Here is a 72,089-nt window from a genome sequence, read left to right as displayed (position 1 = left end):
AAATAACTTGCTCTGAAATGGTCTTTGAAAAGTATTTCTTGGTGTTGAGGTATCCAAAGAGCTGTAAAGTATAGTTGTGGGTGAAAAAGATAAGTACTTCAAGTTGGAAAATGGGTTTAGGTGGGACATTAAGAAAGTAACTTGCTCTGAAATGGTCTTTGAAAAGTATTTCTTGGTGTTGAGGTATCCAAAAAGCTGTAAAGAATAGTTGTGGGTGAAAAATATAAGTACTTCAAGTTGTTAAATGTGCTTGGGAGGGACATTATAACAGGAACGTGCTCTGAATTGGTTTTTGAAAAGTATTTCTTAATGTTGAAGTAACCAAAAAGCTATAAAGTATAGTTGTGGGTGAAAAAGATAAGTACTTTGAGTTGGAAAATGAGTTTAGGAGAGACATTAAGAAAGTAACTTGCTCTGAAATGGTCTTTGAAAAGTATTTCTTGGTGTTGAGGTGTCCAAAAAGCTGTAAGGTAGTGCTTTGGTTAAAAAGATCAGTACTTCAAGTTAGAAATATTGCTTAGGATTGTAAGTAATAATTCAGAGTGTCATGAATGTGTACATGTTAATGTCATAGGGGTTCAGATTCATCCAAAAAGAGTAACAGAATTGAGTTGTGTATCAATGAACATTAAGTAAAGCGGGAACATGAGCGGAGATAGAGCCAAAAAAAAGTGCAGTTATTGTAAAAGGACTTTGTAAATAATTTCTGGGTGTTTAGTCATCCAAATAGCTGTAAAGTATAGTTGTGGGTGAAAAAGATAAGTACTTCAAGTTGGAAAATGGGTTTAGGAGGGACATTAAGAAAGAAACTTGCTCTGAAATGGACTTTGAAAAGTATTTCTTGGTGTTGAGGTATCCAAAAAGCTGTAAAGTATAGTTGTGGGTGAAAAAGATAAGTACTTCAAGTTGGAACATTGGTTTAGGAGTGACATTAAGAAAGTAACTTGCTCTGAAATGGTCTTTGAAAAGTATTTCTTAGTGTTGAGGTATCCAAAAAGAAGTAAAGTATAGTTGTGGGTGAAAAAGATAAGTACTTCAAGTTGGAAAATGGGTTTAGGAGGGACATTAAGAAAGTAATTTGCTCTGAAATGGTCTTTGAAAAGTATTGCTTGGTGTTGAAGTATCCAAAAAGCTGTAAAGTATAGTTGTGGGTGAAAAAGATAAGTACTTCAAGTTGGAAAATGGGTTTAGGAGGGACATTAAGAAAGTAACTTGCTCTGAAATGGTCTTTGAAAAGTATTTCTTGGTGTTGAGGTATCCAAAAAGATGTAAAGTATAGTTGTGGGTGAAAAAGATAAGTACTTCAAGTTGGAAAATGGGTTTAGGAGGGACATTAAGACAGTAACTTGCTCTGAAATGGTCTTTGAAAAGTATTTCTTGGTGTTGAGGTATCCAAAAAGCTGTAAAGTATAGTTGAGGGTGAAAAAGATAATTACTTCAATTTGGAAAATTGGTTTAGGATGAATATTAAGAAATCAACTTGCTCTGAAATGGTATTTGAAATGGATTTCTTTGTGTTAAGTTATCCAAAAGCTGTAAAGTACAGTTTTGGGTGAAAGAAATAAGTACTTCAAGTTTTAAAATGGGCTTAGGAGGGACATTAAGACTGTAACTTGCTCTGAAATGGTCTTTGAAAAGTATTTCTTGGTGTTGAGGTATCCAAAAAGCTGTAAAGTATAGTTGTGGGTGAAAAAGATAAGTACTTCAAGTTTGAAAATGGGTTTAGGTGGGACATTAAGAAAGTAACGTGCTCTGAAATGGTCTTTGAAAAGTATTTCTAGGTGTTGAGGCATCCAAAAAGCTGTAAAGTATAGTTAAGGGTGAAAAATTTAAGTACTTCAAGTTGGAAAATTGGTTTAGGAGGGACATTAAGAAAGTAACTTGATCTGAAATGGTCTTTGAAAAGTATTTCTTGGTGTTGAGGTATCCAAAAAGCTGTAAAGTATAGTTTTGGGTGAAAAAGATAAGTACTTCAAGTTGGAAACTGGGTTTAGGAGGTACATTAAGAAAGTAACTTGCTCTGTAATGGTCTTTGAAAAATATTTTTTGGTGTTGAGGTATCCAAAAAGCTGTAAAGTATAGTTGTGGGTGAAAAAGATAAGTACTTCCAGTTGAAAAATGGGTTTAGCAGGGACATTAAGAAAAGAACTTGCTTTGAAATGGTCTTTGAAAAGTATTTCTTGGTGTTGAGGTATCCAAAAATCTGTAAAGTATAGTTGTGGGTGAAAAAGATAAGTACTTCAAGTTGGAAAATGGGTTTAGGAGGAACATTAAGAAAGTAACTTGCTCTGAAATGGTCTTTGAAAAGTATTTCTTGGTGTTGAGGTATCCAAAAAGCTGTAAAGAATAGTTGTGGGTGAAAAAGATATGTACTTCAAGTTCGAAAATGGGTTTAGGAGGGACATTAAGAAAGTAACTTGCTCTGAAATGGTCTTTGAAAAGTATTTCTTGGTGTTGAGGTATCCAAAAAGCTGTAAAGTATAGTTGTGGGTGAAAAAGATAAGTACTTCAAGTTAGAAAATGGGTTTAGGAGGGACATTAAAAAAGTAACTTGCTCTGAAATGGTCTTTGAAAAGTATGTCTTGGTGTTGAGGTATCCAAAAAGCTGTAAAGTATAGTTGTGGTTGAAAAATATAAGTACTTCAAGTTCGAAAATGGGATTAGGAGGGAACATTAAGAAAGTAACCTGCTCTGAAATGGTCTTTGAAAAGTATTTCTTGGTGTTGAGGTATCCAAAAAGCTGTAAAGTATAGCTGTGGGTGAACAAGATAAGTACTTCAAGTTGGAAAATGGGTTTGGGGGGGACATTAAGAAAATAACTTGCTCTGAAATGGTCTTTGAAAAGTATTTCTTGGTGTTGAGGTATCCAAATATCGGTAAAGGATTGTTGTGGGTGAAAAAGACAAGTACTTCACGGTGGAAAATTGGTTTCGGAGGGACATTAAGAAAGTAACTTGCTCTGAAATGGTCTTTGAAAAGTATTTCTTGGTGTTGAGGTATCCAAAAAGATGTAAAGTATAGTTGTGGGTGAAAAAGATAAGTACTTCAAGTTGGAAAATGGGTTTAGGAGGGACATTAAGAAAGTAACTTGCTCTGAAATGGTCTTTGAAAAGTATTTCTTGGTGTTGAGGTTTCCAAGAAGCTGTAAAGTATAGTTGTGGGTGAAAAAGTTAAGTACTTCAAGTTGGAAAATGGGTTTAGGAGGGACATTGAGAAAGTAACTTGCTCTGAAATGGTCTTTGAAAATTATTTCTTGCTGTTGAAGCATCCAAAAAGCTGTAAAGTATAGCTGTGGGTGAAAAAGATAAGTACTTCAAGTTTGAAAATGGGTTTAGGTGGGACATTAAGAAAGTAACTTGCTCTGAAATGGTCTTTGAAAAGTATTTCTTAGTGTTGAGGTATCCAAAAAGCTGTAAAGTATAGTTGTGGGTGAAAAAGATAAGTACTTCAAGTCGGAAAAGGGGGTTAGGAGGGACATTAAGAAAGTAACTTGCTCTGAAATGGTCTTTGAAAAGTATTTCTTGGTGTTGAGGCATCCAAAAAGCTGTAAAGTATAGTTGTGGGTGAAAAAGATAAGTACCTCAAGTTGGGAAATGGGTTTAGGAGGGACATTAAGAAAGTAGCTTGCTCTGAAATGGTCTTTGAAAAGTATTTCTTGGTGTTGAGGTATCCAAAAAGCTGTAAAGTATAGTTGTGGGTGAAAAAGATAAGTACTTTAAGTTGGAAAATGGGTTTAGGAGGGACATTAAGAAAGTAACTTGCTCTGAAATGGTCTTTGAAAAGTATTTCTTGGTGTTGAGGTATCCAAAAAGCTGTAAAGTATAGTTGTGGGTGAAAAAGATAAGTACTCCAAGTTGGAAAATGGGTTTAGGAGGGACATTAAGAAAGTAACTTGCTCTGAAATGGTCTTTGAAAAGTATTTCTTGGTGTTGAGGTATCCAAAAAGCTGTAAAGTATAGTTGTGGGAGAAAAAGATAAGTACTTCAAGTTGGAACATGGGTGTAGGAGGGACATTAAGAAAGTAACTTGCTCTGAAATGGTCTTCGAAAAGTATTTCTTGGTGTTGAGGTATCCAAAAAGCTGTAAAGTATAGTTGTGGGTGAAAAAGATAAGTACTTCAAGTTTGAAAATGGGTTTAGGAGGGATATTAAGAAAGTAACTTGCTCTGAAATGGTCTTTGAAAAGTATTTCTTGGTGTTGAGGTATCCAAAAAGCTGTAAAGTATTGTTGTGAGTGAAAAAGAAAAGTACTTCAAGTTGGAAAATGGGTGTAGGATGGACATTAAGAAAGTAACGTGCTCTGAAATGGTCTTTGAAAAGTATTTATTGGTGTTGAGGTAATCAAGAAGCTGTACAGTATAGTTGTGGGTGAAAAAGATAAGTACTTCAAGTTGGAAAATGGGATTAGGATGGATATTAAGAAAGTAACTTGCTCTGAAATGGTCTTTGAAAAGTATTTCTTGGTGTTGAGTTATCCAAAAGCTGTAAAGTACAGTTGTGGGTGAAAAAGATAAGTAGACCAAGTTGGAGAATGGGTTTAGGAGGGACATTAAGAATGTAACTTGCTCTGAAATGGTCTTTGAAAAGTATTTCTTGGTGTTGTGGTATCCAAAAAGCTGTAAAGTATAGTTGTGGGTGAAAAAGACAAGTACTTCAAGTTGGAAAATGGGTTTAGGAGGGACAGTAAGAAAGTAACTTGCTCTGACATGGTCTTTGAAAAGTAGTTCTTGGTGTTGAGGTATCCAAAAATCTGTAAAGTATAGTTGTGGGTGAAAAAGATAAGTACTTCAAGTTGGAAAATGGGTTTAGGAGGGACATTAAGAAAGTAACTTGCTCTGAAATGGTCTTTGAAAAGTATTTCTTGGTGTTGAGGTATCCAAAAAGCTGTGAAGTATAGTTGTGGGTGACAAAGATAAGTACTTCAAGTTGGAAAATGGGTTTAGGAGGGACATTAAGAAAGTAAATTGCTCTGAAATGGGCTTTGAAAAGTATTTCTTGGTGTTGAGGCATCCAAAAAGCTGTCAAGTATAGTTGTGGGTGAAAAAGATAAGTACTACAAGTTGGAAATGGGTTTAGGAGGGACATTAAGAAAGTAACTTGCTCTGAAATGGTCTTTGAAAAGTATTTCTTGGTGTTGAGGTATCCAAAAAGCTGTAAAGTATAGTTGTGGGTGAAAAATATAAGTACTTCAAGTTGGAAAATGGGTTTAGGAGGGACATTAAGAAAGTAACTTGCTCTGAAATGGTCTTTGAAAAGTATTTCTTGGTGTTGAGGTATCCAAAAAGCTGTAAAGTATAGTTGTGGGTGAAAAAGATAAGTACTTCAAGTTGGAAAATGTGTTTAGGAGGGACATTAAGACAGTAACTTGCTCTGAAATGGTCTTTGAAAAGTATTTCTTGGTGTTGAGGTATCCAAAAAGCTGTAAAGTATAGTTGTGGGTGAAAAAGATAAGTACTTCAAGTTGGGAAATGGGTTTAGGAGGGACATTAAGAAAGTAACTTGCTCTGAAATGGTCTTTGAAAAGTATTTCTTGGTGTTGAGGTATCCAAAAAACTGTAAAGTATAGTTGTGGGTGAAAAAGATAAGTACTTCAAGTTGGAAAATGGGTTTAGGAGGGACACTGAGAAAGTAACTTGCTCTGATATGGTCTTTGAAAAGTGTTCAATTATGTGTAGGTAACCAAATATAAGGATGGAATAGTTGTGGATGACAATGACCAATACATCGTGAGGGAAAATGGGCTTTGGAGGTATGTAACGTCATTAACATGATCTGAACTGGTCTTTGAAAAGATATACTTTTTGTTTATTTAACAAAAAAGCTGTAAAGTATAGATGTGGGTGAAAAAGATAAGTACTTCAAGTTGAAAAATGGGTTTAGGAGGGACATTAAGAAAGTAACTTGCTCTGTAAAGGTCTTTGAAAAGTATTTCTTGGTGTTGAGGTATCCAAAAATCTGTAAAGTATTGTTGTGGGAGAAAAAGATAAGTACTTCAACTTGGAAACTGGGTTTAGGATGGACATTAAGAAAGTAACTTGCTCTGAAAAGGTCTTTGAAAAGTATTTCTTGGTGTTGAGGTATCCAAAAAGCTGTAAAGTATAGTTGTGGGTGAAAAAGATAAGTACTTCAAGTTGGAAAATGGGTTTAGGAGGGACATTAAGAAAGTAACTTGCTCTGAAATGGTCTTTGAAAAGTATTTCTTGGTGTTGAGGTATCCAAAAAGCTGTAAAGTATAGTTGTGGGTGAAAAAGATAAGTACTTCAAGTTGGAAAATGGGCTTAGGATGGAAATAAAGAAAGTAACTTGCTCTTAAATAGTATTTGAAAAGTATGTTTTGGTGTTTAGTTATCCAAAAGCGGTAAAGTATAGTTAAGGGTGAAAAAGATAAGTAATTCAAGTTGGAAAATTGGTTTAGGAGGGACACTAAGGATATAACTTGCTCTGAAATGGTCTTTGTATAGTATTTCTTGGTGATGAGGTATCCAAAAAGCTGTAAAGTATAGTTGTGGGTGAAAAAGATAAGTACTTCAAGTTGGAAAATGGGTTTATGAGGGACATTAAGAAAGTAACTTGCTCTGAAATGGTCTTTGAAAAGTATTTCTTGGTGTTGAGGCATCCAAAAAGCTGTAAAGTATAGTTGTGGGTGAAAAAGATAAGTACTTCAAGTTGGAAAATGGGGTTAGGAGGGACAGTAAGAAAGTAACTTGCTCTGAAATGGTCTTTGAAAAGTATTTCTTGGTGTTGAGGTATCCAAAAAGCTGTAGAGTATAGTTGTGGGTGAAAAAGATAAGTACTTCAAGTTGGAAAATGGGTTTAGGAGGGACATTAAGAAAGTAATTTGCTCTGAAATGGTCTTTGAAAAGTATTTCTTGGTGTTGAGGTATCCAAAAAGCTGTAAAGTATAGTTGTGGGTGAAAAAGATAAGTACTTCAAGTTGGAAAATGGGTTTAGGATGGACGTTAAGAAAGTAACTTGCTCTGAAATGGTCTTTGAAAAGTATTTCTTGGTGTTGAGGTATCCAAAAAGCTGTAAAGTATAGTTGTGGGTGAAAAAGATATGTACTTCAAGTTAGAACATGGGCTTAGGAGGGACAGTAAGAAAGTAACTTGCTCTGAAATGGTCTTTGAAAAGTATTTCTTGGTGATGAGGTATCCAAAAAGCTGTAAAGTATAGTTGTGGGTGCAAAAGATAAGTACTTCAAGTTGGAAAATGGGTTTAGGAGGGACGTTAAGAAAGTAACTTGCTCTGAAATGGTCTTTGAAAAGTATTTCTTGGTGTTGAGGTATCCAAAAAGCTGTAAAGTATAGTTGTGGGTGAAAAAGATAAGTACTTCAAGTTGGAAAATGGGTTTAGGTGGGACATTAAGAAAGTAACTTGCTCTGAAATGGTCTTTGAAAAGTATTTCTTGGTGTTGAGGTATCCAAAAAGCTGTAAAGTATAGTTGTGGGTGAAAAAGATAAGTACTTCAAGTTGGAAAATGGGTCTAGGAGGGACATTAAGAAAGTAACTTGCTCTGAAATGGTCTTTGAAAAGTATATCTTGGTGTTGAGGTATCAAAAAAGCTGTAAAGTATAGTTGTGGGTGAAAAAGATAAGTACTTCAAGTTGGAAAATTGGTTTAGGAGGGGCATTAATAAAGTAACCTTCTCTGAAATGGTCTTTGAAAAGTATTTCTTGGTGTTGAGGTATCCAAAAAGCTGTAAAGTATAGTTGAGGATTAAAAAGAAAAGTACTTCAAGTTGGACAATGGGTTTATGAGGGACATTAAGACAGTAACTTGCTCTGAAATGGTCTTTGAAAAGTATTTCTTGGTGTTGAGGTATCCAAAAAGCTGTAAAGTATAGTTTTGGGTGAAAGAGATAAGAACTTCAAGTTGGAAAATGGGTTTAGGAGGGACATTAAGAAAGTAACTTGCTCTGAAACGGTCTTTGAAAAGTATTTCTTGGTGTTGCGGTATCCAAAAAGCTGTAAAGTATAGTTGTGGGTGAAAAAGAGAAGTACTTCAAGTTGGAAAATGGGTTTAGGAGGAACATTAAGAAAGTAACTTGCTCTGAAATGGTCTTTGAAAAGTATTTCTTGGTGTTGAGGTATCCAAAAAGCTGTAAAGTATAGTTGTGGGTGAAAAAGATAAGTACTCCAAGTTTGAAAATGGGTTTAGGAGGGACATTAAGAAAGTAACTTGCTCTGAAATGGTCTTTGATAAGTATTTCTTGGTGATGAGGTATCCAAAAAGCTGTAAAGTATAGTTGTGGGTGAAAAAGATAAGTACTTCAAGTTGGAAAATGGGTTTAGGAGGGACATTAAGAAAGTAACTTGCTCTGAAATGGTCTTTGAAAAGTATTTATTGGTGTTGAGGTATCCAAAAAGCTGTAAAGTATAGTTGTGGGTGAAAAAGATAAGTACTTCAAGTTGGAAAATGGGTTTAGGAGGGACATTAGGAAAGTAACTTGCTCAGAAATGGTCTTTGAAAAGTATTTCTTGGTGTTGAGGTATCCAAAAAGGTGTAAAGTATAGTTGTGGGTGAAAAAGATAAGTACTTCAAGTTAGAAAATGGGTTTAGGATGGACATTATGAAAGTAACTGGCTCTGAAATGGTCTTTGAAAACTATTTCTTGGTGATGAGATATCCAAAAAGCTGTAAAGTATAGTTTTGGGTGAAAAAGTTAAGTACTTCAAGTTGGAAAATGGGTTTAGGTGGGACATTAAGAAAGTAACTTGCTCCGAAATGGACTATGAAAAGTATTTCTTGGTGTTGAGGTATCCAAAAAGCTGTAATGTATAGTTTTGGTTGAAAAAGATAACTACTTCAAGTTTGAAAATGGGTTTAGGATAGACATTAAGAAAGTAACTTTCTCTTAAATGGTCTTTGAAAAGTATTTCTTGGTGTTGAGGTACCCAAAAAGCTGTAAAGTATAGTTGTGGGTGAAAAAGATAAGTACTTTAAGTCGGAATATTTAATTCGATTAGACAGTACGTCTATAACTTTATCTGAAGTGGCCATTAAATAGGATGTACTGGTGTTGATTCAACCAAAAAGCATTCATGTGGAGTTGAGGGTTATATAGATATGACATAAAAAATGAAAAATTGGTTGATATCTGTCATTAAGAATGTAACGTGATCTGTAATGTTCTTTGAAAAGTATTTCTTGGTTTTGAGGTAACCAGAAAGCTGTAAAGTATAGTTTTGGGTGAAAAAGAAAAGGACTTCAAGTTGTAAAATGGGTTTATGAGGGACTTTAACCCACTAACTAGCTCAAACAGGGAATATATCTTGTATGAAATGTTTTATGGGTTACCAAGAAGCAGTAAAGTAAAGTTGTGGGTGAAGAAGATCTGTGCATCAAGATGGATAAGGGGTGTAGAGTGGATATAGCGAATGTCAGTTGCTCTGAAATGGTCCTTGAAAAGTATTTCTTGGTGTTGAGGTATCCAAAAAGCTGTAAAGTATAGTTGTGGGTGAAAAAGATAAGTACTTCAAGTTGGAAAATGGGTTTAGGAGGGACATTAAGAAAGTAACTTGCTCTGAAATGGTCTTTGAAAAGTATTTCTTGGTGTTGAGGTATCCAAAAAGCTGTAAAGTATAGTTGTGGGTGAAAAAGATAAGTACTTCAAGTTGGAAAATGGGTTTAGGAGGGACATTAAGAAAGTAACTTGCTCTGAAATGGTCCTTGAAAAGTATTTCTTGGTGTTGAGGTATCCCAAAAGCTGTAAAGTATAGTTGTGGGTGAAAAAGATGAGTAGTTCAAGTTGAAAAATGGGTTTAGGAGGGCCATTAAGTAAGTAACTTGCTCTGAAATGGTCTTTGAAAAGTATTTCTGGGTGTTGAGGTATCCAAAAAGCTGTAAAGTATAGTTGTGTGTGAAAAAGATAAGTACTTCAAGTTGGAAAATGGGTTTAGGAGGGACATTAAGAAAGTAACTTGCTCTGAAATGGTCTTTGAAAAGTATTTATTGGTGTTGAGGTATCCTAAAAGCTGGAAACTATAGTTGTGGGTGAAAAAGATAAGTACTTCAAGTTGGAAAATTTGGCTAGGAGTGACATTAAGAAACTAACTTGCTCTGAAATGGTCTTTGAAAAGTATTTCTTGGTGATGAGGCATCCAAAAAGATGTAAAGTATAGCTGTCGGTGAAAAAGATAAGTACTTCAAGTTGGAAAATGGGTTTAGGATGGACATTAAGAAAGTAACTTGCTCTGAAATGGTCTTTGAAAAGTATTTCTTAGTGTTGAGGTATCCAAAAAGCTGTAAAGTATAGTTGTGGGTGAAAAAGATAAGTACTTCAAGTTGGAAAATGGGTTTAGGAGGGAACATTAAGAAAGTAACTTGCTCTGAAACGGTCTTTGAAAAGTATTTCTTGGTGTTGAGGTATCCAAAAAGCTGTAAAGTATAGTTGTGGGTGAAAAAGATAAGTACTTCAAGTTGGAAAATTGGTTTAGGAGGGACATTAAGAAAGTAACTTGCTCTTAAATGGTCTTTGAACAGTATTTCTCGGTGTTGAGGTATCCAAAAAGCTGTAAAGTATAGTTGTGGGTGAAAAAGATAAGTACGTCAAGTTGGAAAATGGGTTTAGGAGGGACATTAAGAAAGTAACTTGCTCTGAAATGGTCTTTGAAAAGTATTTCTTGGTGTTGAGGAATCCAAAAAGCTGTAAAGTAGAGTTGAGGGTAAAAAAGATAAGTACTTCAAGTTGGAAAATGGGTTTAGGAGGGACATTAAGAAAGAAACTTGCTCTGAAATGGTCTTTGAAAAGTATTTCTTGGTGTTGAGGTATCCAAAAAGCTGTAAAGTATAGTTGTGGGTGAAAAAGATAAGCACTTCAAGATGGAAAATGGGTTTATGACGGACATTAAGAAAGTAACTTGCGCTGACATGGTCTTTGAAAAGTATTTCTGGGTGTTGAGGGATCCAAAAAGCTGTAAAGTATAGTTGTGGGTGAAAAAGATAAGTACTTCAAGTTGGAAAATGGGTTTAGGAGGGGCATTAAGAAAGTAACTAGCTCTGAAATGGTCTCTGAAAAGTATTTCTTGGTGTTGAGGTATCCAAATAGCTGTAAAGTATAGTTCTGGGTGAAAAAGATAAGTACTTCATGATGTAAAATTATTTCATAATTGTCAATTGGAAAGGAATTTTCTAAGAATTTTTCCATGAAAAGTATGTCATTGTGTCGTTATATCAAACTATCTGCACTGTTGAGTGTAGGGTGAAAAACATATTTACTACATGTTTGAAAATGAGTTTAGTAGGGACATTGTGACTGTAATATCCTCTCCAATGGTCATTGAAAATAATTTCTTGGTGTTGAGGTATCCAAAAAGCTTTATAGTTGATTACGTCATTCTATGCCCATAAATGGATTCCCCTCATGACCTTCTGATAGGGTTCTACCGATTATGTAATCAATTTCTCAGAAATCCATTTGTCCTAGTTGATTACGTCATTCTATGCTCCATAAATGGATTCCCGTCATGACCTTCTGATAGGGTTCTACCGATTATGTAATCAATTTCTCAGAAATCCATTTGTCCTAGTTGATTACGTCATTCTATGCACATAAATGGATTCCCGTCACGAGCTCCTGATAGGGTTCTACCGATTATGTAATCAATTTCTCGGGAATTCTTTTGTCCTAGTTGATTACGTCATTCTATGCACATATATGGATTCCCGTCACGAGCTCCTGATAGGGTTCTACCGATAATGTAAACAATTTCCCGGGAATTCTCTTCCTTCGATTACACAGTTAATATATCTCTTCCCCACCTTCCCCATAGAAACAGCAAATTAATTCCCCTTTCTTGTATCAATAATTACCCTTAGAAATTACAAATTAATTACCCCTTTCGTGAATCAATAAACCTTGACATCACCTGTCACGTGTGATCTAACTGTTTCCTATTTCTGGACACATTGACATTTGCCTCTAGTATGCACTTGCCCAAAACAACAGCAACATCAAATAAATGGACCTTTGGAAATTTAGGTCATTGACCCCATTAACCACGTGTTCTCCCTAGGGACTCTTTGCCCATATATGGTGCCCCGTTCGGAGTCGAAAGGGCCTTTCTACTTACAGTGAATAGCCAAAGATTTTCTAAGACTGTTTCTCTGAATCATCGAGAAATTGTGAAGTTCTTTGACTAATACCTCAAACTCATTTCAGAAAATTCAGGTTGAATTTTCTATTCTTACATATTTTCATCTAAAAAGTAACAAATTTTACATTTCTTTTAGAAAAACCTCAACACTACGATTCTTTGATGTTCTGTATTTGCTGCTGTAACTTTTATCAAAACCTGTTACAGCCTTTGGAACATGTTTCCCCTTTTTCTAAAAATCAAATTTGCTTCAATAGAATACGAAATGTAGATTGCAGGAAAAATTGTTGAGGCTTTTTCACTGATATAGCCAATGAACAGCCAATGATTTTCTAAGATTGTTTCCCCTGTGTCTTCATAGTCAGTGATCCAAGGCTCGCTATCGTTCAAAATAAAGGAGGGGGTGGCTCACATCAGCCGCAGTTGGTTTGAGGGTGAATTCTGGGGTAATCAGGGGTGCTTACAATGAATATCGGGGTGCACAAGTTTGCACAAGTGTAGAACATGATCATTTTAGCCTATAAAGTCAAATTTGGCCTATGACGATGTCATACCGCTCTTGATTTCTTAAACGGTAATACATTTTCTTTTTTTTTGGTTTTTCTGAAATTTTTGCCTACATAAGCATATTTGTTATGCTGTATTTGAATTTTGATCGTTATTACAAGTCATACAATGTGCCTCTTCTCCAAAAAATCTTAATTCTTGAGCATCTATTTATCTAAATTCTTAATTCTTGAGCATCTTTTTTTTCTAAATAACGTCATAGCAGTAGAGTAAGGGGTTATACTTCTAATACTTTATGTTCATTCCTGTGTTATTTGCGGCCCTTACGTTCCCTGGCACCTTTCCAGAGCATGTACTTATGGATTTGGGTGGATTATGTTCCCTCACATGCTATTCTAGGAGATTATGTTCCTTCCTATGCTATTTCAAGGCTTATGTCCCTTACCATGCTTTTTTCAGGGTTTATGTTCCCTCCGATGCTATTCTATGAGCTTATGTTCCTTCCTGTGCTATTACAAGGCTATTTTTCCCTCCCCTGATATTCTAAGGGCTTATGTTCTCCCCCATAATATTCTAGGACCGTATGTTCCTTCCTATGCTATTATAAGGCTTATGTTCCCTCCCATGCTATTTTAAGGGCTTATGTTCCCTCCCATGCTATTCTAGGAGCTTATGTTCCTTCCTATGCTATTACAAGGCTTATGTTCCCTCCCATGCTATTTTAAGGGCTTATGTTCCCTCCCATGCGATTTTAAGGGCTTATATTCCCTCCCATGCTATTCTAGGAGCTTGTGCAGTCAGAATTTGTAAATGTACCTAATTTTTTTTCTTTCTGTATTTTCAAAAATAAGGTAAATTTTATCAAGCGCGTAACTTTTGATGAGTAAAACTTAAATTTGTTTCTAAACTATTCTATAATAATCCTATTTCATTTTCTTTCATTACCATTAACCAAATTAACAGTATATGAAAGAGTAGTTATAGCACAGAAGTAGCAAATAGCTTATCATACTTTTCTATAGATTTATAAAACCTTACCTGTAATTTCTCTTTTAATCAAGATGTTTTCTAATGCAAAAATCCATTATTTCTTTAAACAAACTCTATATAAACAAATCACTATTCACAGTTGATGGTTGAACAAACGTTCTTAAACTGGGATGTGTTTTGCACTTAGCTTTGTGCGTATTTAATCCTTTATCAAAATAAGCCATCGGGAAGGTTGAATATTAATCTGACAGGTATAATTTGAATGTTAATCACACGTTACAATGTTGAATGTTTCAAATAACCGGATGTTTTTATCTTAGATGAAGAGAGATATTAACACAGGAAAAAGGATTCTTAATAATTTAATATGTGACAACATAGTGTTATCAAAAACATTATTTGGACGAAACCGTTTTGGATATTTCGGCGAAACAGTTAGAGACATTTTAAAAGATGATTTTAGAATGTGTTTTTTTCGAAGTTCATTTTGAATTTCTGTCGTGAAATGCAAGAGTTGGAATATTTCAGTAGTGTTTTATTGTGCTTTACCTTGTCACAATTACATTCTGTTGATTTTCATAGTTCATTTTGAATTTCTTTCATTGAAATGCAAGAGTTGGAATATTTCAGTAGTGTTTTGTTGTGCTTTACCTTGTCACAGTTACATTCTTTTAATTTTTCAAAGTTCATTTTTGAATTTCTTTCGTGAAATGCGAGAATTGGAATATTTCAGTAGTGTCTTGTCGTGGTTTACCTTGTCAAAGCTACATTCTCATGATTTTTCCAAGTTCATTTTGAATTTCTGTCGTGAAAAGCAAGAGTTGGAATATTTCAGTAGTCACTTGTTGTGCTTTACCTTGTCACAGTTACATTCTCTTGATTTTTCGAAGTTCATATTGAATTTCTGTCGTGAAATGCAAGAGTTGGAAAATTGGGGTCTTAGTCCACCAGCCTGAATGGTGGAAATCCACTAGCTCAGTATTGGGGTCTTAGTCCACCAGCCTGAATGGTGGAAATCCACTAGCTCAGTATTGGAGTCTTAGTCCACCAGCCTGAATGATGGAAATCCACTAGCTCAGTATTGGGTTCTTAGTCAAACAGCCTGAATGGTGGAAATCCCCTAGATCAGTATTTGGGTCTTAGTCCACCAGCCTGAATGGTGGAAATCCAAAGCTTTACCTTGTCACAGTTACATTCTCCTGATTTTTCGAAGTTCATTTTGAATTTCTGTCGTGAAATGCAAGAGTTGGAATATTTCAGTTGTGTTTTGTTGTACTTTACCTTGTCACAGTTACATTCTCTTAATTTTTCAAAGTTCATTTTGAATTTCTTTTGTGAAATGCAAGAATTGGAATATTTCAGTAGTGTCTTGCCGTGGTTTACCTTGTCACAGCTACATTCTCATAATTTTTTAAAGTTCATTTTGAATTTCTTTCGTTGAAACGCAAGAGTTGGAATATTTCAGTAGTGACTAGTTGTGCTTTACCTTGTCACAGTTACATTCTCTTGATTTTTCGAAGCTCATTTTGAATTTCTGTCGTGAAATGCAAGAGTTGGAATATTTCAGTAGTGTTTTGTTGTGCTTTACCTTGTCACAGTTACATTCTGTTGATTTTCATTGTTCATTTTGAATTTCTTTCATTGAAATGCAAGAGTTGGAATATTTCAGTAGTGTTTTGTTGTGCTTTACCTTGTCACAGTTGCATTCTCTTAATTTTTCAAAGTTCATTTTGAATTTCTTTCGTGAAATGCAAGAATTGGAATATTTCAGTAGTGTCTTGTCGTGGTTTACCTTGTCACAGCTACAATTTCAGGATTTTTCAAAGTTCATTTTGAATTTCTGTCGTGAAATGCAAGAGTTGGAATATTTCAGTAGTGACTTGTTGTGCTTTACCTTGTCAGAGCTACATTCTCATGATTTTTCAAAGTTCATTTTGAATTTCTGTCGTGAAATGCAAGAGTTGGAGTATTTCAGTAGTGACTTGCTGTGCTTTACCTTGTCACAGTTACATTCTCTTGATTTTTCAAAGTTCATTTTGAATTTCTATCGTGAAATGCAAGAGTTGGAATATTTCAGTAGTGTTTTGTTGTGCTTTACCTTGTCACAGTTACATTCTGTTGATTTTCATAGTTCATTTTGAATTTCTTTCATTGAAATGCAAGAGTTGGAATATTTCAGTAGTGTTTTGTTGTGCTTTACCTTGTCACAGTTACATTCTCTTAATTTTTCAAAGTTCATTTTGAATTTCTTTCGTGAAATGCCAGAATTGGAATATTTCAGTATGGTCTTGTTGTGGTTTACCTTGTCACAGCTACATTCTCATGATTTTTCAAAGTTCATCTTGAATTTCTGTCGTGAAATACAAGAGTTGGAATATTTCAGTAGTGACTTGTTGTGCTTTACTTTGTCACAGTTAAATTCTCTTGATTTTTTGAATTTCATTTTGAATTTCTGTCGTGAAATGCAAGAGTTGGAATATTTCAGTAATGTTTTGTTGTGCTTTACCTTGTCACAGTTACATTCTCTTGATTTTCATAGTTCATATTGAATTTCTTTCATTGAAATAGAAGAGTTGGAATATTTCAGTAGTGTTTTGTTGTGCTACCTTGTCACAGTTACATTCTCTTGATTTTTCTAAGTTCATTTTGAATTTCTGTCGTGAAATGCAAGAGTTGGAATATTTCAGTAGTGTTTTGTTGTGCTTTACGTTGTCACAGTTACATTCTGTGGATTTTCATAGTTCATTCTGAATTTCTTTCATTGAAATGCAAGAGTTGGAATATTTCATTAGTGTTTTGTTGTGCTTTAACTTGTCACAGTTACATTCTCTTAATGTTTCAAAGTTCATTTTGAATTTCTTTCGTGAAATGCAAGAATTTGAATATTTCAGTAGTGTCTTGACGTGGTTTATCTTGTCAGAGCTACATTCTCATGATTTTTCGAAGTTCATTTTGAATTTCTGTCGTGAAATGCAAGAGTTGGAATATTTTAGTAGTGTTTTGTTATGATTTACCTTGACACAGTTACATTCTGTTGATTTTCATAGTTCATTTTGAATTTCTTTCATTGAAATATAAGAGTTGGAATATTTCAGTAGTGTTTTGTTGTGCTTTACATTATCACAGTTACATTCTCCTAATTTTTCAAAGTTTATTTTGAATTTCTTTCGTGAAATGCAAGAGTTGGAATATTTCAGTAGTGACTTGTTGTGCTTTACCTTGTCACAGTGACATTCTCTTGATTTTTCTATGTTCATTTTTAATTTCTGTCGTAAAATGCAAGAGTTGGAATATTTCAGTAGAGTTTTGTTGTGCTTTACCTTGTCAAAGTTGCATTCTGTTGATTTTAATAGTTCATTTTGAATTTCTTTCATTGAAATGCAAGAATTGGAATATTTCAGTAGTGTTTCGTTGTACTTTACCTTGTCACAGCTACATTTAGTGAAATGCAAGAATTGGAATATTTCAGTAGTGTCTTGTGGTGGTTTACCTTGTCACATATACATTCTAATGATTTTTCAAAGTTAATTTTGGATTTCGTTCGTGAAATGCAAGAGTTGGAATATTTCAGTAGAGTTTTGTTGCGCTTTACCTTGTCACAGTTACATTCTGTTGATTTTCATAGTTCATTTTGAATTTCTTTCATTGAAATGCAAGAGTTTGAATATTTCACTAGTGTTTTGTTGTGCTTTACCTTGTCACAGTTACATTCTCTTAATTTTTCAAAGTTCATTTTGAATTTCTTTCGTGAAATGCAAGAATTGGAATATCGCTTCTTCAACTGAAAGTAAGGAGCAACATCAAAACTTAAACCTTGGATACACAATACAGATACTTTATTCAATTAATTATGAAAAAATCGCAAGTAAGTAACAAACTCTTTCTTGAATTCCCCATTTGGATGCACAATACAGAAATTTAATTCAAGAAATTATGAAAAAAATGTAAGTAAGTAAGTAACAAACTCTATGCTTTTTCTGCATCAATTGTCGGATATGTTGAATGAAATATGCAAAGTCGACATAGCTTTATTTCATTTTTTAAGGTTAATTTAGACGAGGTTACGTGCGCGCACGTAAAATCGTCTAAATTAACGTCAAAATGAACTTCGAAAAATCAAGAGAATGTAACTGTGACAAGGTAAAGCACAAAAAGTCACTACTGAAATATTCACTCTTCAATTTCACGACAGAAATTCAAAATGAACTTTGAAAAATCATGAGAATGTAGCTGTGATAAGGTAAAGCACAACAAGTCACTACTGAAATATTCCAACTCTTGCATTTCACGACAGAAATTCAAACTGAACTTTGAAAAATCATGAGAATTCAGCTGTGACAAGGTAAACCACGACAAGACACTACTGAAATATTCCAATTCTTGCATTTCACGAAAGAAATTCAAAATGAACTTTGAAAAATTGAGAGAATGTAACTGTGACAAGTTAAAGCACAACAAAACACTACTGAAATATTCCAACTCTTGCATTTCAAAGAAAGAAATTCAAAATGAACTATGAAAATCCACAGAATGTAACTGTGACAATGTAAAGCACAACAAAACACTACTGAAATATTCCAACTCTTGCATTTCACGACAGAAATTCAAAATGAACTTCGAAAAATCAAGAGAATGTAACTGTGACAAGGTAGCACAACAAAACACTACTGAAATATTCCAACTCTTACATTTCAATGAAAGAAATTCAAAATGAACTATTAAAATCAACAGAATGTAACTGTGACAAGGTAAAGCACAACAAAACACTACTGAAATATTCCAACTCTTGCATTTCACGACAGAAATTCAAAATGAACTTCAAAAAATCAACAGAATATAACTGTGACAAGGTAAAGCACAACAAGACACTACTGAAAGATTCAAACTCTTGTATTTCACGACAGTAATTCAAGATGAACTTTGAAAAATCAGGAGAATGTAGCTGTGACAAGGTAAACCACAATAAGACACTGCTGAAATATTCCAATTCTTGCATTTCACGAAAGAAATTCAAAATGAACTTTGAAAAATTAAGAGAATGTAACTGTGACAAGGTAAAGCACAACAAAACACTAATGAAATATTCTAACTCTTGCATTTCAATGAAAGAAATTCAAAATGAACTATGAAAATCAACAGAATGTAACTGTGACAAGGTAAAGCAGAACAAAACACTACTGAAATATTCCAACTCTTGCATTTCACGACAGAAATTCATATTGAACTTCGAAAAATCAAGAGAATGTAACTGTGACAAGGTAAAGCACACCAAGTCACTACTGAAATATTCCAACTCTTGCATTTCACGACAGAAATCCAAAATGAACTTTGAAAAATCATGAGAATGTAGCTGTGACAAGGTAAAGCACAACAAGTCACTACTGAAATATTCCAACTTTTGTATTTCACGACAGAAATTCAAAATGAACTTTGAAAAATCATGAAAATGTAGCTGTGACAAGGTCAACAACGACAATACACTACTGAAATATTCCAACTCTTGCATTTCACGAAAGAAATTCAAAATGAACTTTTAAAAATTAAGAGAATGTAACTATGACAAGGTAAAGCACAACAAAACACTACTGAAATATTCCAACTCTTGCATTTCAAAGAAAGAAATTCAAAATTAACTATGAAAATCAACAGAATGTAACTGTGACAAGGTAAAGCACAACAAAACTCTACTGAAATATTCCAACTCTTGCATTTCACGACAGAAATTCAAAATGAACTTCGAAAAATCAAGAGAATGTAACTTTGACAAGGTAAAGCACAACAAGTCACTACTGAAATATTCAAACTCTTGCATTTCAACGAAAGAAATCCAAAATGAACTTTGAAAAATCATGAGAATGAAGCTCTGACAAGGTAAACCACGACAAGACACTACTGAAATATTCCAATTCTTGCATTTCACGAAAGAAATTCAAAATGAACTTTGAAAAATTAAGAGAATGTAACTGTGACAAGGTAAAGCAAAACAAAACACTACTGAAATATTCCAACTATTGCATTTCAATGAATGAAATTCAAAATGAACTATGAAAATCAACAGAATGTAACTGTGACAAGGTAAAGCACAATAAAATACTACTCAAATATTCCAACTCTTGCATTTTACGACAGAAATTCAAAATGAACTTCGAAAAATCAAGAGAATGTAACTGTGACAAGGTAAAGCACAACAAGTCACTACTGAAATATTCCAACTCTTGCATTTCACGAAAGAAATTCAAAATGAACTTTGAAAAATAATGAGAATGTAGCTGTGACAAGGCAAACCACGACAAGACACTACTTAAATATTCCAATTCTTGCATTTCACGAAAGAAATTCAAAATTAACTTTGAAAATTAAGAGAATGTAACTGTGACAAGGTAAAGCACAACAAAACACTACTGAAATATTCCAACTCTTGCATTTCAATGAAAGAAATTCAAAATGAACTATGAAAATCAACAGAATGTAACTATGACAAGGTAAAGCACAACAAAACACTACTGAAATATTCCAACTCTTGCATTTCACGACAGAAATTCAAAATGAACTTTGAAAAATAATGAGAATGTAGCTGTGACAAGGTAAACCACGGCAAGACACTACTGAAATATTCCAAGTATTGCATTTCACGAAAGAAATTCAAAATGAACTTTGAAAAATTAGGAGAATGTAACTGTGACAAGGGAAAGCACAACAAAACACTACTGAAATATTCCAACTCCTGCATTTCAATGAAGTAAATTCCAAATGAACTATGAAAATCAACAGAACGCAACTGTGACAAGGTAAAGCACAACAAGTCACTACTGAAATGTTCCAACACTTGCATTTCACGACAGAAATTCAAGATGAACTTTGAAAAATCATGAAAATATAGCTGTGACAAGGTAAACCACGGCAAGACACTACTGAAATATTCCAATTATTCCATTTCACGAAAGAAATTCAAAATGAACTTTGAAAAATTAAGAGAATGTAACTGTGACAAGGTAAAGCACAACAAATCACTACTGAAATATTCCAGCTATGGCATTTCAATGAAAGAGATTCAAAATTAAATTTGAAAATCAACAGAATGTAACTGTGACAAGGTAAAGCACAACAAAACACTACTGAAATATTCCAAATCTTGAATTTTACGACAGAAATTGAAAATTAAATTTGAAAAATCAAGAGAATGTAACTGTGACAAGGTAAAGCTGTGGATTTCCACCATTCAGGCTGGTGGACTAAGACCCCAATACTGAGTTAGTGGATTTCCGCCATTCAGGCTGGTGGACTAAGATCCCAATACTGAGCTAGTGGATTTCCATCCGTCAGGCTGGTGGACTAAGACCCCAATACTGAGCTAGTGGATTTCGACCAGTCAGGCTGGTGGACTGAGACCCCAATACTGAGCTAGTGGATTTCCACCATTCAGGCTGGTGGACTAAGACCCCAATTTTTCAACTCTTGCATTTCACGACAGAAATTCAAAATGAACTTCGAAAAATCAAGAGAATTTAACTGTGACAAGATAAAGCACAACAAGTCACTACTGAAATATTCCAACTCTGGCATTTCACGACAGAAATTCAAAATGAACTTTGAAAAATCATGAGAATGTAGCTGTGACAAGGTAAACCACGACAAGACACTACTGAAATATTCCAATTCTAGCATTTCATGGAAGAAATCCAAAAATGAACTTTGAAAAATTAAGAGAATATAACTGTGACAAGCTAAATCACAACAAAACACTACTGAAATATTCCAACTCTTGCATTTCAATGAAATAAATTCACAATGAACTATGAAAATCAACAGAATGTAACTGTGAAAAGGTAAAGCACGATAAAACACTACTGAAATATTCCAACTCTTGCTTTTCACGACAGAAATTCAAAATGAACTTCGAAAAAACACATTCTAAAATCATCTTTTAAAATGTCTCTAACTGTTATGGCGAAATGTCTAAAGCAGTCTCGCCCAAATAATGTTTTTGATAACACTGCGTTGTCACATTTTTAATTATTAAGAATTTTTTTTCTTGTGTTAATATCTCTCTTCATCTAAGATAAAAACATTTGTTTATTTAAAACTTTGTAACGAGTGATTAACATGCAAACTATACCTGTCAGAATAATATTATACCTTCCCGACGGCTTATTTTGATAAAGGATTAAATATTCGCAACGCTAAGTGCAAAAACATATCCCAGTTTAAGAATGTTTGTTCAACCATCAACTGTGAAATAGTGATTTGTTTATATAGAGTTTGTTTAAAGAAATAATCGATTTTTGCATTAGAAAACATCTTGCTTAAAAGAGAAATTACAGGTGAGGTTTTATAAATCTATAGAAAAGTATGATAAGCTATTTTCTAGTTATGTGTTATAACCACTCTTTTATATTCTGCTAATGTGGTTAATGGTAATGAAAGAAAATGAAATAGGATTATTATAGAATAGTTTAGAAACAAATTTAAGTTTTACTCATCAAAAGTTACGCACTTGAGAAAATTTGCCTTATTTTTGAAAATACGGAAAGAAAAAAAATTATATACATTTACAAATTCTGACCTCACAAGCTCCTAGAATAGCATGGGATGGAACATAAGCCCTTAAAATAGCATGGGAGGGAACATAAGCCCTTAAAATAGCATGGGAGGGAACATAAGCATTGTAATATCATAGGAAGGAACATAAGCTCCTAGAATAGCATGGAAGGGAACATAAACCCTTAGAAATAGCATGGGAGGGAACATAAGCCTTGTTATAGCACAGGAAGGAACATAAGATCCTAGAATAGCAGGGGAGGGAACATAAGCCCTTAAAATATCATGGGAGGGAACATAAGCCCTTGTAATAGCATAGGAATGAAAATAAGCTCCTAGAATAGCATGGGAGGGAACATAAGCCCTTAGAATAGCATGGGAGGGAACATAAGCCTTTGTAATAGCATAGGAAGGAACATAAGCTCCTAGAATAGCATGGGAGGGAACATAATCCACCCAAATCCATAAGTACATGCTCTGGAAAGGTGCCAGGGAACGTAAAGGCCGCAAATAACACAGGAAGGAACATAAAGTATTTGAAGTATAACCCCTTACTCTACTCATAGCTTTCAGAAATTAGCCTACAATGACCATGTTTTTTTTAGCTGTTAAAAAAAAATGAAAAAGAATCAAACTGCACATCATTTGAACCTTCAAAATGTCCTATACACGTTGCTAATAAAAGCAAAGTCGAGACTTGTATCTGCAAGAATATATAAGCGTTTGAACAAGAAAACCCCACCCGCCCCCCCAAAAAAAAAGAAAATATCCTGAATAGTGGCGTTTTACTCGAAATATTTCCAAACAACCTATAATTTTTATCTCACCAAACGGTTAATTTCTCTTTTCTGAATCAAATCATGTATTTACATTCTATACAACTAATATTTTTAAACAGGAAAAAATAAACAACAACAGATGCCTCGTTCTGCGATCGCATGCGCAAATTTGGTTTCCACAGCAATAAAAAAAAGCCGAGAATTCTTATATATTGGGTTTTAGTTGCATAAAGTATTTATCCATAAAAGGCTAATTTCTCCTTTATAGGCTAAAATCATAATGTTCTACATTAGTGCGAGCATGTGCACCATGATATCCGTTTTAAGCACCTTTGATTACCCCAAAATCCGTACTCGAGCCAACTGCGGCTGATATGAGCCATTCCCTCCCTTTTTTGAACGATAGCGAGCCTTGGATCACTGACTATTGCAAAAAGTACTAACAAATATGACATAAAAGGAAAGGATTTAGCATATTTATCTGATTTCGGATTTAGTTGTTTTATTAACGCAAAAATCGTTTCTTTCGGGTGTAGCGAAACCCCCGTAGGTTACTTACCCTTGCGTCCCTATTCACAAACATTCTGTGAAGTCGTAGCCTCTGCCAGTAGTATATGTCAAAGAACAGCAGCGAAGATTGGAAACAAGTACACAGTCATCAGTCAGGATGAACCTGTTTATGAAATAAGCTATGACCTTCGAAAATCTCAGCACGTAAAATTCTCTGATCTAATTCTCTTATTGGGTGATTTTCACAAGCTCATGAACAATTTGAAAGTGGTTAGATCTCTTATGGATGGAGCAGGACTAAAAGAAGTTATTTTTGGGACAGAGATTCTCAGGGATGGTACTGCCAATAAGGTCCTTTTAGGAAAGGACATGTACCAGGCACTCCATGCTCACTTACAGGTCTACGAAGGAATGAATGCACTCTTGTGGTAGGCATCTGAGAATTGGCTTGAAACATCCTGCTTCGTTTTAGTGCCTTCTACAGTCGAGAAACTTCAAAGGATGAGTGATGCAATTGAACATTTCAAAGGTGAAACTAGTTCTGAAGCATGTAAACAGATATGAGATGCGTTGGACAGCATTGCTCTGCTTTTCTCGAAGTACAAAGAGTCCAGATCTACCATAAGGAATCATAGCCTCTGGATCAACTATTTAGATCTTATCCGTACTAGAAACGACCATCTTTATGCTGAAAGAACTGCGGACTGGGGATCACACTTAAACGCCACAAAAAAGATGATTCTGATTTTCTTCGCATCTGGAAACCATAAATACACCGAAGCTGCGCTTAACTACCTAGAAGAAATGCTGCACTTGCCTGAAAAAGCGCCAGAAATTCACAGAGAGTTTGTAAATGACAATTGTGTTGTTAGGAAAATAAGCAAGCCCTTTTGCAGCATTGCATGCAATCTGGTTTTAGATTTGACCGTGAATTTGGACATCAAAGGTCATCGAGGAGTTTCTGGTATCGTTGGTGCGACAACGAATGAAAATGCCAGGGATCGATATCTGGGTACTCTCCTATTTCTCACAGCAGTCACAAGAACGCTGAAAGCAAACCTGAACATGGATGACAAGGCAATGAAGCATCATGAAGATACCACTGCGTTTATGAATCTGGCAATAAAAGGCAGAAATCGGGTTATGGACTTGGTAGAGTTGTTTGAAAACCCATTCAAGACGACGAGAACAGAGCTGCACAACTTTATGACCGGGGATACAGCTCCAGAAGTCTTAGCAAATAGTCTGCTAAACTTCTGAAAGATTTGGTTCGAAGCCAAGAGCTCGTATCTCAAAGGGACATCCACGAAATTAAAAGTTAGCATAGTGCAAACTTTCGCCTCTGTTGCCAAAAATAAAAAAAGAAACAACCACAAAAAAAAGATTTTGGGGAAACTGAGCTGCTTAAACGAGCTCTGCGTCTTACAAATGCAGCACAAACTTCATCCCTCTGTGAGCTGCTGAAGTACGAGCTACAGTCATATCCGACCTCACTTGTAGTATTATCATCAAGTCGTAGGGAGCCTCAGTTATGTACTGGTACAAAGTCAACAGACATGAACTACATTCTGCAACAGTCTGGCATGCAGTCATAGCCAATAATGATTACACATACGCTTTTTGAAGACTCTCCTCGATCCCATTATGTAGTTGCTGTCATGAGTGTCATAAGGGGTTATTGACCAGAACAAAATGAGACACTACCAGATTTTGGAATAAGAGTTTACGATGGGATTCTTAGGCACATACCCGAAGCTTGTCAGTCTATCCATTTGGTTGGTGACAGGTATGACCGTCTTAGAGACGATAGAACTGGTGATGACTACTCGTACAACCTCAAAAAAGCATCTGGCTGTCGCGAAAGAAGAGGAAATCCCAGAGGAAATATTTCCAGACCGTTCACTTCCTCCAGCAAAGTTGTAACACTCTGGGACGCGATTCTCAGTAGTTACTCAACCGAAGGTCGACTCTTGAAAGTTCTTTTCGAGGTCTGGGAGTATAAAGTTTAGACCCGTCGGATGGTTCATCTCGCTGTAGGTTTCGAGAGTCAACATAGAGCTGATACCGTTACGCCCCACGGAAGCTCCATTGATGACGATCTGTCGTCTGGCCATGAGGAAGCAGACATTCGGGTATTATACCACACAGTAGTTGCCGCAAGACGAAAGCACACACTTGTGATAATACAAGCCAACGATGCTGATATCGTCTTACTAGCTGCATATTACTTCCAGTATCTTGCTAGTCTCGGCCTCAAGCAGCTCCGGGTTAAGTTTCCGTCCTACTGCATACCTATTCATACGGCAGCACAAAAAATAGGAATAAAATTTTGCAACACCTTTCCGCTTGTCCACAATTTGAGTGGATGTGACAACACAAGCTTTCTGTATGGAATTGGAAAGATCCGCTTTTTTTTACCTGCGAAGTCTTCTGAAACTTTGTTGGGGTTTTTAGGTGATAAAGTTTGAGCTCTTGCAGAGAAGCCATCATCTGTGCTAAGTGATGGTTTAGTCAACGTCTGTAAGTAGCTTGTGGTTACAGTGTATGGAAGAAGTGCGACTAACTTCAATAGTCCTATTGACCTTCGACCACATTTGTACCCAAAATTTAAGGATTTGCGGTGTTTACCACCAACTGATATTTCGTTTCTGCTTCATTTGAAAAGGTGCATGTTCCAGTCACTGATTTGGATTTAAAGCCATAAGCCCCGCATTAATTTACCTCAGGATACCGATATAAACAACAAAAGTACGAAGAAACAAAAGAGAAATCTTTGTGCAAGACAGTGGAGATAATTTGAATTAATATCTCGGGCCTGTGTCAAAGGACCGTCCTCAGAAAGACAAAAATATATGAAAGAATAAAAACTCACAACAACATGCGACCAATAAAACCAAAAATTAAAAAAATTTTCAAGGCAGTCCTAGCATCCTTACTTCAGCGAAGTTCAACCAGGACTGATTAAAAGTAAGGTAAAACAAGGCGATTCAATGAGATGAACGAAAAATAATTTAAAACACGTTCTTATTGCTATTCCAGCTTTTTTGGCAGCTAACCTCAAAGGTCTTTTTGTGACCGGTTCTGTGTTAATATCTATCGGTTTTTTTAAATAGTTTGTAAGATCATTTTTAATTAAATTTGTGTATAGAGCATTTAGTGTATATTCTCCCAAGTCCCAATATAAGGAAATATTATTATTAATATTAATTCTGATTTCAATTGATTCTCGGACTACCTGATTTATGCCTAGGTCATTGCTAATAAGGGCAGATTCATCAAAAAGTATATTGTGGCTAGGATTTTCAAAAATATGGCTGCCTAATGCAGAATCAGATGAAACAACGGAAATACTAGAATTTAGAGCTCTGACTATATCATCCTTATGCTGTTGTATGCGCTTTTCTAAAGTCTGGTGTGTTCTACCTACATAATATTTGCCACAATCACATGGTATTTGATAGACCCCTCTTTGGCGAGTAACTGGGGTTTTATCTTTACCAGAATTTAGAAAATTTATGATTCTAAAATTATTTGTGAATACTACATACAGATTATTTTTTGTGAAAACTTTTTTAAGATTTGTAGTGATTTTTGGGATGTAGGGGAGGTAAATTATATTTAAGGGCTTGTCAGAAATATCACATGGTAAACTATCATTAATTTTACGGGAATGTCTCTTCAGTCTACAATTAATTACACTATTAATATATAAAATAGGATACCCATTTCCAGAAAGTATGTCCTTGATAAAGTTTAATTCTGCTGTTATGTGGGAATCAGAACAAACGTTTAGGGCCCGATTGACGAGGGATATAACGACTGCTCTCTTAACTTGTGGGGGTTAGTTTGATTTAAAATGCAAATATCTATCATTTTGATTTGGTTTTCTATAAATAGTAAAATTGAGTTTATCGAAGCTACGAATAACTGACACATCTAGGAATGGGATTTTATTTGCGATTTTAATTTCTAAAGTAAACTGTAAATTTCTATCGTATGTATTAAGGGAATCTAAAAAACCCTTAAGCTCATTTTCTCCATAGTTCCAGAGTGAAATTACATCATCCATGTAACGTCCCCAAATGACATGTTTTAAAAAATACGAATCTAATGCCCAATTTTCAATATGTTCCACATAAATATTCGCCAGTAACCCAGATAGGGGCGCGCCCATCACTAAGTTATTAATTGGCTGGTAAAAAGAACTACATAACGGGAAATACATTGAATACTTGTTACAGAGTTTAAACAAGGTCGTTAAGACATCAAAATCTATTCCTGATGCTGAAGCTTCTATTAAGTGATATTTTTCTTTGACTTTATTTCCTAATAACTGTTCAGATACTGTGACATTAATATTTGTATACATTGAAACAATGTCAAAGCTACTTATAATTGTATTTTCTGAGATATTTACGTTTTTGAGTTTTTCAACCAAATCTACCGAATTATATATATATATGATTTTTGAGAGAAAAGCAAAGGTTTAAAGGCTGTACATAACCATTTCCCAATATTGGATGTGGGGGCTTTCGTACAAGCAACTATGGGCCTCAAAGGAATGCCTTGCTTGTGTAATTTTGGTAGACAATAGAACTTTGGGCAAAACCTCCTGCGGGGGAAAAATTTATTATACAGCTGTGGAGTAATTTTACCATTTTGTTTTAAACTTTTTAGTTCATTTATAATTTTGTTTGCAAATTGATCAGTATAATCGTGGGTTGTAGTTCTATATGTTGTCTCGTCATTTAGATGAGAATAAATTTGTATCATAATCTGTCCGATCCATGACAACTAGAGAATTGATTTTATCTGCTTTAGTTATAATAATGGATGAATCTTTACGGAGTTTAGATAGTATTTTTAGGTCTTAAAAATTATCTGTTTTTTTATTGGCGGGAGAATTAATCTTTTTTTGATTATTGTAAATTGTATCTATAAGATTAGCCCTAACTTCATCCTGGTTGAATATAGATGTATAAAATTTGTGCACAGAGGATTCTAGAGAGGAAATTAAATCTGCTACAGGGACATGTCTTGGAAGAAAAGAGAATTTTGGACCTTTTTCGAGAATTTGAATTTCCTTTGGTTCAAGCGTTCTAGAGGATAGATTAACAACAGCTGGTCCAGGGGTGAATCATGGAGTGTAATTAGGGCTATTCCTCGAAAATTCATATCTTAGGTTTTCCAATTTCTTAATAAGTCGTTCCCTTGATAAGTGGAAATCATGACTAAACAAATTTCTTTCCAATCTAGCAACCTGGCTAAAATCAACAGAGGACAAATTTTCAATTTTCTAAGGATTTTCTTTCAGAGGAAATAGCATATCTTTTTTGTTTTTTGTCTTTAATGATGTGTGTTAATGTTTTTAATTGTAGTGTGCGAGCAAATTGCTCTTCTTTCCGGGTATTTAAGTGTAATCTGAATCTTAAAGACTTGGGAATAAGATTTTCAATTTTGCAAGATTCCAAGAATTTTTGCTGGTTAATGATATTAGTGTGTTTCTTGCCTAAATTAATAAAATAAAAGATATCATTGGTCAATTGCTCCCCATAAGCGTAGAAAGGGGGGTCCGACTCGTGACCCTACACCATATATGGGCATAGAGTCCCTAGAGAGAACACGTGGTTAATCAAAGTGGGTCAATGACCTATTTTTCCCAGGTCAATTTATTTGTTGTTGTTTTGGCCAAGTGCATGCTCGAGGCGAATGTTATGATCCAGGAATAGGAAAAAGTTAGATCACACGTGACAGATGATGTCATGGTTGATTGATTTGACACGAAAGGGGAATTAATTTGTTGTTTCTAAGGTGACTTATTGATTCAAGAAAGGGGAATTAATTTGTTGTTTCTAAGGGGAATTATTGATTCACGAAAGGGGAATTAATTTGTTGTTTCTAAGGGGAATTATTGATTCAAGAAAGGGGAATTAATTTGTTGTTTCTAAGGGGAATTAGAATGGGGCATAAGGGGCATAGAATGACGTAATCGACTAGGACAGTTGGATTAGTTTACAGACAGTTGGATTAGTTTAGTTTAGTTATAGTTAAGAATTTAGAGTTTTTAGCTTAGAGTCGTAGTTTAGAGTTTTTTTTATAGTTCTAGTTTAGATTAGTTACTCGTTTAGAGTTTTATCATAGAGCTAGAGGTTAGAGTTTTTGTTTAAGTTGAAGTTTAATTTAGTCGTAGTTAAGAATTTAGAGTTTTTAGCTTAGAGTCTTACCTTAGATTTTTAATTATAGTTCTAGTTTAGTTTAGTTATAGTTATGATTTTTGATTTTTATATTAGAGTCTTAGCTTAGAGTTTTTGTTGAAGTTCTAGTTTAGTTTAGTTAAGAGTTTAGAGTTCTACCTTAGAGTCTTAGCTTAGAGTTTTACTTAGAGTTGAAGTTTAGTTTAGCTATAGTCAAGGTTTTAGAGTTTTAGCTTTGAGTCTTATCTTAGAGTTATAGTTAGACTTCTAGAATAGTTTAGTTTTAGTTAAGAGCTTAGAGTTTTACATTAAAGTCTTAGCTTATAGTTTTACTTAGATTTCTAGTTTTTTTTAGTTTTAGTTAAAAGTTTTGAGTTTTACATTAAATTTTTAGATTAGAGTTTTAGTTAGGGTTGAAGTTTCGTTTAGTTTAGTTATAGTTAAGAGTTTATAGTTTTAGATTAGAGTAGTATCTTGGAGTTTTAGTTAGAGTTATTGTCTATTTTAGTTTTACTTAAGAGTTATAGCTTAGAGGTTTAGCCTAGAATCTTAGCTTAGAGATTTAGTTAGAGTTAAAGTTTAGTCGAAACTAGAATAACCACATAATTACACAATATTGCATATAAATAGCAAAACCATAGGTTAGGTTAGGTTAGGTTAGAGGTTAGGTTTTTCCAAGTTTAAGCTAGGTTAGATTAGCTTAATTAGTTAATAAGTTAGGTTAGTATGGTTAGATTAGGTTACCTTAAAGTCTTAGATTAGAGTTTTATTTAGGGTTGAGAATTTTCCGGCGAGTATAGATAGGTTAGGTTAGACTAGATTAAGTTAGGTTAGATTAGGTTAGGTTAAGTCAGCTTAGGTAAGTTAGGTTAGGTTAGCTAAGTTAGGTTAGGTTAGATTAGCTAGTAAACATCTCTCCATGTTTAAGTTAGGTTAGGTTAGGTTAGATTAAGTTATGTTAGGTTAGGTTAAGTTAGGTTAGGTTAGCCTACGTACGCGCGCGTACGTAGGCTAACCTCACCTAACTTAACCTAACCTAACATAACTTAATCTAGCCTAACCTAACCTAACTTAAACATAGAGAGATGTTTACTAGCTAATCTAACCTAACCTAACTTAGCTAACCTAGCCTATTTTAGCTAACCTAGAGTCTAGTTTAAAACACTCCTCACAGAAAATACTGAAAATTAAACTAGAACTATACATGGAACTCAATCGTGAAACATCACATCTACATCTAAAGTTAATCATTATTAGAAATCTAACAAAAACTTTAAGATAGGACTCATTGGTAAAACTCTAAACTCTAAAGTAAAACTAAACTAAACTAGAACTCTAACAAAAACTCTAAGCTAAGACTCAGCTAAAACTCGAAACTCTTAACTAAAACTTAACCAAGCTATAACTTTAATTAAAACTCTAAGATATTACTATAATCTAAAACTCAAAATTCTTAATTTTAAATAAAGTAAACTTTAAATCTAACTAAAAATATAAGCTAAGACTTCATGTTAAAACTCTAAAATCTTAAATAAAACTATATTAAACTAGAAATCAAAATAAAACTAAGCTAAGACTCTAAGCTAAAATCTCTAAACTCTTAACTAAAACTAAACTAAACTAGAACTCTAATTAAAATTCTATGTCTAAGCTAAAACTCTAAACTAAAACTAAACTAAACTAGAACTAAGCTAAAACTCTAAACTCTTAAGTAAAACTAAACTAAACTAAAACTCTAAGCTAAGTATATAAGTTAAAACTCCAAACTCTTAACTAAAACTAAACTAAAATAGAACTGTAACAAAAACTCTAAGCTAAGACTCTAAGCTAAAACTCTAAACTCTTAACTAAAACTAAACTAAACTAGAACTCTAAAAAAAACTCTAAGCTAAGAATCTAAGATAAAACAATAAAATATCAAATCAAACTAAACTAAACTAGAACTCTAATTAAAACTACACGTATAATCTGAAACTTTAAACTAAACTAAAACTTCAACAAAAAACTTTAAACTGAGACCCAAATCTAAAAACACTAAACTATTAACTAAAAATAAAGTTAACTAGAACTATAATAAAAACTCTAAGATAAGACTCTAAGATAAAACTCTTAACTAAAACTAAACTAAACTAAAACTCTAAGCTAAGTCTCTAAGGTAAAACATCAAACTCTTAACTATAACTAAACTAAACTAGAAGTCAAACAAAAACTCTAAGCTAAGACTCTAAGCAAAAACTCTAAACTCTTAACTATTACTAAACTAAACTAGAACTCTAACACAAACTATAAGCTAAGACTCTAAGCTAAAACTCTAATCTCTTAACTAGAAGTAAACTAAACTAGAACTCTAACAGAAACTCTAAGCTAAGACTCTAATCTAAAAACTCGAGACTCTTAACTATAACTAAACTAAACTAGAACTCTAACACAAACTATATAAGACTCTAAGCTAAAGTTCAAAACTCTTAACTAAACTGAACTAGAACTCTAACTAAAACTCTAAGCTATGACTCTAAGGTAAAACTAAGTCTCTTAACTATAACTTTGCTAAACTATAACTTTAACTAAAACTCTAAGCTACGACTCTAATCTAAAACTATAAATTCTTAACCATAACTAAACCAAACTAGAACTCTAACTAAAACTCTAAGGTAAGACTTTAAGGTAAAACTCTAAACTCTTAACTAAAACTAAATTAAACTAGAACTCTAACAAAAACTCTAAGGTAAGACTCTAAGCTAAAACTCGAAACTCTTAACTAAAACCGAAAGAAATTCAAAATGAACTTTGAAAAATCAAGAGAATGTAACTGTGACACTGTAAACCACAACAAAACACTACTGAAATATTCCAACTCTTGCATTTCAATGAAAGAAATTCAAAATAAACTTTGACAAATAAAGAAAATGTATCTGTGACAAGGTAAACTACAACAAAACACTACTGAAATATTCCAACTCTTGCATTTCAATGAAAGAAATTCAAAATATACTTTGACAAATCAAGAAAATGTAACTGTGACAAGGTAAACCACAACAAAACACTACTGAAATAATCCAACTCTTGCATTTCAATGAAAGAAATTCAAAATGAGCTTTGAAAATCAAGAGAATGTAACTTTGACAAGGTAAACCACATCAAAACACTACTGAAATATTCCAACTTTTGCATTTCAACGAAAGAAATTTATAAATGAAAACACTACTGAAATATTCCAACTCATTTATTTCAAAGAATGAAAACCAAAATGAACTTTGAAAAATTAAGAGAATGTAACTGTGACAATGTAAACTACAACAAAACACTACTGAAATATTCCAACTCTTGCATTTCAATGAAAGAAATTCAAACTTAACTTTGAAAAATAAAGAGAATGTAACTGTGACATGGTAAACCACAACAAAACACTACTGAAATAATCCGACTCTTGCATTTCAATTAAATAAATTCAAAATGAACTTTGAAAAATCAAGAGAATGTAACTGTGACTAGGTAAACCACAACAAAACACTATTGAAATATTCCAACTAATTCATTTCAACGAAATAATTTCAAAATGCACTTTGAAAAATCTATGGTATGTATGTGTGGCAAGGAGAGCCATAACAAAACGAAACTTGCATAATAAGGTTTTTTCGTTTTCTCGCATGAAAATCAAACTTAACATGGGAAACTCATGGAAATCGAACAATCATTTTGAGAAGCGTGACAAGCCACAATTGAAATAATATAACTCTTGTATTTCAACGAAAGAAATTCAAAATTAAGTTTGGAAAAAAACGAAAATGTAAGTTTGACAATGTAAAACATAACAACAAAATACTGAAATATTTCAACTCTTGATTTTCAACGAAAGAAATTCAAAATGAACTTTGAAAAATTAAAAGAATGTAACTGTGACAGTGTAAACCACAACAAAACACTACTGAAATATTCCAACTCTTGCATTTCAGTGAAAGAAATTCAAAATAAACTTTACAAAATCAAGAGAATGTAACTGTGACAGGGTAAACCACGACAAAACACTACTGAAATAATCCAACTCTTGCATTTCAGTGAAAGAAATTCAAAATAAACTTTGAAAAATCAAGAGAATGTAACTATGACAGGGTGAACCACGACAAAACACTACTGAAATATTCCAACTCTTTCATTTCAACGAAAGAAATTTATAAATGAACTTTGAAAAATTATGAGAATGTAACTCTGACACTGTAAACCACAACAAAACACTACTGAAATATTACAACTCTTGCATTTCAACGAAAGAAATTTATAAATGAACTTTGAAAAATCAAGAAAATGTATCTGCGACAATGTAAACTACAACAAAACACTACTGAAATATTCCAACTCTTGCATTTCAATGAAAGAAATTCAAATGAACTTTGAAAAATCAAGAGAATGTAACTGTGACAATGTAAAACACAACTAAACACTACTGGAATATTCCAATTCTTGCATTTCAGTGAAAGAAATTCAAAATAAACTTTACAAAATCAAGAGAATGTAACTGTGACAGGGTAAACCACGACAATACACTACTGAAATAGTCCAACTCTTGCATTTCAGTGAAAGAAATTCAAAATAAACTTTGAAAAATCAAGAGAATGTAACTGTGACAGGGTAAACCACTACAAAACACTACTGAAATATTCCAACTCTTGCATTTCAACGAAAGAAATTTATAAATGAACTTTGAAAAATTAAGAGAATGTAACTGTGACACTGTAAACCACAACAAAACACTACTGAAATATTACAACTCTTGCATTTCAACGAAAGAAATTCACAATTAACTTTGAAAAATCAAGAAAATGTATTTGCGACAAGGTAAACTACAACAAAACACTAATGAAATATTCCAACTTTTGCATTTCAATGAAAGAAATTCAAATGAACTTTGAAAAATCAAGAGAATGTAACTGTGACAATGTAAAACACAACAAAAAACTACTGAAATAATCCAACTCTTGCATTTCAATGAAAGAAATTCACAATGAACTTTAAAAATCAAGAGAATGTAACTGTGACAAGGTAAACCACATCAAAACACTACTGAAATAATCCAAATCTAGCATTTCAATGAAAGAAATTCAAAATGAACTTTGAAAAATCAAGAGAATATAACTGTGACATGGTAAACGACAACAAAACACTACCGAAATATTCCAACTCATGCATTTCAACGAAAGAAATTCAAAATGAACTTTGAAAAATCAAGAGAATATAACTGTGACAGGATAAATCATGACAAAACACTACTGAAATAATCCAACTCTTGCATTTCATTGAAAGAAATTCAAAATGAACTTTGAAAAATCAAGAGAATGTAACTGTGACATGGTAAACCACGACAAAACACTACTGAAATAATCCAAATCATGCATTTCAACGAAAGAAATCCAAAATGAACTTTGAAAAATCATGAGAATGTAACGGCGACACGGTAAACCATGACAAAACACTACTGAAATAATCCAACTCTTGCATTTCGATGAAAGAAATTCAAAATGAACTTTGAAAAATCAAGAGAATGTAACTGTGACAAAGTAAACCATCACAAAACACTACTGAAATATTCCAACTCTTGCATTTCAATGAAAAAAATTCGAAATGAACTTTGAAAAAATAAGAGAATGTAACTGTGACAAGGTAAACCTCGACAAAACACTACTGAAATATTCCAACTCTTGCATTTCAATTAAAGAAATCAAATATGAACTTTGAAAAATTAAGAGAGTGTGAATGTGACAGGTTAAACCCCAACAAAACACTTCTGAAATAGTCCAACTCTTCCATTTCAAGGAAAGAAATTCAAAATGAAATTAGAAAATTAAAGAGAGTCTGACCCTGTCAAGGAAAAGCACAACGTAAAACTACTGAACTATTCCAACTGCAGCCTTTTAAGGGAATAAGTCCAAAATAAACTTTGAGAAATCAAGAGAATGTAACTGTGAAATGGTAAACCACGACAAACCACTACTGAAATATTCCAACTGTCCTAGTCGATTACGTCATTCTATGCCTATATATCGACTCCCGCCAGGACCTCCTGATAGGGTTCTTTCGATTATGTAATCAATTTCTCAGAAATCCAATTGTCTTAGTTGATTACGTCATTCTATGCCCATATATGGGCCCCCGTCATGACCTTCTGATAGGGTTCTACCGATTATGTAATCAATTTCTCAGACATCCAATTTTCCTAGTCGATTAGGTCTTTCTATGCCCATATATAGACCCACATCATGACCTTCTGATAGGGTTCTACCAATTATGTAATCAATTTCTCATAAATCCCTTTGTCCTAGTGGATTACGTCATTATATGCCCATAAATGGATTGCCGTCACGAGCTCCTGATAGGGTTCTACCGATTATGTAATCAATTTCTAGGGAATTCTCTCCCTTCGATTACGCAATCAATATATCTCTTCCCCACCTTCCCCTTAGAAACAACAAATTAATTCCCCTTTCTTGAATCAATAATTCCCCTTAGAAACAACAAATTAATTCCCCTTTCGTGAATCAATAATTCCCCTTAAAAACAACAAATTAATTCCCCTTTCGTGAATCAATAATTCCCCTTAGAAACAACAAATTAATTCCCCTTTCTTGAATCAATAATTCCCCTTAGAAACAACAAATTAATTCCCCTTTCGTGTCAAATCAATCAACCATGACATCATCTGTCATGTGTGATCTAACTGTTTCCTACTGGATCATAACATTCGCCTTGAGTGTGCACTTGGCCAAAACAACAACAACAACAAATAAATCGACCTTGGAAAAAGAGTTCATTGACCCACTTTGATTAACCACGTGTTCTCCCTAGGGACTCTATGCCCATATATGGTGTAGGGTCACGAGTCGGACCCCCCTTTCTACTCATAAGCGAGACGAAAATAGTGACGAAGACCACACTGCCTTTCCATAACAAACAACAAAAGTACGAAGAACAATAGGGAAATCTTTTTGCAAGACAGTGGAGATAATTTGAATGAATATTTCGGCCCTATGTCCTAGGGCTGTCCTCAGCAAGACAAAAATATATGAAAGAAAAAAGACTCACAACAACATGCGACCAATAAAACCAAAAAATAAAAAAAAAATTTCAAAGCAGTTCTAGCAATCCTTACTTCAGCGAAGTTCAACCAAGACTGATAAAAAGTAAGGTAAAACAAGGCAATTCAATGAGAAGAATGAAAAATAATTTAAAAACACATTCTTATTGCTAATCCAGCTTTTTTGGCAGCTAACCTCAAAGGTATTTTTGTGACCGGTTCTGTGTTAATATCTATCGGTTTTTTTAAATAATTTGTAAGATCATTTTTAATTAAATTTGTGTATAGAGCATTTAGTGTATATTCTCCACTGTCTTGCAAAAAGATTTCCCTATTGTTCTTCGTACTTTTGTTGTTTGTTATGGAAAGGCAGTGTGGTCTTCGTCGCTATTTTCGGCTACCGATATGGGCTGGAGAATTGAAGATCTTGAACTGAAGCCAGACCTAGGTTCTGCGATGCCGCATGGGCTAGCATCGCTTTCTTTTTGCAACTGTGACAAGACAAGGTGTGGGTCGTGTTGTAAATGCTCCAAAATAGGTTTCTGTGACAGCGCATGCAAGTGTGGAGCTGACCCCCAAAAATGCCTACTTTCCTAAGTAAATTAGAACGAGTCCGAAGACAAAGATGAAGAAGAAAAAGAGATTTGATCCACCTTTTCATGTTAAATTTTAAATAATTGATTTTTTATTTGTTTTGATATTAAACTGCTAATGCAGTCGTCTAAGCCTTACTTCAGCTGATCATGACAGTTACCGTCTACTACATTAATGGCCGTTGACCCAATCTAAGTAATTGGATCATTGGCCCCTGCTAGGTTAGGAATTAAAGAAAATAGTATCTTAAATCAGCCTTAGTCACCTCTGCACCACACGTTCACACGGCTTCGCCACATTGAGGCTCGTATAAGATGTATTTTTTTTTTTTTTTTTTTTTTTTTTTTTTTTTTTAGGTGTTTGTTTTCGCGCTTAGTGTAATTAGTGTTTGGTTGTTTTTTTTTTTGTTTTTTTTACCAATTATGGCTTGATGCAATGATGTTCATATTATTTATGTTTGTTCAGTATCTAGGAGCCTAAAAAAAAGAAAAGAAACATGTCGCGTACCTACAGAGCAGTGTATAATTGTCTTTTTCTTTCTCGTTTTGTGTAATTTGTTCTAAGTACTGATTTAGATCTTAGCTCCAGCGTTCGTCACTACAAACCAAATGTATAACTCCTAAGTTATTTGTGTATTGCTTTTTTTTTGATTATTGCTCCGTCTTTTCCTTTTTTGTATGACGGGTTTTCCAATAAATAATAATAATAATAAATAGTTGCTAAAGAATTAAGATTTTTGGGAAAAGAGGCACTTGGTTTGACTCGTAATGACGAGCAGAATTCAAATAAAGCATAAAAAAATATACCAAATTCGCGCCTGCGATCGCAGAACGAGGCATCTGCTGTTTTTTTTTTCTGATGAAAAATATTAGTTGTATAGAATGTAAATAAATGATTTGATTCAGAAAAGAGCGATCTATAATTTGGGGTGATAAATTATAAGTTGTGTTGAAAATATTTCGAGTAAAACGCCACTATTCAGAAAATTTTCTTTTTTTGGGGGGGGGGGGAAACTTTCTTGTTCAAACACTTATATATTCTTGCAGAATCAAGTCTCGAATTTGTTTTTTATTAACGTGTAAAGGGTATTCTGACGGTTCACATGATGTGCAGTTAGATTCGTTTTAGCTTTTTTTTAACAGCTAAAAAAAAGCTATGACGTTATTTAGAAGAAAAAAAAAATAGTTGCTCGAGAATTAAGATTTTTTGGAAAAGAGGCACATGGTTTGACTCGTAATGACAAGCAGAATTCAGATAAAGCATGAAAAAAAATACTTATGCAGCCAAAAATTTCAGGAAAACCGAAAAAACTACGAAAACGTACATTAAAAAACCCTTTCTTCAAAATTAAATAGGGGTTAACTAAAAAAATGAAGATTTTGGGAAAAAACTAAAAATAGCAAGTGAAGTAATTGTTCTTGAAATTTAGAAAAAGTCAAATTTATAAAGTTTTATGTATATTTTACCGTGTAAAAAAAAAAATCAAGAGCGGTATGACGTCGTTATAGGCCAAATTTGACTTTATAGGATAAAATGACCATGTTCTACACGCGTGCGAACTTGTGCGCCCCAATATTCATTATCAACGCCCCCGATTACCCTGGAATCCACCCTCAAATTAACTGCAGTGAATGTGAGCCACCCCTTGAAAATAACCGTCCCTGGATCACTGACTATCACGAAATTATAAAGTACCTTGACTACTACCACACATTCACCGTTCTTACCAGGCTGAATTTACCATTTTTTTTTTACATATTTTCATAAAAAAAGCAACACATTCTACATTTCTTGTAGTTCTTCCTACATTACCCAACATCACTTTTTTACCTTCATTTGTTCCCAGTCTAGGTGACTTAGTCTTCTTAAAATTGATTTTCAATCTTATTCTTGCAACCCTGAACTGAACTCTCAAAACCTTCAAAAAACATTCAATTTGCTATTATTTTTATCGAGGGCGCTCAAATCATTATTACAGTCGAAGTCTAGGTGAGTTTTACTGTCCCCTTTCAATTCCATGCTCTCCCTTGGATTCTTTAGGGCATCAAAGACAGGTTTTACCTCCCACCTCCTTTAAACTTTCCAATACAAAAAGATAAAATAAATAAAATATAAAAATAAATGTGCTTCCACATAAGAGTTTAAGTTAAAGGAAATCAATTAAAGATTAAGTTTTAAAAAATATATGTATATCTATATTAATAAAATCCTTGACTAAGTTTCGTTTACATTCAAACCCCAAGTATTTTTTTTCCTTCCTGTCGTCAGCCCTGCTTAAAACTAAGGGATTGGTTAATGGCAACAGAAAAAATGAAACTTCGATCAGTTTATTGCAAGTATCTGAAATTTTTGTTGCGTCTTCCGTTATACGAACGTAACACTTGTCTCCTGAGCTCGTATAATTTGCAAGACCCGACTGAAGTACCGCCAGATGTGGAAAATCAGGCTAGAAAAAGATCATTCGAAAAATTATCCGAGTTATTGCCGGTGCACAACCTTTATGACTGTGATGATTAGTTAGTGTGCTATTATAGTGTGTATGATTTTGATTGTTGTAGTTTCTTTGCTTTTTCCCTTTTCTCTCTTTGTAATCCGCTTGTCATTTTTTGTTCAAGAGCGGGTATAAATAAATTATTATTATTATTTTTGTTATTATTATTATTATTATTATTATTATTATTATTATTATTTATTAGACATTAAGTCATTTTCAAAACAAGTTGGCATCCCAATTGTGCTATCTTTAGAAACGGTCCTATTTATGAACGCTGTAGCTTAAACAGTTTTTCAGCAAAAAATTCTTCTTCTATTTTCACCTAAAGGAATAAGATGAAATTTGTCTGACCAGGGTATTGCTCATGCTGCTATTCGTTGGTGTTCAACATCTGATTTGCTCACTCAAAATGCATTCTACACCTAGCACTGTAATTACAATTTGAAACGGAATGTTACAAACCAAAATTGGCTTATTGGTACTTTCATAAAGGGGGGGGGTCAACAAAGGTATTTCTTTGAACAAATCTACCTTCATGATTATAGATGTCGGTAACTCCCAGCTCAGAATCACTAGACTTCTCAGCTCTGGAAACAATTGTATGTTGATAGGCGACGTGTACCTGTAGCTAAGAAGCAATTTCTCATTGTACTGCTATAGGTTTCATTCAATTTCTAGGAAAAGTATACGTATATCGTTAAGTCGATCCTGTTTTGTGTCACGGATAGTGGATCAACAATAAAATTTAGGAAAATTTGTTTTGGGTGAGGGTGGGAATTAGAAGAGGTACGAATATGCAACAACGATCAATCATTTTTGGCTGTGTGATTGGACTGAAACTTCCAGGAATTGTGGCTGGGGTCGGGGATGGGGATGGCTGTAAGAACACGTCGAGTCTCTGGTTGGGGGAAGAATGGTAAACTATTTTTCCTCAAATCCTCTAAAGTCCTCAAAGTAAACCACAGTTTTTTTCTCTTGACTGCCGTCTTATAGGCTCTTTCAGTGGTGTCAGTTTGGGGAAAGGTGACTGAGGGGCATATTCCTCCAAAACTCTTATGCCCTCTTATATTTTGAAAAAAATACTTTTTCTGGCATACCCTTTTGGTATTTGCCTTGAAAACAACAACAAACCCTCTCTAGGTTTTGAAAAAAATTAATAAAATCCTCCCACTCTAGTTTGCGGCAATGGATCCCACTGGGCTATTCGTCCAGCGTGTGTATTACTGCCCCTGCTCTTTATTTTCTGTGTAAAGTAAACAACATCGATCAAGATTAAGAAGTATTTAAAATATCGATTTAATTATAAGTAAAAAAATATATTTATAACAACCGTATTTTGGCGCGGTAGCTAGTGCTAAATTTCTTATCGGCAATGACTGCTTATCTACCGTATCCAACAACAGGGGGTAATGATGGTGCACCATATGTCGTTAAAATTGGAGCACCGTACTTTGACTGAGGTGCACCGTATCCTTTCTCTGGGGCTCCGTATCCTTTCTTTGGGGCTCCGTATCCTTTCTTTGGGACGGCATGTGAATATTTAAGTTTCTTTGGGGCACCATAACTGTAAAATAAAATGAGAAGGGTGACAATCCTAATCTTAGAATTCAAGGCAAAATTCTTAAAGATAAAACTAACGATATATTTTTTCTCTTGATTATATTTTTTCTTCAGATATCCATATTAAATCAATAAAAATTAATTAAGAAATAAGATGAAACGGTTGTTGTTTCCCGGGAAACTTGAGGTAATCATGCTAAGACTGTACAAAATCATTAAAAGATCTACTAAAGATCTTGTAAGGCTGAACAAGAGCCAATTTTGAAGTAAAACCTGGATTACCTCTTAACCTCTAAATAAAACATAACCTCCTTTCAAAAATAAAATCACTACTGTCGGTTATCACACTTAATTCTGTTCCAGAATGATAGTTGTGGAGTTGGATATTAAACTGATTCTCAGTTTTCCGCATAGTTTAAATTTACCATAATTTTGGGTCGAAAATTTTTAGCTTGGCTCAGTTTGACCTCAAATTTGAAGTGCAAGGTAATTGAAGCATTATTTGCAACACTCGCGATAGGGAAAGGAGATATCCTATTCCGTACGAATTTGAGATTTGGAGATTTTTTACAGTTAAGCATGATTGTTTTACTCCTTCGAATGGTCTATGGGGGGACCCTATACAGGCCTTTGCTGCGTAGAAACAGAAAAATCAATCTTATTCTTGCGGATACATCACCACGTTTCCTGAGATGGAATGTATCCTACATACGAAATTATTTTATACCGTTTTTTTTCACTATCATTAATTGCTAAAGAAAAAAGCAATATCAGTTTTTCTCAGTTTTCTCAGTTTGCGAACTGTTGGAAGCCAATAAAGTTTGCGGTTATAATAAATTTTGAGGGTTGGTAGTAAACGACTTTTTGTGATGATAAGTTTTTAAATCTTTGATAAAGAACAAAAATGAAATACCTAAAGCAATCAGCACCATATAAGTGCATTGAGGGGGGGCATCTTTTAACGACAAATACATCCCCCTCTCCCACCCAGATAAAACCTCTAGTTTCTATTGTAATTTTTCATAATTGCCATTAATCCGTACTTTTTAACATCGATTCTGAAGTTGTTCATCCTCCCTATCTCTAAAAATAAAACGCTGAGTTTTGCCTGTCCCCAAAGGATTTCATTTTCCTTTTATTCTTGTGGAATGATGTCTAAGTTCAATGATATACATATTCAAAACTCAAGAAAATAAAAAGATACTGAACAATAAAAAATTCCGACCTTTAATGAAGATGGTTCAATATTTTTAACGGAACTGCTATTTATTGCTAATTACTAAATAAAAATTATTTTAAAAATTCATTTGAACTTTTCAAGCAAAGATTTTCAAAAGATATGACTCCTTCTACAAAAAATAAAACAGAAACAAATTACATCTGGAAATTATTTAGCAGTATTTTGGAATTCTTATAAACTCTTTTTTATAAAATTGACCATTGGTTAATAACAGTAAAACAAAGCAAGATTAGTTTTTAGTTTTCCTGTTCTCTTTCGGAAAATGTAGGTTGTGTAAATTGATTATTCCAATTAATTTAGTGTTTGATTACTCCAGCCAATTTACTTGTTCATGTGGATAATGTTCAATATAGTTTTAATTTGAATTTGTAAAAAGTTTTTTTTTTATTAGGGATTTAGTTGATGATTCTCGTATGTTGTAAATTTTGGCTTGGAAGCAATACAAACGCTAAATTTGTCAATTACCTTATTATTGCGGTAGTCTAACAGACATGCACTCTTTTTTTTCTTTCTCTTATTACTTTTTTGTCCTTTTCTCTATGTACTCTGTCTCTGTGTATTTTTTTATTGTACGACGGGTAAGAAATAAATAAATGAATAATTGGAACTCCATAAAACACTCACCCTGAAGAGGGAACTCCATATGAAGCCGAAAGAGGAGCTGAAAATGAAGGAAGGGCAGGGGCAGAATATGAAGATGGAGCATGGTATACTGGGGCTGGAGCATGATAGGCTGGGGCTGGAGCATGGTAAACCGGAGCTGGAGCATGGGAAGAATATGATGGAGCAGGTGCAGAATATGCTGGAGCTGGAGCAGAAAATGATGGTGCAGGAGCAGAGTAGGTTGGTGCAGCAACATGAGCTGGTGCAGAATAAGATGGTGCAGATGCCGAATAAGATGGAGCAGCAACCAGAGCTGGTGCTGAGTTTACTGGAGCTACTGCTGGGGCTGAATAGAATGTAGCTGCTGTGGGTGCTGAGTAAGATTGTTGAGCAGCAGGTGAAGAATAAGACTGCTGTGGAGCTGGTGCGGAATAAGACTGCTGTTTAGCGGGTGCAGAGATGGATTGATGTTGAACAGGTGTAGAATAAGACTGTTGAGCAACAGGAGCAGGATACGCTGGAGATGGTGCAGAATATGTTGGTGCTGGGACTGAATAAGATGGGGCAGCGGCTGGAGCTGGTGCATAGTATGCTGAAGCTGCTGCTAGGGATGAATAGGATGGAGCTGCTGCAAGTGTTGAGTAAGATTGTTGAGGAGCGTGTGTAGAATAAGATTTTTGTGGAGCAGTTGCAGAATAAGACTGCTTTGGAGCTGGTGCGTAATAGGACTGCTGTGGAGCAGGTGCCGAATAAGCTGGAGCCGCAACAAGAGCTGGTGCAGAGTATGCTGGAGCTGCTCCTATTGCTGAATAGGATTGAATTGCTGCAGGTGCTGAGTAAGATTGTTGAGCAGCAGGTGCAGAATAAGACTGCTGTGGAGCTGGTGCGGAATAAGACTGCTCTTGAGCGGTTGCAGAGTAAGATAGCTGTTGAACGGGTGCAGAATAAGACTGTTCTGCTGAAGGTACAGAATAAGATTACTGAGGAGCAGGTGCAGAATAAGACTTCTGTGGAGAAGGCTCAGAATAGGACTGCTGTGGAGCAGCTGCAGAATAAGATTGCTGAGGAGAAGGTTCAGCGTAAGACTGCGGTGGAGAAGGTGCAGAATAGGACTGCTGTGGAGCTGGTTCAGTATATGACTGCTGGGGAGCAGGTGAAGAATAAGATTGCTGAGGAGCAGTTTCAGCGTAAGACTGCTGTGGAGCAGGCACAAAGTAAGAATGCTGTGAAACTGGTGCAGAGTAAGACTGGACTGCAGGAATAGAATAAGAAGCAGTGGCTAGTTCAGCATAGGAAGTAGCAGGGGGAGCTGCTTGTGTGGAATAGGATGCTGCTGCTGGACCTCCTGGGGCTTCAAGTGATTGTGCAGCAGGAGCAGCATAAGATGAAATTGCAGGATCAGCATACGATGCAGCAACTGGAGCAAGAGTAGGTGCACCATAAGATGCAGAGGCTGCTGGTGCTACTGGAGCGTCATAAGATGTGGCTGCAGGTAAAGCAGCAGGTGCCCAATAATCACTAAAAAGAAAAAAAAAGAAAAGGGTAAAAACATATAATGTCATTATATTTAGATGCATATTACCCCGTTTTGTTCAACTGTGAACTTTTTGCTCTGAAAATTCAAAGTTTAAGTGTTCACCCCCATAAACATAATAATGTTTACTATTTAGGCTTACAGCCTTCTTGGAGTTTTTCAAAGATTTGACTAGTACGAGAGTCGAGATATAAAAAAGCGCTAATTAGCAAAAGATACCTATTTAAAAAAAAAATTTGAATCAAAAGAATCTACCGTTTATGGGTCCTGTAGAAAATTCGAAATATAGATAATTATTAGCAAAAGAAAAACTATGAAGAACAATTTGAAAAGGAAAACATATAAAAACCCTTTTTCTGCATCCGTTATACTTTTTGAAGTATAGCTGTATCATTCAGACTAAGCTTTATCGTTAAATCACTCTATATATCAGTGATGTAAAATGACAAAATAATTAGTCCTTGCATGTGAGTATTTCTTCTGGATTTGTTTCTTTATTTTTAAATATTACATTTTATGATAACAAAATACTGATATAATATTTTTTATTAAAAACGGCTACTATAGATAATAAAACCATCCAGTTTGTGTTTTTGTTACAACTAATAACTCTAAAGTAATTAGATGCATAAATAAACAATGAGTAAAAGATTTTTTTCACAAATATTTTAAGACTTTTATATAGATTTATGCAAAGTGTCTAAGAATTTGTTCCCAAAGAATTAATACACAGCAAACTACACATAAAATAAAAACAGCAATAATAGCTCGTAGGTAATAATTTAGAATTCCATAAATAAATGTAAGGGGTTGATAAACAAAAAAACACTAGCGAGGTGCAGATGAATTAAAATACTTTTTGAACCATACAAAAATACAAAGTGAATAAAAATTATACCGGTTTATTTCTTATTTTTTAGCATTACTTTTTAAATGAAAACATAGTGTGGCCTCGAGAATTTTATAAAAAAGATAGGAATTGGCATTATTGATCGGGGTTTCAGTTCCAGGAGGGGTTGGTATTTAAGTGCCAAAGATTTTTAGTAAAGGGGACCTATATATTTTGAAGGGCTATATTTTTACCCTTAGCAAGCTCAAGACCAAGCAAAACCTCTTCTATGCCAAGTTCAAAGAGACTGGGGAATTCTTAACTGACTTTCTTAAGTTTAGTTTTTCTTTTAGTCTCCAGTTTCCAGTTTTCCAGTCAACTACCAAGTGAACTTATAAGGCTGAAATAGTTGTATTGTTGTTTTTTTTGTTTCATGTTTTAAAATAAGATTTACAATAAAATAAGATTACAATCCCTTATTTTTTTGAAAACTCCCCATACTAAATACACTACTCAAACTCAACCAGCTCATAGATTGAAATTGCAATCTTTTGACGAGGTGTAGTATGAGAAAAGTGCATTTCAGGACCAAGTTCATGGGATATTTCTTTAATTAGTATTAGGAATAGGCTTGTTTTCCCTGCGTGAAAGTCTGCTCGTTAACAAGATGTTTATTTTTATATAATATTAAATTGTTTTCTTTCACTTTAAATTATCAATTTTGCTAAAATATTTTTGCATAACTTTTACAACATATAAGAAAAACTTTAAAGTACAAAGGACATCTAAATTAAATTTTAATCGCCCCCCCCCCCCCCCGGTCCAATCTTAGATCTATTCCTACCCAAAAACACGATTTTACAAGATTTTTCTTTTGATTGACCACCGTCATATACGTAATAATTTCTGTTCGTTTTAAGTTTCAATGTTGCTCCTTACTTTAAGTTTAAAGAATTCGTTTTTTAAAATCAATTGTAAGTTGAAGTGCAAATTCAATTACTCTCTCCTTTCTTACAAAACAACTTATGATTTTTTTATGGTTTCGTTCAAAATGATTTTCAGAAAGTATAGTCTACTCCCTTGACTTGAAAGCTCCAAGATGCGGTCAAGAGTGGGGCGAAGGTGTAAGCACGAATTATTTTGTAAGACTGATAATATACATTGTGCTTAGAACACGTTTGGCTTTTAGATATCCAACTTGTTTTTTGATCTACTAAATTTTGAGAATTTTGGTAACACATTTTAGAATGAAAATCATGCCCTACAAACTGTTTGCTTATCTTTTCTCACTAGAGAAAGTAGGTTACAAGACGAATGAAACATTAGAAAATAATTACTTTGTTTAGTATGTTAAAGTTGATGATCAGACTCTTATTTAATTTAAATGATTTTAAAAAATCAGAAACCTTTTGTTATGTAATTCAAGTCAGTTCTGATGCTAAGAAGTAGACAGAGCAAGATGAAGGGCCAAAACTTGAAAATAAATTGAATAGCATTAGACCAGACCGAAAATCTTACTTGTGTTATTGTTTATTTGGTGTTCTTTTTCACTTTTTTGCCTTTTTCAAGAAATCCAAAACCATAACAAAAAAAGAGATACTTACCCTTGGGAGGCACCACCGTAGCTACTAGCTAAAGGTAAGCTTACTACAGAAGAATATGCACTTGAACTTGATGCTCCATGATGATAATGATGTCCATAATCATGGCCGTCAGCTGAAAGAATAGTCACGATTAGATTGAAATTCAATCAAATAAATTATCAACACTTACACTTTAAATTCTATCGGTGAATTGTTGCTTCTTCAGTCTTCCTCTTGGAGGGGAGGCTGTTAAAAAAAAAGGTTGCCTAAAATATTTTTATATATGTCGACACCCATCTCCCTCATAATTTTTTCCTCGCTAACCTTCAGGAAAATTTCTGTTATTAAAAAATATACTACATACCGTATTGCCTTTGCAAAAGTAAAGGGCATATTTAGTCGAAACTTCGTGACGTAAGGAACTTTTTTGGAACTTTTTTGGAAACCACGAATTGTGTTTATATGTTATGGTTTCTACATGCAGTATCATGACGCTTATTTTTCATTGAGCATACAGTATTTACTGATTCGTATTGAACAGCTTTTGAACCAACATTAATTAAGCAATGAACAACCGCACAACCTAACACAACCAACAACCGCACAACCTCCCTCAAATTCAATAACTTATACCAGCCTGAATAGAGGCACCGGTTGTTATCAAAAATATCGACGAAGACCACACTGTCTTTCCATAAAAAGCAACAAAAGCATGAAGAACAATAGGGAAATCTTTTTGCAAGACAGTGAAGATAATTTAAATGAATATTTTGGCCCTATGTCCAAGGGCCGTCCTCAGAAAGAAAAAAAAATAAATAAAAGAAAAAAGACTCACAACAACATGCGACCAATTAATTTTTGGTCGCAATTTTAATTTTTGGTTTTGATTGGTCGCATGTTGTTGTAAGTCTTTTTCTTTTATATATTTTTTGTCGTGCTGAGGACGGCCCTTGGACATAGGGCCAAAAAATTCATTCAAATTATCTCCACTGTCTTACAAAAATATTTCCCTATTGTTCTTCGTGTCTTTGTTGTTATCAATATTATTACTTTTTTTTCCAAGAGCGCAAGTAGGTTAGAACGCTAAGTATTTCAAGTTAGCGTACAAATATTCCTCTTCCATGTAGGGTCTATAACTATAACTGGCCATAACTCTCTATAACTACAACTATATATATGTATATGACTATAACAGTCTAAAACTGTAACTATAATTTATAGAGCTCCCGGTGGAACCTAGTCATAAACTACTAAAGAGTAGCTAATATACTAACAAAAATCATAAACTAATCATAGAGTAGCTTTAATTTTAGAAAATTTCCATTTATTAAAATTGTATTGTTCGATACCATAGGATAGAGATTGTATCCCGCTGAATAAGGGCTTTGAGTACCAAGGACAGTGAAAATGGAATTTGATTTTTTTTTTTCACCGCTCTAGTGAAGACTTGCTCAACCAAATACTTAATTAGAAATTAAGGAATCTGAATTATAACCTGAATTAGGAATTGATTAGAACCACTATTTTTGATAATGTAAGAAGGAGGAACGTGGTTGAAAAATGAGCAGTATGTAATCAAAAAAGATAAGCGACCAAGCAACTTAAAAAGGTTTGACTTTACTTCTAATATGTAGTTGTTTTTTTTTAGAGTTAACAGAATGTTATTTTTTTGACTTTTCACCGACGAAAAGTGTCGTCAAATTTGACCAATTAGTTTTGCTTATTTATTTTAATCATTCAACTCTGCAATGCCAGCAACAATATGACACTGCTCTAAAAACTTCATAATTTGAGACAGCCAAAAGAAAAATGTGTAAAGTTGTGGTTTTCAGGCATAAAAGTTTATATAAAAGGTCATTTATAAGAAAATGTAGAAGTTTTTTTTGTAATTTTGGTTTTGTTAGGTAATTTAAAAATAAGCCTTAAATAGAACAGTTTAAGAAACCATCATACCGTCGGTGGTGTACCGCTTATAAGAAACATAATTTTTTTTCTTATTTCCCTTAAATCTATTCTAATATCAAGGCCGTACCCAGGGGGGGTTAGGGGGGTTTGAACCCATCCCGAAATTTTTGTTGACTCGTAAAAACGTAAAAAATGGATATAAACAAATTTTGTATGCGTTTTTTGAATTTTTTTTTTGTATACTCCCCCCTCCGAACTCAATCTTTAAACCCCCTCCGACAAAAAATCCTGGGTACGACCTTGTCTAATATAACTAAGTATAAATAAAATTAGCTGTTTTTCGATATACAAAAATGATAAATTAAATTTTTGACCACTATAAACTGAAGATTAAAAAAAAATATTAAAAAGTACCAGAAAAAACAACAACATAAGTATTGATGGTAAGTAAAGAATAGTAAATATAAGCAACATAGGCGTAATCGAATAAAAAACAAAATACAAAAGGAGGAAAAAAACGACTTACGTTTAGGTGCAGCAAGAGCTGACGCGACAAAAAGGCTTAAACCCAAAGTCTGAAATAAGAAGAAACAATTAGGACAAAGATTGAAAAATATTAATAGAAGAGAATTGATTTACTGACATTACTTATTTAAGCAGAAATAAATATTTCTCATTTTAAATAATGAACTAGTAAATATAATCAACCTTAGCTTCAAACGATGACGATATAAGGTTTAAAAAGGGACGAACAGATGATTAACCAAAACGAAATGGATGTAAAATTTAAAGGACAACAATGTCTAAACAAAACGGTAAGCATGGTATATCGAAACATAGAATGATTAATGAAGAAACATAAATTGAAAATTTAACTTGCTGTTAGATTAAATTTTATGAATTTATAAGTCCATAATAAATCCGCCTTAAGAAAAGGACCCAAGTTGAGCAAATATCCCCTCCCCCCATCAGAGAACTCTGTTTTTGACAGGGATATAAAAATTAAATATTCTACATGGAATCAACTCTAAAATTTTTCATCCTTTTTTAAGCTTGACAATGAGTTAGTCTAAGAGTTAGAAAATTATTCTAATTGAGCCCAACCATCGCAAGTTTTAAATATATATATTTTTTTTATTTACACAAGAAAAAAGAACACAAAAAGACTTAAGCGAAACCTTAGTGTCCGTTTTGAGATATTTTTGAGCTTCACTTTTTACTTATTTTTATTTGCTCAATTGAACATCAAGAAATAAAAATTCAAGTTGGTTAGATCATTCAAATAAGCTGACAAAGTATTGTGTAAAAGAAAATTCAATCAACTTTATTCTTTGATTCACATTCAATGCGGAATTAATACATGGGCCACATATTAAAAAAAAAGAAGAAAAAAAGGCTAGGCTGGATTCAAACATGCACATGGGAAATAATTCTAGGGGGAGAGTAACATTTTGGATAAAGCATACATTCAAAAAATAAAAAAACTAAACACTTTTTATTGAAAAGTTAATAGATTTGGGGAAAAATTAAACCATCTTAAGATTTTGGGGAGGAAAACAGTTCCATCCTCTATGTAGGGGCCCAGCTGGAATAGTGGTCCTGTAACATAGGCTATGATACATAAATACAGAATGAGCGTCTCATTGATTGCACGAAAAAAAAACTTCCCATTAGAAAAAAGGATAACTCGATTTAATTATGGAAATTTAAAAGCTTTAACCAGTATGTTGTCAACCTACTTTCACCATAATATAAACAGGATCGGTATCCTTAGTAGTGGAGGAGCATCTCCCTGATTTGTACCTGCGTGGGGTGGCCCTTTTTTCACCATTCCTGTATGGAAATGGTGAAAAGGCCATTAGATATTATTGGTCACAATGGATAAGTTGGCTGTCTTATTGTATGGATAAAATGTTGAAGTCACAACTACCCAATAACACCAAAAACAGGAAAATTAAATGGGAAATATAAAAAGTAACTAAAAGTCTTAAGTTTAAACCCATCCGTTATCAACCTTTTTAAAATGATGCTGCTTCATATTCTTAAACAGTAGCTTTAGCAATGGAAAACCCCCCTCCTCCTCTATGAGTGACTGTCTTGAATGACGCCCTAGTGAAACAGGCTATAAGACACAGAGACTGCACAAGGGTCAAAAAAGGCAAAACCACAGATTCTCAGTTTTGAGCACTTCACTGCCATAAAAGGCAAAAAGAAACAAGCATGAGATCCAGTGTTTCTATGAGGCACATAAAATACTGCCATATTCAAGAACAGTATTCTTAGTAAAGAAGAAGTAAGAAACATCAAAATATTCGTACCAGTCTCATTCTCATGTTCACCATTGTACGCTTCTGCAGAAACTATGATGATTTGATTTTTGATGTTGTATTATAAAGCTCAAAAAGTTTGATTCATATGTGAATTAAAAATGGTCATGACGCTACATCTGCTGCAAGGTATACAGAATTTACGCCAACCCTGAAAACGGAAATCCACTCTACCAGATTGTATAGTATAGTTGTTTATTGAAATTTTCTCTTCTCCTGTCCCACAAACTATGTTTGAGCAAATCACCTGGATGTCAACATTTTATGCGGCTACTCACCTATGCTAATTACTGTCTCGATACTTTTGCAGATATTTGTTTGCAATTTTTTTGTTTCATCTCCCCTAGTATAAGGTAACGGTAAAAAATATGGCATTGTAGGCTACTTTACAGTCCCTACCGGCGGTGCTGGTATCCGTTTCTCAGCCCTTCAGCGAGAAAGTGCAATGGGGGGGTTGGGGGCCAACCATCCTGTACTTTCGCACACCTTTCCTGTTTACCTTCCTGTTTAGCGGCTACTCACCTATGCTAATTACTGTCTTGATACTTTTGCAGATATTTGTTTGCAAATTTTTTTCTTTCCCTCTCCCCTAGTATAAGGTAAAGGTAAAAAATATGGCATTGTACTTTACAGTCCCTACCGGCGGTGCTGATATCCGTTTCTCGGCCCTTCAGAGAGAAAGTGCAATGGGGGCTAGGGGCAAACCATCCTGTACTTTCGCATACCCTTCCTGTTTACCTTCCTGTTTAGCGGCTACTCACCTATGCTAATTACTGTCTCGATACTTTTGCAGATATTTGTTTGCAATTTTTTTTCTTTCCCTCTCCCCTAGCATAAGGTAAAGGTAAAAAATATGGCATTGTACTTTACAGTCCCTACCGGAGGTGCTGATATCCGTTTCTCGGCCCTTCAGAGAGAAAGTGCAATGGGGGTTGGGGGCCAACCATCCTGTACTTTCGCACACCCTTCCTGTTTACCTTCCTGTTTAGCGGCTACTCACCTATGCTAATTACTGTCTCGATACTTTTCCAGATATTTGTTTGCATTTTTTTTTCTTTCGATCTCCCCTAGTATAAGGTAACGGTAAAAAATATGGCATTGTACTTTACAGTCCCTACCGGTGGTGCTGATATCCGTTTCTCGGCCCTTCAGCGAGAAAGTGCAATGGGGGTTTGGGGCCAACCATCCTGTACTTTCGCACACCCTTCCTGTTTACCTTCCTGTTTAGCGGCTACTCACCTATGCTAATTACTGTCTCGATACTTTTGCAGATATTTGTTTGCATTTTTTTTTCTTTCCATCTCCCCTAGTATAAGGTAACGGAAAAAAATATGGCATTGTACTTTACAGTCCCTACCGGTGGTGCTGATATCCGTTTCTCGGCCCTTCAGCGAGAAAGTGCAATGGGGGGTTGGGGGCCAACCATCCTGTACTTTCGCACACCCTTCCTGTTTACCTTCCTGTTTAGCGGCTACTCACCTATGCTCATTACTGTCTCGATACTTTTCCAGATATTTAGGTAAATATTCAGGTAGAATATATCAGGTAGTATATTTAGGTGGAATATTCAGCGAGAAAGTGCAAAGGGGGGTTGGGGGCCAACCATCCTGTACTTTCGCACACCCTTCCTGTTTACCTTAACCAGGTTTAAATTAACCAGGTTACTGTCTCGATACTTTTTCAGATATTTGTTTGCAAATTTTTTTCTTTCCCTCTCCCCTAGTATAAGGTAAAGGTAAAAAATGTGAGTAGAGGTGACCCTAAAGCCCCCACCCCTCACCCCTGCTGCCACCGATAACTTTTTTTAAAACCATATATTGGCACGAGAACCACGGGGTTTATGGTTTTTGTAAGTGAGAATTTGAAAAACAGGAATTTTGTCACATTTTTGTATGTTTTTATGGACTTTGTCAGTGAGAATTTGAAAAACTGGATGTTTTATGGTTTTTGTCAGTGAGAATTTGAAAAACAGGAATTTTGTCACATTTATGGATGGTTTTATGGTTTTTGTCAGTGAGAATGAAAAAACAGGATGTTTTATGGTTTTTGTCAGTGAGAATTTGAAAAACATGAATTTTGTCACATTTATGTATGGTTTTATGGTTTTGTCAGTGAGAATGAAAAAACAGGAACTTTCTCACATTCTAGGATGTCAGCAGCAATTTATGTATGTTTCATGGTTTTTGTCGGTGAGAATGGAAAACAATATTTTTCTCACTTTGCTGTCAGTCATTAATCAAATTATTTCCGGGCAAAGTTTAGTAATGTCTGACAGGTACTGCTCCAGGAATAGATCCAATTCATTAATGTCTTTGCCTCGGGAACAGTTCTACTGATGGAACTCCAAAGGATATTAATAACCAAAGGCCATGGACACAATTAGGCAAGAAACATCTTAGAGATGAATTGTTTTAGCGCGCGAGAAGGTTTCCTATTAATTTAAAATGTGTTAGCACAGAGATGCCAATAACAAAGGAACACACTGAATTTGTGTTTAGGGATTATTTGGGCGAAACCGTTTTAGACAGGTTATTGAACTATTTCGGCGAAACAGATAGAGACATTTTAAAAGAAGATTTTTGAAGAGATTTTAGAAGAGAATTTAATGGTGAAACTCTGTGGTCGTTATAATACAAAAGTTTCATTTGAACAGTGTTGTGAGGTCCTCTAACCCAACCCCAAAGGGTTCCAATCCTCCTACCCGAACCCCGAAGGAAGCCCCCGGTCCTCAAAGGCCCCCCAAGCTCCCAAAGGCCCTCCACCGGTCCCCAAATGTCCCCCAGGCCCCCAACTGTCCCCCCAGACACTAAAAGGTCCCCCAAGCTCCCAAAGGGCCACCGGCGCCCCCAAAGGCCCACCCCAGACCCTCAACGGCCATCCCCGGGCCCCCCAAACGACCCTCGAGCTCCCAAAAGCCCAACGGGGTACCAAAGGCCCTCCACCGGTCCACAAATGTCCCCCAGGCTCCCAACTGGCCCCCCGGACCCCCAAAGGCCCTCCCCCGGCCCCCAAAGGTCCACCCGGCGCCCAAAGGCCCAAACGGTCCTCAAGTGCCCCCCAGACCCCCAAAAAAACCACCTTTTTAAAATGATGCTGCTTCATATTCTTAAACAGTAGCTTTAGCAATGGAAAACCCCCCTCCTCCTCTATGAGTGACTGTCTTGAATGACGCCCTAGTGAAACAGGCTATAAGACACAGAGACTGCACAAGGGTCAAAATAGGCAAAAGCACAGATCCTCAGTTTTTAGCACTTCACTGCCATAAAAGGCAAAGAGAAACAAGCATGAGATCCAGTGTTTCTATGAGGCACATAAAATACTGTCATATTCAAGAACAGTATTCTTAGTAAAGAAGAAGTAAGAAACATCACAATATTCGTACCAATCTCATTCTTATGTTCACCATTGTACGCTTCTGCAGAAACTATGATGATTTGATTTTTGATGTTGTATTATATAGCTCAAAAAGTTTGATTCATATGTGAATTAAAAATGGTCATGACGCTACATCTGCTGCAAGGTATACAGAATTTACGCCAACCCTGAAAACGGAAATCAACTCTACCAGATTGTATAGTAGCCTATAGTTGTTCATTGAAATTTTCTCTTCTCCTGTCCCATAAACTATGTTTGAGCAAATCACCTGGAAGTCAACATTTTATGCGGCTACTCACCTATGCTAATTACTGTCTCGATACTTTTGCAGATATTTGTTTGCAAATTTTTTTTTTCCATCTCCCCTAGTATAATGTAACGGTAAAAAATATGGCATTGTACTTTACAGTCCCTACCGGCGGTGCTGATATCCGTTTTTCGGCCCTTCAGCGAGAAAAGTGCAATGGGGGGGCTAGGGGCAAACCATCCTGTACTTTCGCATACCCTTCCTGTTTACCTTCCTGTTTAGCGGCTACTCACCTATGCTAATTACTGTCTCGATACTTTTGCAGATATTTGTTTGCAATTTTTTTTCTTTCCCTCTCCCCTAGCATAAGGTAAAGGTAAAAAATATGGCATTGTACTTTACAGTCCCTACCGGCGGTGCTGATATCCGTTTCTAGGCCCTTCAGCGAGAAAGTGCAATGGGGGGCTGGTGGCCAAACATCCTGTACTTTCGCACACCCTTCCTGTTTAACTTCCTGTTTAGCGGCTACTCACCTATGCTAATTACTGTCTCGATACTTTTGCAGATATTTGTTTGCAAATTTTTTTCTTTCCATCTCCCCTAGCATAAGGTAAAGGTAAAAAATATGGCATTGTACTTTACAGTCCCTACCGGCGGTGCTGATATCCGTTTCTCGACCCTTCAGCGAGAAAGTGCAATGGGGGGTTGGTGGCCAAACATCCTGTACTTTCGCACACCCTTCCTGTTTATCTTCCTGTTTAGCGGCTACTCACCTATGCTAAATACTGTCTCGATACTTTTGCAGATATTTGTTTGCAAATTTTTTTCTTTCCATCTCCCCTAGTATAATGTAACGGTAAAAAATATGGCATTGTACTTTACAGTCCCTACCGGTGGTGCTGATATCCGTTTCTCGGCCCTTCAGAGAGAAAGTGCAATGGGGGTTGGGGGCCAACCATCCTGTGCTTTCGCAAGCCCTTCCTGTTTACCTTCCTATTTAGCGGCTACTCACCTATGCTAATTACTGTCTCGATACTTTTGCAGATATTTGTTTGCATTTTTTTTTCTTTCCATCTCCCCTAGTATAAGGTAACGGAAAAAAATATGGCATTGTACTTTACAGTCCCTACCGGTGGTGCTGATATCCGTTTCTCGGCCCTTCAGCGAGAAAGTGCAATGGGGGGTTGGGGGCCAACCATCCTGTACTTTCGCACACCCTTCCTGTTTACCTTCCTGTTTAGCGGCTACTCACCAAGGCTAATTACTGTCTCGATACTTTTCCAGATATTTGTTTGCAAATTTTTTTCTTTCCCTCTCCCCTAGTATAAGGTAAAGGTAAAAAATATGGCTTTGTACTTTACAGTCCCTACCGGCGGTGCTGATATCCGTTTCTCGGCCCTTCAGCGAGAAATTGCAAAGGGGGGTTGGGGGCCAACCATCCTGTACTTTCGCACTCCCTTCCTGTTTACCTTACCCAGGTTTCTCCAGGTACCCATTTAAAGCTGGTTGGACTCTGGCTGAACTTAAAGAGTACACCTCTGACCCCCGTCCCAAACTAAATAATTGGATACACTAGGATTCGAACCGTCGGTCAAAGAATCCTATATCCAGCGCACCAATCCACTCAGCTAGGACGGCTATCTCCCTTAGTATAAGCATAAGAATATTCAATCAACATTATCAATTTTCATCTTAGCAGTTTCACTTTTGAGATTTGAACTGGCTTAAGGTTCCAAAAGCCTTGTTGGATAAGGTGCCATTTCCCAGGGGGATAAGGTACTAAAAGCTTTTTTTTGCCCAACTATTTTTTTTCGTGATTGTAATATTATTTTTGCACAGTTTGCACGTTTTAATATCTTGCACGGGGGAGTCTCCTCTCTTGCCGTACCCTATTTTACCTTTTTTCAGAAAGATGTTCCCATTATCTTTTTTTTGAACTTTTACTTGAAGTGCAGTAGTATGTTACCTTATACTTTGCGTAGGTTATGTTCCTTCCGGTGTATTTCCATCACTTTACATTCCCTGGCACCTTTCCACCAGACTGATTATTGCTATTGTTTTCAATTGAATATGGAATTATACAAAACCTACCAGACAAGTTTCCGGGCCAACCAGACATGTTTCTGGGCCAAGCAGACAAGTTTCTGGGTCAACTATAAGATTCTGGGCCTTTACGTTCCATGACACCTTTCCAGAGCATTTAACTATGGACTTGGGGCCTTTACGTTCCTTCCTGTGCTGTAGGAAACCAGTTCGTCTTGTTTAGCTGCCAATATATATCAATTATTTTTTGTATATATTCAGGTTTCAGATTAGAATTTTCTACAGTTTGAATAGTTCATTCAATCTACCAGTATCAATATTTTTGCAATCATTTACATAGATATAGAATATTCTAAGCGATTTCTGGTGAGTAAAATTTTCTAATTATTATAATAAAAAGAAATTTTTTTTTGTCTCGTCATTAAGTTAAGGAAGAATTTCCTTACTTACGCTTTTTTTCACCGTGCTGTTAGCTCTTTTAAAAAGCTTCCTTCTTTTAAATATTAAACAGTCCATGTATTTCAATTTTAGTAAATATTCAAAAAAGAGGGGTAGAATAGATATCTTTTTTGAAAATTCTAAAGAAAAACTTAAGCGTATAAGGTGAGATATAGGCTAGAGGACGGACTCTTTATATACTCAATATTTTTAGTTTAGGCTATTTCTAGGAGTATCTTTCTTCCTTTTTCTGTGATTTTAAGTATCTCTTAATTTAGGTATATACATTTTAAAAGCTTTGCATAAAAAAAAATTATTTTATTAGTAAATTCAAATTTCAGGGGGACTTAGCCCCCTCCCCTCCAACAATACACAATATTAAAATATAATGAGTATATCCGATAGTAAACGCTAAGTAAGTTATTTTTTCTATTTAAATAAAATCTCTTCTCCCCTCTCCTTTGATTACGATTGTAAATGTCTTGAAACAGTTCTTTTCATTCAAAAAAAAAGTCATTTTCCCATCGTGTTTTTAAAATGAGCTTTCTTTATAAGCTTAAATAGAACCAAATTTACATTTACTGTGGGTAAAATGTCATTTACCCATTGTGTTTTTAAAATGATCTTTCTTTATCATCTTAAATAGAATAGGGGGGGATGTTTTTGAAATCCCCCTACCTTCCAAAATTCTAATTTGAAACCTTTTCTTTTTAAATATTTCATTAATAATTTTTCCTACTTTTTAAGAATGGTGAGGTGTATTTATGCTATTACCCCTCATCCAAACAGACCAAAATGAGATGATATCACACCGACGCAGGCCGCAAGGCCTTCAGTCACCCGATATGCTAGTTCCAATACAAGTTCTATGGCCTAGCTAAGAGCCTCTGAAGCCAGTTTCAGCTCAACACAAACCTCTATGCAACCTTGTAGAAAATTAAAGAGAGAATAGATAGATTCTCATAGTGTGTTAGTCTCATTTAATAAATATCGAGAAGACACTCCTCTTCATGCTTTGCCAGGGACCTCAGATTTACAAGTGCTGTCAGAATTTGTAAATGTATATATTTTTTTTTCTTTTCGTATTTTCAAAAACAAGGCAAATTTTCTCAAGTGCGTAACTTTTGATAAGTAAAACTTAAATTTGTTTCTAAACAATTCTTTAATAATCCTATTTCACTACCATCAACCAAATTACTAGTATATAAAAGTGTGCTTATAACACAGAACTAGCAAATATTTTATCATACTTTCTATAGATTTATAATCCTTACCTCTAATTTCCCTTTTAATCAAGATGTTGTCTAATGCAAAAAATCCAATTATTTAATGAAATAAACTCTATATAAACAAATTACTATTTCAATGTTGAAATTTGAAGAGTCATTTTTATTCCGGGATATGTTTTAGCAATTAGATTTTCGTGTATTTAATCCTTTTATCACAATAACCTATTAGGAAGATTGAATGTTAATCCATCAGGTATAATTTGCATGTTCATTCTTCGTTATAAAGTTGGGTTTCAAATAACCAGATGTTTTTTATCTTAGACGAAAAAAGGTATTAACACAGGAAAAATAAAATAGACTTTTTTAATGGCATATTTCTATCTTAGGCTGTTTCAACAGAACTTTATCGGCTTATTGGATATAGGCTAAGGGGTGAGAAACGAAATTTCCACATGTAAGAATATTTAAGCGAGTGTATGCGTGTATACGTGTGTGAGTTTTTGTTAGCGTGTGTGTGCGTGCATGTTTATGCATGCATGTACGAAGTTATATGAGTATTATTAGAAATAATTTTAATATATTATTAAGCTTTTTGTAAAAAATGATATTTGCAAAAATGTTTAATTTATTATGCATTTTTTTTATAAATTAAAATTCAATTAAGATAAAAATAGTTTGATAAAAAAAAGAAAAAAAAGAAAGAAAAGTGCGATATAATGGTGATAAAACTTTTGTCAAAGAAAAAAAACCTGATCCATTCATTTTCTTGTTTTATGGGGACGCTTTAAATACTTTTGGTTTCCCCGGTCCAGGTCTTAAAAGTGTCACTGGTAATTGTTTCCTCTCATTAGATGCAAATGTTTGTGAAGGTATACTATTGAATATCCCCCTGTATTTTCAATTTTCACCATAACAAATGGATGGTCTTATGCAAGTTGTTCAATCTAACTCTTCCAGGGGCATTTTTTACGGTAACTTTAGTATTAGTGAATTGGATCATGTGAAAATCGGTACAGGACATGAAGATAGTTTCATATCCTCAAAACTACGAGAAGTTTATTCGTTAGAGTGTGCTCTAAGTCATAAAAAAACATAAAAAATAGATTTTAATCCCCCCAAGGACACCTCAGTTTACGGGGGCATTACTTTAACTGACCCTGTGAACTTTCTCCACAGATATATCGATAAAATTTAAGCGAAAATTGAGATTCAAAGTCAGAAAAAGGAGGGTCAAGGGTGGGTTAAAGTATCAGTGAGTCAAAATTTTTAAGTACAAAACGGGACATCTTGTGATATTTTTTATTTTCATTTTTCAACTGTTAACCAAAATTTTTTCACTAGTCTAAACAAATTTGAAATCAACTTTTTCAACTAGGAAATAAACTCATATTAACTTTGGAAACGTTTAACGAGAGGGGAAGAGGGTCCAACATTTTTTACAGTGAATGTATGGATCTGGATATCAGAAGATTTAAAAAAAAACTTTATTCTAAGAGGGGCGGGGGGTAAAAAAATAACATACAACTCAGAATTGACAACTACAGGAGGAGTTCAAGGTTTCAAATTTCAAACGGGGCTGCATGGCTTTAAGTATGCCTTTTTAGCAGAAGCCCGTAAAACATTAAAAAAAGATTTAACAGTAAAAAATCTCGATGCACTTTCTCATTATAGTGGGAATAATTTCTCTACAGTAAATTTGATTGTTTAAAGGAGACACATCCGGTGTCCTTGCAAGAAATAACCACAATCGAAAAAGCACATTCCAATCTTGGGTTGGGGGGGCTCGTTCTCCTGTAAGGAGCAGAACTTGTAGAGGGGGGAAAGAAACAAATAAAAAAGGATTTGTGTATTCGGTGAGGATACCAATGGCGGATAATTTAAACAATCGGGCTAGGATTATTTACGAAATTCCAAATGATATAAAGTCTTACGATAATTGTTTTCCTGTTACAACAATAAATTGATTCCTATCCCAAGGTGGGACGAAAGGAGAACGTTTCTATTGCCCCATGTGCCTTTCCTCATTTAGATCTGAGCGAACATTCTCGGATCACATGAGCAATTGCAAAATTCATGGCAATCAATGAATAGAAATGCCAGCAGAAGGGAAAGATATTTTACAATTTAAAATTTTTTGAAATTCTGTGCTACAAGTTGATATGATATCTTAGGATACTGAAAAAAGACTAGTTGAGTTATCAGACTCATCCCTGCCAAATAGAGTTAAAGAACAAAAACTAGTTGCATGGTCCTACACACAGACACCTCATGACTCCGACAATAAAAAGCAACTTTAAAATTTTTTTTTGCTTGGAGGAGCAGGGTATTATGGAAAAGCTATTAATATCCTTAATAAGAACGAAACGTAGTCTGACTTCATGACTGCGTCACATCGGAGACTCACTGAAAGTATCAGGTAAAGAACAGCAAACATTGGAGAAAAGGGTAAATTTTTCGGTATATGTAGGTGTCTATGCTCCGCTAGGTATGGTGAACGGTCCAAACCAAATTATTGACCCCAATTCTATGGGAAAAAGTAACCTTCGGGGGTGGGCCGACAATTCTTGTAATTTAAAAACTGAACCACAACTCTTTCTGCCGGTTTTTATACTTAGCTCTAACTGTGATCTAAAGTATGTGATACCAGCAGTGGACTTTCTTCAAAGAAACGGAGCATTGAGTGATGATGCTTTGCAAAGAGCCAAATTTTCCGACAAAATCTTACCACAATCATCGGAAAAGTTGCATGTTTTAAAATTTGTGTGGAAATTCTTTGAAGCTAACGTTGAGTACACAAATAAAATTTACTTTATTGGTTCCTATAGTTTTTTCCCCAAATCATTGAGCAAATTAATTCAAGTGCAGAAAAACGATGACGGTTGCAATGCTTTCCCCTTCTCAAGCAACAATATTCAAATGATTTATATGATTTGTTGACGTTCAACGGTATATATCCTTATGATTATTATTGTTCCGTGTCAAGATTTACAAAGTAAATTGCTCATTCGACTGGTTGATTTTACGATAGCCTACATGATCGCAGTTGCACCACCAAGGAACATTTCTCTAAAAAAGTTTTGAGAGAGGAAAACTGTAAAAAAGGGTTTGACAGCTGCAAGCAATATTTTTAGATTGACATATTAGCTGTGTCTCATATTAAGTGTAAAAAGAAAGACACAAGCTGTTAAGAATTTAATTGTGATTTGGTCTAATATTTTTAATTTCCTCATCTAGTGATGGGCCTCATCCTAACAATTGATGGGGAAAAAATTCAGCTATTGAAAGACAATGATGTGTACATTCTCACTGAAAGATCAACCAATGGGAAATTGGCTTCTCATGGGGATTGTAGCTTGGAAAATAATCCAACAGGAGAGAGGATGGGGACAAAATTAGATACAGTTCCTCTTAATTTAAAGTATCTCCGGCCCTTAGCCATATCACATTTTGCGTGACATTGAGGGTAATATAAATTGTTGAATGACCATTGGGATTTTCATCTCTTCGACATAGACTGCTTCGAGAAGAATGGCTGAGGGGGATGGTTTTTTGAAATAAATGGAGAGATTCCTATCAAAATTCACGATTCGGTAAGGGATTTTGTTGTTCCATGCATCAATATACCTGTAACTAGGGACTACTAGCCCTCGCAATAGATATTTAATTGAGGAGAATGGATTGCATTGGAAACTTTCAAAATAAAACTTATTGCTGACCTTCTGCCGAAAAAAATATAGTTGTCCATAATGTAGCTTTAAAATGGACGTGCAACAACAGTTTAAATGTCACAAAGGTTCACAGAGCGCATCAATTCAGTCAAAAACCCTATCTGAACACGTTCTTTGACACTTTTGTCAACATATGTTCTGCAGTGAAGAGAGAAGCCGAAGAAAATGTTTAAAAATTCATTTTGTATTCGGCTTTTGCCACATCGTATAAGATTGTTCGTAACAGGAACCGCTTTGACATTATAATCTATCTCGAAAACTATGTTCAAATTATTACCAATAAAAATAGCATCTCTTTCCCAATCATTGCCCCCGACAGGGTACTATTGAATAGGAAAAAAAAGGCACACTGTTTTGAATAAAAATATTGTTGCAGGTAGCACGAGACTGGAGATCTCTGACTAGCTAAAGTTAGAATTCTTCTACAGTTTGGCTAGGGTCAAGGGGTCGGACAAAGGGCACGAAGAGGTCTGCTACGGGGAAACGGATTCTCTATTGTTAACAGTAAGAACTCAAAATCTATTTGATGATTTGGCAGATGGTGAATGTATCAGCTCACAGTTGGACTAAACCGATTGGGACGGTATTTACTCAGATTTGGTAAACTGTTGGGTACCAAATCAACTTTTATTTTTTCAATCAGAAACAGGAAGCAGCATGATTTCCAGTGGTGTGTTTGAAAGTCTGAAGGTGTACTTTATGCAGACACACGATGAGGAAATCAAGTAACATTGCAAAGGGGTACCTGCACACTATGTGGATAAGAATTTCGACATGGACATTTATAAGAATTGTCTTATTGAAAATACGGTTCAATGAGTAAAAGTTCTTGCGATTAGTACTCTCAACTACTGGAACTTTGATGCAAATGTATAAAAAATTGCCATGAGTACCATTTCCGACAAGGTATATGTTTGCCAAGATGGTTTGACTAGCCTCCCTCTTGGTCAATATTTAACTTCAGACCGGGTCGAATGTGTTATCCATAGGGAAACTCTCGGTTTGAATAAAGTCCTGTAAATTATTTCCTAAAACCTTTGGGGGAGGGGGGGGCCTCGCGGCCTTGGGGGGGGGCCGCGGCCGGGGGGGCGGCCGCCAGCGGGGGGCGCACCGCCACTATCAAAGTTTTCTTTTTTTTTACTTAGAGCAGATTTTTTTGTAAATATTTCATTAAAAAAAAGTGATATTTTTTTCAAGTGCTTTAATCTAAAGTTGTATTTTTTTCTCTATAAATAAACAAAAAAAAGTGAATTTGTTTAATTGTTTTTTCTCAGTGTGCATACATAAATGTTGTATTTTTTTTATTAATGAAATATAAAAGAAGTGTATTTTTTTCATGGTTAATGTGCTTTTTTTCAATGTATTGTTACTTTTTTTATTCATATAATAAAAGAAAATAGTATTCTTTATTCGTCTTCTTCTTCTTGAACGGAGTAGTAGGAATAATATTTCGTCATTAGACAACCATGGTCTTAGGTTATTTCTCCTGGTGAACTTGTGAGGAGAGCATGTATCAATTAAAATGACCATTCAGAGCATTTCTGTTGGGACCGTCAATATTAGGCAAAACAACAGTATTAACAAAAATGAATAAGAATTGTAGTAAAATATTTTCGTGAAAGCCAAACAAAATCTACTAATGTTGTGGTATTTGGCAGGAGTCAGATGGTAAAATAACACTGAGGTCTCTCACCACAACTGATATAAAGAATATACAATTCATGTAAGAACTTAATGTTTTCAACGCTTCTGGGCCAAACTCTTGGCTGATCATTGATGATCCGGCTAAATATATTAAACAATGGTCCCAGAAAATGCTGCCATTGTTCACTGTTCGTGCTCATCATTAACAGATTTCCGTTACTCTTGTTCTACAAAATCTCTTTCATTACAGCAAATGTATGCGAGAACTTGTTTTGAACTGAAACTACTAGATCATATACAGAGTTGTTTATGAGTCTAGCTTGGTAATAACTCTCAATAAATAAATATATTCAGGTGTCCCTAAATTTTTGCTCTCAGCATTCAATCAGTCAACTAATAAACACCACGTTAATATTCTATTAGATCTTCATAAAAATTCAGCCGAGGATATACGTGTAGTCACAGATATTTTCGACAATGAAATTACAATATACCTCCCTGTGACCTCTTAACCAACCTATGAGTTGCTATCTTAGCACTGCAGAAACTGCTTGAAAATAGACATTTGTTTGCGGCTCTAAGCACTTCAAAATTTTCAATGAGGAAAACAATACTCAAACTTGGTCTTAACAATAACTTTATTAATCCGATACCTGGATTTTGTTTAAATTTGACCGAGGGTAATGTTCAACTGCCAGAAGTAGTTAAACGCCAGAAACAGCAACATTGTTCCCGTGTACGTACATGGGCCTCTAAAAAGAAAGGAACGAATTTTAAAAGGAAACGAATTCTTCAGGCTGGCAGTAGTTTTTTCACACTTTTACTGCTAATAATTGAAGGACTTGTAAATAGTTTTCTCTAGAGAAGGACAAAACTTTATAAACTAATTGCACTTAAGCTCGCTCTTTCACCCGATGAATCCTTCGAGAACGATCCTAGTTAATTCCTTGATAAGGAAAATATTAAGGATGATAAAAAACTGATTTTACGTCAAGAGGCATTTTGCCAAGTGGACATACACAGGTTCAATTGATGAATGACCACTGCTGCTGGTATTGAACACGAAAAATAATCATTTCCTCAAGAGTGTGCTGCTACTGCTGGAACAAAATTAACTACAAAGGAATTGTATTAAATTGTATCTAGATTTGTAAATGTAAGCCCCCAATAATATCGTGAAAAAATAGCACGACTCTTCGTCTATCGCGTTGAAACTGGTCGTGATTATATTCAAATTGAAAGTGATGGGGAAGGGACTGTAATTCAGAGCACGAGATAATATCTACTGGATTTAATCAATGATATTACTACTGATCTCAAGGCAATATTACCACTTGATGATCATATATACAATTTTGTAAATACATTAAATTTCTCCAAAAGTATCACTAGCGATATAAATGTTCTAAAAAAATAAAAGAAGCAAGCATCATTATCACCATAAACGTTTAACTCATTGAAATATGGGGAAGAAGACTATTTTAAGTCACTTTATGTAAACAGTCGAACTCCAATTAGAGCTGTACACAATTAAAGTCGAATCAGGTTAACTTCACCACTACCACCACCACCATCAAAAACAACAGCCAGTCTACGAATAGGTAGTGGAAGTTGCACAAAGTGTTTACTTTCAAGACGACTGAAGCTTTGAATGATAATTATTCAAATTTTAGTGAGGTGGGTACTCTAAGCTTACCAGCCCTTCTAAAAAAAGTCATGAATGTTTGAACCAGTGACTCTAAAACTTTAAGTTAAAATCTGAAAAATGAATCAAGTAACACTCTGTACAGAAATACTAAACTTCATGCCAATCACTATCGAAAACTAAAGCCTTTTGCCTGGTGCATATAGTACAAGCAAATCCAATTAATATAGTTGAGCCTCAATGAAGTTACAATACAGCGCACAAATACATTCTTCCAGCAAAGAGTGTTTATAGTCGCCATGCACATACACTTTTATTGCAATTAAAGAGAATTTTTGAAGTTACTCGGGCTATTAAAAGTATTTTTGAACATGATTCATATAAAAAAAATTTAAACAGATTGCGGTAGTTAATTTTTTAATCCCCATGTTACAAAAATACTAGAGAAATATATTACACTGATCTATTAAAGTCAAAGTCCTATGAATGCTACATTGGCCGAACGATTGATAAGTACTATTTGACTTTTAATTTAAAGAATTTGTACATTAAAAAGTACATCGACTTTAATTCACGATCTAGATAAAATCTTGTTGATTTATAATGAAAGACCTCATCGATCATTATCCAACTCTACATAAACGTAAGTTCACCATTTCGATCTTTATACGATGGACACATTTTGTAAACAGTAGTCACATGAAACGACTAACCAGAAGAACAATAAATTCAATATTTGTGATACTTTTTGAACTGATAGGAAAAATAATGTATTTGAAGTAAGTACTAACTAGTTGTCCACCGATCTTCTCGAAGTAGTATACAACCTAGACATTAAGACCAATACTTGTCGTCTGTGTGTTACCAAGTAAGAAGAGATTATCGGTGACTCTTTTGACTAAGAACTGCAAATAGTTAAAAATGTTTGGGAAATCTATCCAATTGAAAAAATATTGAAGACACATATTCGCAGGGATAATAAACTATTACTTGTTCTGTTGCTAGGATTCAATTCTGATTTTGATTCTTGGATCGATTTTGAAGATATTGACAATTCATAGTTACTTATATACAACATTTATGTCCAACATTTCTGATCCTCTCTGAAATTACTTGAATACGAGAAGTTACGTGTGGACAAAACTCTCCCCCTGCGTCAAATTTGACGGTACATGTGAAGTGGGCCTTATCGATTGTATTCTCAAAAATACCACTTAAATCATGAGAAAGGATCATTCGTATGATCTAAAAACTATAGCACTCGACTGGACTATAAAGGGGTTAAATTATATCAACTATGCATGGTTTGAAGCATTTAAATGTAGTGACTATTCACATACTAAATTGAAATATATCAAATAGGGAAATATGACTGATTTGTTTCATACAATGAATAGAAAAATATCATATCTCAGGAATAGTACATTCCATTTTAATTATCGATTGGAACATGATGGGATTTACAATACCTCGCTTGTTGACATTGAAATTGCTATTCTCAATAATAATCTGAGAGATGTCCTTGGCTTTAAACAGACTAGGATTCATGGGGAAAATACTGGAATTGTTTACGGGATAAATCAAGTTTTTTTTTCTTATTATTCATCTGGTTGTGCCATGAATTGTTTCATATTTCTCTATGCATCCTTTGTGGAAATATTGAGGGTCTGTAATTCAAATGTTTCCCTACTATTTTTTCTTGAACGAAAAACTACTCATGAACTTGTTCATTACTATAATATAAAGCATCTTGAGTATGTTCCTGAAAACAGTTCGTATTTTGAACTCTGTCAGTTTACACTAAGAAGTGAATTTGGTAATGCTCTTGCAATAAAAAAAGTCTTAGCAGTGATTACATGTCATTTTCGAGGAATTGTAAACAACAGCAAAATCAAGTAAAATGAAAAATAGGAGAATTCCATTTGTCTGTCCTCATGTCAAGCACTATGTTGGTGTTTTGAGTCCAAGTCAAATCGGTAATGGATTGGACTACTGCAATGGGCGTACAACAATGCCTGACTATGGTCTTGGTAGCTGGTTCGCTAGGCTATTTCGTTCTGAACTACCCCTTCCCAGAAAATATCTTGTACCTGCTGCGTCAAATTTTTCTGCCTCCAGACTACAGGACTGGGGGTCGGGCAAGAATTTAAAGGAGAGTGTGAAGGAAAATATTACATCTTCAGCAAGAGGCGCTGGTGAGCAACTAAAGTCTCGAAAAAATTGGAAGGGGTCGAAATGTACGTTTTCGCGTCATTCCTTCATCAGTCTCCAGCCAGACAGAAAGCAAAGAAAATCAACAAGGACTCAGAGGAGTAGCTCAAGGCAGAGCAATAAGCCGAAAAATAGGAAAAAGAAAAAGATTACTAGATCAAAGAAATATTTATTGTCCTAAAATGACTTATCTCCCCCACCATAAATCACGTCTATCAGTCAGTTCTTCTTTGAATCTATGCAATGCTGAAACTGTTGATGTCAGTGTCAAATATGGCTAATATGAATAATTATATACCCGACCATACCTCTTAGAGACTATACCCTCTCAATTATTTTCTAATGAAGACTATTTCTTTGATTTGTCATCAACATTTATCCATTTAAATGTTGCGGTGAAGAAAAGGTCGGATAATACCACTCGAAATGCCGGCGATGGTCTCTCCTATGAAAACTATATTCTACACAATATAGTCAAACGAAATAATGTATTTATTAATGGAACTTTGGTGAGCCGTAGCAATAATCTATCAAACTATGCAATCTACATATAATTTATGAGGATGACACCAAAGGCTTAAAAGGATTTGAGAGGATAATTATTAAGCTGTTAATATAGATCAGGTTTTGATACTGATGATGCGTTGACTACAGCGGTGACTTAGGAGTATAATCTATTTGGAAAATTAAATGATGAGATATTCAATATATACCAATGGCTACCCCCCAAAATAAAGATTGATCTAAAGTTGCAGATGGTACAATCGAATTTCATTTTTAAAAAAACACGTCCAGCAAAACCTGATGCATATGTCGTTATCACGTCGGCAATTCTTCACATTCAACAATTACGGGTTCTGAGTTCCTCTGCAGTAACAATGGAAAAGCTTAAAAACACCGGTCCAAACATTAAACTTCTTTTTCCCCACACAATTACCAATCAAGATCTCATAACCAATGGTTTTTGTAGCTATAGCAATTCATCATTTATCAATGGAAAAACACCCTCAAAACTGGATTTGGCCTTTGTGAAGAGCGGCAGTGCCGTTAGATCCTGCACTGATTCCCCCCCTGATTTAAATTTTTTCGGTCTATCTAGCCATATGTACAAAGTGAATGGTTTTCCCCTTTACACTCTATCATTTGACAAAAAATACTATAGAACTCTGTACGAGTTGACCTTGCAATCCCTAGATCATGTCTCTCAACTATTTGAAAATGGAATAACTAATTCGATATTTTCAAAAAGACACGTTGTAATTGTTTTGGATTTATATGGTACACTGAATATGACTATAGTACGATAAAAGAATGTACTTTAAGAGTTTACATTTGCCGATGCTTTGACCGAGAGTGTCACGCTGATATCTCTAAGTGACTTTGAAACCTTTTGGGAAATCACGCCTAACGGGAGTGTTCTACTAGAATTAGCGACATGAATAGAAAACAAATAATCAATGTATTTAGTATAGATCTATGCAAGGCTCGGTAAAAGTCCTATTGTATACGTTTGGAATTAAATGAAAAAATTACATGCGTTAACGTTACTGTTATCATTTCTTAAAGTAGTTTATTGACTTTGAAGACCAGACAGTTGCTATGTATATTTTAAACAGTGAAGAATGTCAAATTTTTTGATCCTCTTGGCCTATCGTATAAATTCTACGCTCCATACATTAGCAATTGTACTGAAAGCACTGGGAAAACCATTATTCAAAATTACCGAATAATACAGTATTTTATGACTAAGACATGTGGTTTTCATGCATTTCTTTCTTTCAAGTTCAGATATCGCGGGTACACCTACACTCAGTTTCTTAACATCTACTATGACTTACCTCGATTTAACGACTATCTTGTGGATAAAATGCTTACAAGTTCATGTAATATTTATTTTATTACCTTAGGATTAAAATGTACTAAAGATTTATGATAAAATGTTTATTAATAAAACAAAATTATATACATGATGAAACGACTTTTCTACTTTTTAGATTTCGTCTACTTCTAGGTATTTGTCCATAAAAACGAGTGCAGGTAGACTATTTGAATTCGCTATGTATAGATCCTGATGTACTGCAATGTCGCGGTCACTTTTTCTACAGTAGAGCGTGCCTTTCCTCTTGACATATTTTTTTATACAGTTGATGATACTATTTTCATTCTTTCTATGGAATTTAAATGTTTCAATTTTCTTATTTGAAATAATTTCACAAACAGTATTCTCAAGTGTCGATAAACATTCCGTCACGACCATATAAACATCTGGGGGTATATAATCATAACACCAATTGTTTTCCCAACAATTACGTGGAAACCATATTTTTTTGTTATTCCAACAGTTAAAACGTTGACCCGGTTCCTTCTCTCATACACATATCAAATCACAGCAATACCAATCTTGTAGCAATAGATTAAAATCGAGGTTAGGATTCTTCCCAATCTTACTGAGATATTGATTATCCCACTGCTTACATTTATCATAAAGATAATTGGGTCATAGGTGTATTCTAGAATGAGAGTCACATATTTCTTCAAGACATAAATTACAACCTTGATTTTGTTCAGCAAATCCACTTTCTAATTTCCAGGGTCTGCATAATCTACACTTTTCATAATACTCATTGATCATAGTACAATTATAACATGATGACCAGCTGCCCAGTGCGTACATAAATAACGGATATGCTTGGAACATTTTTTCGCTTGCTGACACTCTCATTGTCGCAATGAACCTAAGCTGTCAACGACAAAAATTGTTTAAAATACAGAGAGAAAGTAGGAAATTATCCCTGAGCGCCATCTGTCTCACGAAAAAAAGTCCTAGATTTCTAGACTCAGATTTAAAAGCGTATCCACAATATCATTTGGCCTTGTCGCGTTCAGTATATCATTATATTGTGTATATATATTTGGACCACGGCATATAAGCTTCATAGAGTAGTTTAATAATGTAGAATCTGTTCTGATTATGTCTACAAGCATTCCCCAAGAAAATATCTTCTTTTGAATAGACCACTCTAGAAAATCGTCATATAGAATCAAATGTTTTTCAATAAAAACCAGATTCCCCAGGACTCACTCTTTCTCGAATCTATCCATTTTTTACAGTCCCTACCCTGTCAAAGCCTACTACAGAATAAACAGAATAGGGTCTACTCTAAAAATATATTCTAATCTAATGTAGGAAGAAAAAAATTACCATTGATTTGGAAACAATTTTATTGAAAATAATTGCAATAATAATATTCACTAATATATTTTCTTCTCATCAATATATTTCGATAGGACATTTAATGCTGACCGAAGTTTATTTATATGGAGGAAATTCACTTATCCAGCAAAATTTAGCTGCTCTTGCTGTTTAAATTTGCTTAATGGTGTCATGTATCTTGCATATATGTTATCCCATTCAAGACATACTCTACAACCAACGGTTATTGTCACAGCCACATGTGGTAGTTGTATATCATTGCTGGTATTGTCAGCTCTTATATTAAGCTCTAAAAATTTAAATGCACCACTAATTTTTTATCCACTAATATCTTCTCCAATAAACTATTTTCTTTTAATTCAATTCTCTTTCTAATATGAATTGTCAAGAAAACTATTACTTTTATTCAAATCCCCATCACCAATCAAGCTATACTGACTTTCTTTGAAAAGGTGTAGAGGTATACACAAATAACGCAAAAATTCCTGTAGCTTCAAGCAAATAACAAAAGAGGGAACATAAGAGACCCCAGATAGCACAGGAAGGAACGTAAAAACCCCAAATTCATAGTTACATGCTCTGGAAAGGTGCCATGGAACGTAAAGGCCCAGAAACTTATAGTTAACCCAAAAACTTGTCTGCTTGACCCAGAAACATGTCTGGTTGGCCTGGAAACTAGTCTGGCAGGTTTTGTATAATTCCATATTCAATTGACAACAATAGCAATAATCAGTCTGGTGGAAAGGTGCCAGGGAATGTAAAGTGATGGAAATACACCGGAAGGAACATAACCTACGCAAAGTATAAGGTAGCATACTACTAAGTGCATCGAACAGATTAGGATGGGCTAGGATTGCATAAAAAAGTCTATTTTTTCTTTGATATGACCCCTTTATTGTAGTTTCGTGTTAGATGTGTAATTATCTAAAAAAATCCCATTTTATGCCGACCATGCACTATTTTACCGA

At 34.6% G+C, this 72,089-nt stretch overlaps 1 protein-coding gene and 1 pseudogene across 1 annotated transcript; both read right to left on the bottom strand.

The window, feature by feature from the left end:
* Nucleotides 1–24,840: 24,840 nt before the first annotated feature.
* Nucleotides 24,841–27,560, bottom strand: LOC148945601 (uncharacterized; annotated as a pseudogene).
* Nucleotides 27,561–41,146: 13,586 nt separating this feature from the next.
* Nucleotides 41,147–66,932, bottom strand: LOC148945600 (uncharacterized). Its single transcript, XM_089099095.1, is given in 5 exon segments — nt 41,147–41,330; nt 43,191–44,687; nt 47,137–47,248; nt 49,547–49,595; nt 66,810–66,932. Coding segments are annotated over 5 exon segments (1,965 nt in total).
* Between the last annotated feature and the right edge of the window lie 5,157 nt (nt 66,933–72,089).

The sequence above is a fragment of the Artemia sp. Qi Xiang Cuo genome, chromosome 13, assembly GCF_049724085.1.
Source record: "Artemia sp. Qi Xiang Cuo chromosome 13, ASM4972408v1, whole genome shotgun sequence".
Taxonomy (NCBI): domain Eukaryota; kingdom Metazoa; phylum Arthropoda; class Branchiopoda; order Anostraca; family Artemiidae; genus Artemia; species Artemia sp. Qi Xiang Cuo.
This window is presented reverse-complemented; position numbering and strand designations above follow the sequence as displayed.